This window comes from Malaclemys terrapin, chromosome 21 (genome assembly GCF_027887155.1).
Source record: "Malaclemys terrapin pileata isolate rMalTer1 chromosome 21, rMalTer1.hap1, whole genome shotgun sequence".
NCBI lineage: Eukaryota > Metazoa > Chordata > Testudines > Emydidae > Malaclemys > Malaclemys terrapin.
Genome location: NC_071525.1, coordinates 2690569 through 2762657, shown reverse-complemented (window position 1 = coordinate 2762657; position 72089 = coordinate 2690569). Strand labels below are relative to the sequence as shown.

Below are 72089 nucleotides of genomic sequence, written 5' to 3'. Positions count from 1 at the left end.
GAAGCTTCTTCACTGGAGGTTTTCAAAAGGAGGCTGGATGGCCATCTGCCTTGGATGGTTTAGAAACAACTAATCCTGCATCTTGGCAGGGGGTTAGACGAGATGACCCTTATGGTGCATTCTAACCCTTGGGTTCTATGAGTCTAAGACATATGTCGAGAGCGTGTGGTGTCGGGGGAGGATAGCGAGTGCTCAAGCCCCGTTTGCTTTTTTACAATTTGGGGTGAATAAACCAGAATACTGGGCCTGGGGAGCATCACGGGGCCTAGTAGAGAACCTGCCATTGAAAAGGCAACCCTTAGCTACAGCAGAGAGACTTGGACCTAAGCTTTTACCAGGAGGGATGGGAAGGGTGACGCATCTCCGGCTCAATAGAGAACAAATGCACTAGTACGGCACTAGAGGGGGAGACTGTTGTGCCTGGGGAACAAATATTCAATAACGGGCTCTGCTGTGTAGCAGAGACAGGTGTAATATGTGCAATGGCTGGAAGCTGAAGCTAGAAAAATTCAGGCTGGAAATAAGGCATAAAATGTTATCAGTGAGTGTGATTAGCCATTGGAACCAGTGACCAGCCGTGGTTGTGGATTCTCCATCACGGACAATTTTTAAATCAAGATTGAATGTTTGTCTAGAGTCTATGCTCTAGATGTTATTCTGTGGCCAGTGTTGTACAAGAGATCAGATGAGATGATCCCAGTGGTCCCTTCTGGCCTTGGAATCTAGGAATGTCCAGTGGATTAGAATGGATTAGAATTAGAATGAAGTTGCAGCAGAAAAACGGAGGAAGCCACTACTAAGGGAAGACACAATGACAGATGATGATGACCTCAAATATTGGAGACTACAGACAATGTTGAGAATTCTTGGTATGGAGAAAGTGCCAGATCCAAAGTACTTTAGAGCTTGTGTTTTCTTCATTAATTGTTAGAATCCAAAGAAATCAGTGATCCTCTGTCGCTCTCCTCTCACAATTGTCACAGTCCTGGGTGGCTTGCATCCCTCTCTAGTGGCTACTCAATAGAAAATGGAATTCAAGGTGACAGGCTACTATAGGTAACGGTGTTACGACTTAGCTCAGGTGGTTGAGGTCTGAGTTATAACCCTGACATCCCAGGATCAAAAACAGTTGCAGACCTGTTGTGGGGGTTTTGCATCAGCTTATGCCCCTCGTTGTCATTTTTCTGACACAGGTTCTAGTGACTGACTCATCTTCTATCCCTCAGAACTGTGTATTCCATGAGCATGGCATGAAAAGGAATATGCGGCATTCCTTGTGGAGGTCAGTCTTATTGCTCCTTCCAAAAAGAAGGATTTTATAGCTCAAAAAAAAAAATGAATATTGGCCCTATGTTATGCTAGTTCTGCCTGTTGAGCCGCTTGACTGTCACCATGGCAATACCTCTCCTTTTCCTGGCCCAGTTTGACATTGGAATCAATGGAGTTACTCCAGAGATGAATTTGGCCATCAGGTTGTAGCCAGTGGTGGATATGAACACTCTAAATTGATGGCCAAAGATGACAATATTATTATGTTTTAGAATTGTCATAGCACCTAGCAGCCCATTATGCTAAGTGATGTACACACCTAGCAACAAGGTGCTGCCCGCTTCTTCGCAGTGTCGTCTGGGGGTGGGAACATGTGTTCGTCTGGCACCAGTTGTGGCTGACGTGATGAGATATTTGCATGCCAGATGCGCTAGAGTGTCATGTGTCTCTCCCTTCATGCTTCGGCCACCATTCCAGAGGACGTGCATCCACGGGATGGATCATTTGATGATTACCTGTTCTGTTCATTCCCTGTGGGGTAACTGGTATTGGCCACTGTCAGAAGACAGGATACTGGGCTAGATGGACCATTGGTCTGACCCAGTATGGCCGATCTTATGTTCTTAACACCTGGATCTGTCCTGATTTTCTCCTCCTTGCTCCCTCTTCCCCATCACTTCTTCTGGGTACCTCGGACCACTTCCTAGGGAAGGGTCTTTTTAAAATGAAACCCAAGGAAGGAGAATCTGGGTCTGAGCGCATGTGACTTCTGAAGAGAATGAAACACCAGGAGGCAGATGATGTCATGAATTGTAGCTTTTATTACGGCACATCTACATGAAAAGACGGGATGAGAAAAGAGACCAGAGGGGGAAAATCACCAGCACTAAAGAGTCGACAGGGCAAGTGTTACACGTCACACTGCCAGGGGAATGCCAGACCAGCAGAGTGAGGAGAGAGCTACTGCGCGAGGGGCTGTAATTCATTTTCATTCCGTAGACGTCGGGTGGTTCCGTGGGCACTAACAGAGCTTCTTTTCTTTGCAACAGTGCTGCACAGGTGGGCATTTTGGAAGGCATGGAGGGCACGGAGGGCACGGAGGACACTTTTGAGGGCACGGAGGACATGGAATACACTTTTGAGGGCACGGAGGACACTTTTGAGGGCACGGAGGACATGGAATACACTTTTGAGGGCATGGGCATGGATGCACGCATGTAGTGCCCTTCTTCACGCAGACATTACAGCAGGAATCCACGCATTTTGTCACACACTTGGTCACACAGACTTTGCAGCAGGGATCCAGGCATTTGGTAGTGCACTTGGTCACACAGCAAGGAGGAGGCAGGCAGGTCTGTTTGCATTGCTGCTGGTAAGCCATCTTCCTGGGACGTGCGCAAAACTGAAAGACAAAGGAGGCTTCTAGGTTTGCAAAATCAAGACAAACAGGATCATCTTCTCATTAGCATCATGCACCAGAACATTCAGCAGAATCAGAGGCTGGTGCACTAGGAACACTTTTCCAGAGAGAGCATTGCCATTGCAAACCACGGCAGAAAGAACAAGCATGGGGGAGGATGGACTGAAATCCCTTTCTCACGGCCTGCAATGGGATTAGTGAAATAGCCACAAGACACTTAAGCAAAACACTCTGGTGAGCAACAAGAAGAGGAAAGCCAAAAATTAAGCCTAGCCATGAAGTTAGCTCCCAATATTGAGAAGGAGACTTACCCAATTCACCAACAGGAGCTAATGAAGATGTCGTGTCGTTTGTGGAGCATTGTGATGCGAGTCTTTTTATATGGTTTCCATGGCCTGGTCTGCGGAAACGAGATATCCTAGAGGTATGCAAATAGGATTTGCATAAACTGACTTGCTCCAATTAAGCATCCTTCAACTACGTGTTTGCATCATTATTTTTAATAATTATTTTAAATGGACACACGTGTCATCTTTGAGGAAAGGCCTGACCTACAAAATTCATATTAGAAATACAATTCAATAAACAACTGCATTGTTTGCTTAACAATGGACTTCATGGAGTTCCAGTCCTTCCTTCCGCAGACTTTTGCATCTTCTTCTGAGGCATCTGGTACTGCTCAGTGGCAGAGAGAAGATACTGGCCTGGATGGATCTCCGGTCTGATACACTACGGGTATTTCTCTGTTCTTGCTAATGTACAGCTCCCGTCCATGATACACCACGCATGCCGCTATGGGCACAGAGCTGACGCTGGGCTCATGGATTCCTTGGTATATTTACCAGTAGGACACTCCAAATGCAGCCCACTCACCGCTATTACTCCTGCTAGAATGAATATTAGTCAGGTGTCTCCTGATAAGGAGCTTAAGTCTGTGTTATGTGACATGGTGTCTTCACCATGTGGTGCCTTCCTGCCTTTTTGCACTGAAACTTCATCCTAATCCTAATATTTTCCAATATAGATTGTAAACTCTTGTGACGGAGGTTGAAAGCTTTACTGTTTTTTAATCAGAAAATGAGGAGCTTTTTATGCATGTGTCTTTTGCTATTCCCGCTTAGTCAATTAACGGGCACTGTGGACTCTCATGCTGCAAGGCCCTGAAGGTGTGTGATTCTCCTTGGGTTCAGGTAGCAGCACCTGATTCAAGACCCTGTGACTCAGCCTCTGATGCTGCCGACATGGGTGTAACTTCCTCTTTGGAATTCCAGTGTGTGATTCTCACCAGCAGGCCTCACGGTTCCAGGAGCCAGGTCCTACCTGGATGAGATGGCCTGGAAAATATCTCTGCATTCTTCTAATAAAGAAATCTGTCCCCTAGTGAGTCACAATAATTAAATACCTTACAGGAGGCAGAGGGATCTCCTGAATACGGCAATGCACTGGGAGTCAGGAGAAATGGACTATATCCCGGCCTCTGCTACTGACGACCTGTGTGATCTTGGGCAAGTCATTTCACCTCCCTATGCCTCTTTCCCCTCCAACCCTTTATCTGTCTAGATTGAAATCTCGGGGCAGGCACCATGTGTTTGTACCGCACCTGGCAATGAGTTCAGTGTCATAGTTGGGGCCTCTAGGAGGTACAGTAAATCAAATAATTAAATAGAGACACTAGTCTACCACTCTTAGGTATTTCTAATTGTCTGGAATCTGAGCACACTCAAAGTAACTCTCCTAACAGGTCTGTTTTTCTCAGAAATCGTTATCACTCTTCCAAGGGAATGGAGAGAGATTGTCCTGTCTCCAATAGCAACCAGTACCAGATGCCTCAGAGGAAGATGGAAGAAAGTCCGAAGAAGGAATTTATGGAAAAGCAAAGAATCCTGTTGTTGATTGAATTGGCTTTTTCTAATATAGAGAATGTGGATCAGGCAGAGAACTTACAAACAGCATTTACTCCAATATGTAATGTGCATCCGCTTAAAATAATGAATTAAAATAATTAGCAACAATAGTGATGAAAATGAGTAATTGAAGGCTGTGTCATTGGAGCAAGATAGGATTATAAAAATCCTATCTGCATATCTGTGGGGTGCCTCATTTCCGTGGAGCAGGCCATGCAAACCATATAAAAAGGCTCGTGTCCCAGTGCTCCTCAATCCACTCGGCTTCTTCATTAGCTCCTGTTGGTGACTTGGTAAGTCTTGTTCTTATTATGCAGAACTAACTTCACGGCTGGGCTTCATTTCTGGCTTTCCTTTCCTTGCTGTTCACAAGAGGGCTTTGCGTAAGTATCTTGCTGTTATTTCTCTAATCCCATTGCAGGGCTGCAGGCAGGGATTTCAGTCCATTCTCTGTAAGGTTTGTTCTTTCCCAAGTGGTTTGCAATGGCAATGCTCTCTCCACAGAAATGTTTTCCACGGCAACAAGCTCTGTTTGTGCCGAATGTTCTCCGTCCATGATTTCAGGATTCCTTTTTAATGCAGGAAATTAAATGAGTGGGTGTGACAGGGAGTTGCAGGGTGGGGCTCAGTGCTTCAGAAGAACGAACAGGGAAAGAGAAGCATTAAGGCGGAGGGAGCTGTCAGAGTCTTGAGGGCAAAGGAATAAGACGTGTCAGGAAGTAACTCAGACTGAAAATATATGGAGGGGATATAGCACCTGCCCTCTCACTGCCAAATTCCTTAATAGCGAAAACCTGCAAAAATCTGTGGACGTCAATGGAGCTCCACTGGTTTACACCAGCTGCGGAGCTAGAGGGGAAGAGAAGAGAATCTAAAGGCCTTGCCTGTGCACACATCCTCCCAGTTAAAGGAAGGCAGTAAGTAGATTCCAGGAGTTATTACCCATAAAAGTCAAGCTGCTCTGTACTGGAAATACAACTCCAGATGTATTCGTGCAGCCTAAGGACCTGGGAAGAAAACATTTGCACAAATGCACTTCCAGTCTGGAATATTTAGTTCAGAACACAAGAGGCCAAAGGAACTGTCCTTTCATTTGGGGCTTTTGAAAACTCTACCCTTAGATCAGTTGTGTCGCGCTCAGTCAGCCCTACGGACTGTGATAATGACGATATTCGAGAGAGTATCTCTACCAGTGCCACCTGCCATCTGCACATTCAGAAGCACTGAGTGGTTTATTTAACTCCTCTAGCAGAAAAACATTTGAATGCAGAAATGATTGCTATTAATCTCAGGATAACTCTTTAAACCTGATAGTACCTATTGCACTGAATGTTTTGCTGTCTTCTGCAGAAATATATTAGTGGTCACAGGAGTGTTTTGCTGAACTATATTGAGGTTATTTCACTAATCCCATTGCAAGCCTTCAGAATGGGATTTCAGTCCATCCTCCCTCGTGCTTCTTCTTTCTGCAGCGGTTTGCAATGGCGATGCTCTCTCTGGAGAAGTGTCTGATTCTGCTGAATGTTCTGGTGCATGATGCGAATGAGAAGATGATCCTCTTTGCGTTGATTTTTCTTATCTTGAAGCCTCCTTTGTCTTTCAGTTTTGCCCACGTCCCAGGAAGATGGCTTACCAGCAGCAATGCAAACAGACCTGCCTGCCCCCTCCATGCTGTGTGACCAAGTGCACTACCAAATGCCTGGATCCCTGCTGCAAAGTCTGTGTAACCAAGTGTGTGACAAAATGCGTGGATCCCTGCTGTAAAGTCTGCGTGAAGAAGTGCACTACATGCGTGCATCCATGTCCCTGCCCATGCCCTCAAAAGTGCCTTCCGTGTCCTCCGTGCCCTCAAAAGTGTCCTCCGTGTCCTCCGTGCCCTCAAAAGTGTCTTCCATGCCCTCAAAAGTGTCCTCCATGCCCTCCATGCCTTCCAAAATGCCCACCTGTGCAGCACTGCTGCAAAGAAAAGAAGCTCTGTTAGTGCCCATGGAACCACTGACGTCTATGGAATGAAAATTAATTACAGCCCCTCGCGCAATAGCTCTCTCCTCACTCCGCTGGTCTGGCATTCCCCTGGCAGTGTGACGTGTTGCCAGGAATGTTCCCAGTCTCTGTCACACACTGCGCACTGTTTCTGCTTCTCCTATCCAGAGGTCAATGCCTTCCCTTTCTTTGTGCCCCTGGGATATCCGCTGTGCTTGGGAGAGATCCTGTTACACTTGTGCTGTAGACTCTTTAGTGTTGGAGATTTTCCCCCTCTGGTCCCTTTTCCCATCCTGTCTTTTAATGGAGATGCACTACAATAAAAGCTATGATTCCTGGCATTGTCTGCCTCCTGGTGTTTCATTCTCAGTAGCAGAAGGACCTGCTGCAGAAGTCACGATACTGTGGGCGAAAGCTCTGAAATGAGGTCTTATTACATCATCCGAACCTACCTCCAATGTATTGTTATTGCCATGGATACTGAATAGACCCCACTGGGGCTTGGCCGTCCTAGAAAACCAATAGAAGTTGGGCAAAAAAAGCCTCTTTTAAGAGAATAGATCTTGATCTTCCACGGTGATCATGCCCCCTTCAACAGGGGGTTACTGATGCGATCCATAAGCACAGACGTGGACTATGCATTATGGGGGAGACTTTTGCAAGCACCAAGGGCAATCAGCATTGCCTTTAAAAATGTACCCCTCTGTTTCACATTTGCTGGAAACTCAGCATTGCTGTATTCCCCTATCCACATTTTCACCTGTAAATTGCATAAGGCGAGAAGGGACCATTAGGATCTAGACTGACCCCCTGTACAATGCAGCACAGAGAATTTCACCCAGTCACCCCTGTATGCTTATACCCCATATCTTGTGATTCTCTAAAGCCTCTCGACCAGAAAGGTCTTGATCTTTTAGTGATGGAGAATCCTCCCCCTTCCCTTGGAATGTTTTTTCAATGGTTAATCAACCTCCCTGCCAAAAATGCATACATCTGACAAACCTTTGCAAGTTATTTCTCTTCCTCTCGCTTAGCTCACGTTCTCCTGAGCTTTGTTAGTTATTTCACTGATGGTTCCAGAGGTTTATCCTTCCACACACTGTCTACAATTCCACCATCATGTGCTCAGCACTGGAATATTCATTCCCCAGTTTCCATCCAACCTCGCATTATTGTTGTGTTGAAATCTAACTTGCAATTCCTGGAATCATCGGCCTCCTGGTGTTTGCTTTGCCCTCTCTTTGTCTCTTTAATCACTGCTTGGCTCCTGTCTCACCCATTTCAAGCTCTCTTGTGTTTCCCTTTAAAAGACCCACACAGCATGAAAAGAGGGGAAAGAAAAATTCTGAGATAAGTCTCGGCGACTTCGTAGAATCCTGTGAACCTAAAAAGAAACAAAGGAGAAAAGACCATCTGAGCTTTTCTTATGCTGCAGTGTTCTCTGGGTGCCAAAAATAATTCAACCCGCATCAGCCAAGCCCTCCCACCTCTTTGCCAGCCTTTCATCTAAGGGTGTGTCAGTGCTGGGGAAGTTACAGGAGAGCTATTATTATTTCTTCATATTTCATTAGCTCCTCGAGGCCCCGCTGAGACCGGGGCTGCATGCGTCAGGTGCTGAACAGACAGGCGGCAGGACACAGTCCCTTCCCCTGAAGAGCTGGCCATCTAAACAGCCTGAAAATGAGGAGGGGACAGACTCACCCAAGGTCACACAGCAGGTGTGTGATGGAGCTAGGAGAGAACCAGCTCCTCTGTATGCCTGTCAAGTGTTTTTCCACTAGGCCACACCACCCCCCAACCACAGCTCCAAGTCTTTGCTATGTATGTTCTCTATGCTGTGATGTGCCATTTTTCTTGGGTAGCCACGGAGTGCCCACAGCAATAACAAACATTAGTGGTCTAAACATAGGAACATAAGAATGGTCAGTATTAGAACCCCACTCGGTCAGACCAAAGGTCCATCTAGCCCAGTGTCCTGTCTTCCAGCAGTGGCCAGTGCCAGGTGCCCCAGAGGGAATGAACAGAACAGGGAATCATCCAGTGATCCATCCCGTCACCCATTCCCAGCTTCTGGGAAACAGAGGCCAGTGACACCATCCCTGCCCATCCTGGCTAATAGCCACTGATGGACCTATCCTCCCTGAATTGATCTAGTTCTTTTTTGAACCCTGTTATGGTCTTGGCCTTCACACCATCCTCTGGCAAGGAGTTCCACAGGATGACTGTGTGTTGTGTGAAGAAATACTTCCTTTTATTTGAACAGAAGGCAAGTTTGGATGATACGAAGTCCACATCCCAAAGCACTCAAAAAGCTTTGGTCCTATGTTTCAACGTATGCACCACAACCCAGTGGAGGCTTCCACACTTACCCCTGAATCTCACACTTTATCCTATGACACACAGCACACTATGCTTCCTCAAATATCCCATGAAGAGTAGGCAAGAGTAGGCAATGGTACAGGTTGCATGGGGAGGTGGCAGAAGCTTCTTCACTGGAGGTTTTCAAAAGGAGGCTGGATGGCCATCTGCCTTGGATGGTTTAGAAACAACTAATCCTGCATCTTGGCAGGGGGTTAGACGAGATGACCCTTATGGTGCATTCTAACCCTTGGGTTCTATGAGTCTGAGACATATGTCGAGAGCGTATGGTGTCAGGGGAGGATAGCGAGTGCTCAAGCTCCGTTTGCTTTTTTACAGTTTGGGGTGAATAAACCAGAATACTGGGCCTGGGGAGCATCACGGGGCCTAGTAGAGAACCTGCCATTGAAAAGGCAACCCTTAGCTACAGCAGAGAGACTTGGACCTAAGCTTTAACCAGGAGGGATGGGAAGGGAGACCCATCTCCGGCTCAATAGAGAACAAATGCACTAGTACGGCACTAGAGGGGGAGACTGTTGTGCCTGGGGAACAAATATTCAATAACGGGCTCTGCTGTGTAGCAGAGACAGGTGTAATATGTGCAATGGCTGGAAGCTGAAGCTAGAAAAATTCAGGCTGGAAATAAGGCATAAAATGTTATCAGTGAGTGTGATTAGCCATTGGAACCAGTGACCAGCCGTGGTTGTGGATTCTCCATCACGGACAATTTTTAAATCAAGATTGAATGTTTGTCTAGAGTCTATGCTCTAGATGTTATTCTGTGGCCAGTGTTGTACAAGAGATCAGATGAGATGATCCCAGTGGTCCCTTCTGGCCTTGGAATCTAGGAATGTCCAGTGGATTAGAATGGCTTAGAATTAGAATGAAGTTGCAGCAGAAAAAGGGAGGAAGCCACTACTAAGCGAAGACACAATGTCAGATGATGATGACCTCAAATATTGGAGACTACAGACAATGTTGAGAATTCTTGGTATGGAGAAAGTGCCAGATCCAAAGTACTTTAGAGCTTGTGTTTTCTTCATTAATTGTTAGAATCCAAAGAAATCAGTGATCCTCTGTCGCTCTCCTCTCACAATTGTCACAGTCCTGGGTGGCTTGCATCCCTCTCTAGTGGCTACTCAATAGAAAATGGAATTCAAGGTGACAGGCTACTATCGGTAATGGTGTTACGACTTAGCTCAGGTGGTTGAGGTCTGAGTTATAACCCTGACATCCCAGGATCAAAAACAGTTGCAGACCTGTTGTGGGGGTTTTGCATCAGCTTATGCCCCTCGTTGTCATTTTTCTGACACAGGTTCTAGTGACTGACTCATCTTCTATCCCTCAGAACTGTGTATTCCATGAGCATGGCATGAAAAGGAATATGCGGCATTCCTTGTGGAGGTCAGTCTTATTGCTCCTTCCAAAAAGAAGGATTTTATAGCTCAAAAAAAAAAAATGAATATTGGCCCTATGTTATGCTAGTTCTGCCTGTTGAGCCGCTTGACTGTCACCATGGCAATACCTCTCCTTTTCCTGGCCCAGTTTGACATTGGAATCAATGGAGTTACTCCAGAGATGAATTTGGCCATCAGGTTGTAGCCAGTGGTGGATATGAACACTCTAAATTGATGGCCAAAGATGACAATATTATTATGTTTTGGAATTGTCATAGCACCTAGCAGCCCATTATGCTAAGTGATGTACACACCTAGCAACAAGGTGCTGCCCGCTTCTTCGCAGTGTCGTCTGGGGGTGGGAACATGTGTTCGTCTGGCACTGTTGTGGCTGACGTGATGAGATATTTGCATGCCAGATGCGCTAGAGTGTCATGTGTCTCTCCCTTCATGCTTCGGCCACCATTCCAGAGGACGTGCATCCACGGGATGGATCATTTGATGATTACCTGTTCTGTTCATTCCCTGTGGGGTAACTGGTATTGGCCACTGTCAGAAGACAGGATACTGGGCTAGATGGACCATTGGTCTGACCCAGTATGGCCGATCTTATGTTCTTAACACCTGGATCTGTCCTGATTTTCTCCTCCTTGCTCCCTCTTCCCCATCACTTCTTCTGGGCACCTCGGACCACTTCCTAGGGAAGGGTCTTTTTAAAAGGAAACCCAAGGAAGGAGAATCTGGGTCTGAGTGCATGTGACTGCTGAAGAGAATGAAACACCAGGAGGCAGATGATGTCATGAATTGTAGCTTTTATTATAGCACATCTACATGCAAAGACGGGATGAGAAAAGAGACCAGAGGGGGGAAATCACCAGCACTAAAGAGTCGACAGGGCAAGTGTTACACGTCACACTGCCAGGGGAATGCCAGACCAGCAGAGTGAGGAGAGAGCTACTGCGTGAGGGGCTGTAATTCATTTTCATTCCGTAGACGTCGGTGGTTCCGTGGGCACTAACAGAGCTTCTTTTCTTTGCAGCAGTGCTGCACAGGTGGGCATTTTGGAAGGCATGGAGGGCATGGAGGGCACGGAGGACACTTTTGAGGGCACGGAGGACATGGAGGGCACGGAGGACACTTTTGAGGGCACGGAGGACATGGAAGACACTTTTGAGGGCATGGGCACGGGCATGGATGAACGCATGTAGTGCACTTCTTCACGCAGACTTTACAGCAGGGATCCACACATTTTGTCACACACTTGGTCACACAGACTTTGCAGCAGGGATCCAGGCATTTGGTAGTGCACTTGGTCACACAGCAAGGAGGGGGCAGGCAGGTCTGTTTGCATTGCTGCTGGTAAGCCATCTTCCTGGGACGTGGGCAAAACTGAAAGACAAAGGAGGCTTCTAGGTTTGCAAAATCAAGACAAACAGCATCATCTTCTCATTTGCATCATGCACTAGAACATTCAGCAGAATCAGAGGCTGGTGCACTCGGGAACACTTCTCCAGAGAGAGCATTGCCATTGCAAACCACTGCAGAAAGAACAAACATGGGGGAGGATGGACTGAAATCCCATTCTCACGGCCTGCAATGGGATTAGTGAAATAGCCACAAGACACTTAAGCAAAACATTCTGGTGAGCAGCAAGAAGAGGAAAGCCAAAAATTAAGCCCAGCCATGAAGTTAGCTCCCAATAATGAGAAGGAGACTTACCCAATTCACCTACAGTAGCTAATGAAGACGTTGAGTCGTTTGTGGAGCATTGTGATGCGAGTCTTTTTATATGGTTTCCATGGCCTGGTCTGCGGAAACGAGATATCCTAGAGGTATGCAAATAGGATTTGCATAAACTGACTTGCTCCAATTAAACATTCTTCAAGTACTTGTTTGCATCATTAATTTTAATAATTATTTTAAATGGACACACGTGTCATCTTTGAGGAAACGCCTGACCTACAAAATTCATATTAGAAATACAATTCAATAAACAACTGCATTGTTTGCTTAAAAAATGGACTTTCTAGAGTTCCATTCCTTCCTTCCGCAGGCTTTTGGCATCTGGGACTGCTCAGTGGCAGAGAGAAGATACTGAGGCATCTGGGACTGCTCAGTGGCAGAGAGAAGATACTGGCCTGGATGGATCTCTGATCTGATCCACTATGGGTATTTCTCTGTTCCTTCTAATGTACAGCTCCCGTCCATGATACACCACGCATGCCTCTATGGGCACAGAGCTGACACTGGGCTCATGGATTCCTTGGTATTTTTTGCAGTAGGACACTCCAAATGCAGCCCACTCGCCGCTGTTACTCCTGCTAGAATGAATATTGGTCTGGTGTCTCCTGATAAGGAGCTTGGGTCTTTGGTATGTGACATTGTGTCTTCACCACATGCTGCCTTCGTGCTATTTTGAACTGAAACTTCATCCTAATTCTAATATTTTCTAGATCCTAGGGCATCTTGCAGACTCTTTCTTTTGTTTCTTTTGCTATTCCCACTTAGTCCTTAACGGGCACTGTGGACTCTCATTCTGCAAGGCCCTGAAGGTGTGTGATTCTCTTGTGGGTTCAGATGGCAGCAGCTGATTCAAGACCCTGTGACTCAGCCTCTGATGCTGCCGACACGGGTGTAACTTCCTCTTTGGAATTCCAGTGTGTGATTCTCACCAGCTGGGCCTCAGGGTTCCAGGAGCCAGGTCCTACCTGGATGAGACGGGCTGGAAAATATCTCTGGATTCTTCTAATAAAGGAATCTGTCCCCTAGCGAGTCACAATAATTAAATACCTTACAGGAGGCAGAGGGATTTCCTGGGTACGGCATTGCACTGGGAGTCAGGAGAACTGGACTAGATCCCTGCCTCTGCCACGGACCACCTGTGTGATCTTGGGCAAGTCATTTCACCTCCCCATGTCTCTTTCCCCTCCAACCCTTTATCTGTCTAGATTAAAATCTTTGCGGCAGGGACTATGTGTCTGTACAGCACCTGGCAATGAGTTCACTGTCATAGTTGGGCCCTCTAGGAGGTACAGTAAATCAAATCATGAAATAAAAAAAAATAGTCTACCACTCGTAGGTATTTCTATTTATCTGGAATCTGACCAATTATCTGTTTTTCTCAGAATTCGTTATTACCCTTCCAATGGAATGGAGAGAGGTGAGCTGTAACATGGAAAGCACAAGGGGAAGAAACTTTGTGTTCAGATAACACTTCCCCTTGAATAAACTTTTCCTGGAATCACTCTGCTTGTGTTACAGTCACTTTCGCTTCAATCTTTTCTCAGACTTTCGCTCTTCAGGACTCACTGCTTGTCCGTAACGGGCTGAGACCAGAAGCAGCGAGTGGACGCCTGCTTTCAAGGTGGAAGTCCACAAAGTAGATCATAGATATCCAAGGAGAAGAGCTTCAGCTGCTGAGGTTGGAATACCACTTCACTCCTTGGGTTCACACATGGAAATTAGTGGTACGGCCTCAGAGGAAAGTGTAGCTCAACGTGAGAAAAGGTGGCAGAATCCAGCGCACATTGCAGTGTATTGTGGTAGTGGACCTAGAACCTGTTGTGTTAGGTTTGGTTCCTGTGCCAAAGATGTTCCAATCTCAGTAAATCTCTGCCATAGCTTCTAATCAAGAAAGAAAGAAAGAAAGAAAGAAAGACCCCACTATAGGTGAGCTTCCTGACACATGCATAGATAAGTTCTCATTTCCTAACTGATATAAATTAAAACTTTCAGCCCTGGATATTATTCTTCAGAAGAGTCAACATCCATTGCAACAAGATCACATAAGTGTCTTTTCCAGTCCATATTAGCATCATTCCCATTCCACACTCATGTTGATGGCATGTTAGATATTTACATTTTGTAATGTAATGGAGATGGACAGGAGATTGCTTTCCCCACTGGGAACGTTGGCATCCCATATATATCAAGATGGACTCTCCCACAGCTGCTTACCATCTGCATTAGAAAATACAAGAACTCGAATGAAATTTTAGTGCAAAATGGCAAGAAGCCACCCCTAAGTGACACCCACATTGTCAGAGGAAGATGCAAGAAAGTCTGAAGTAGGAATTTATGAAAAAGCAAAGAATCCTGTTAGTTAGAATATCTGTTAGTCTTTAAGGTGCCACCAGACTCCTTGTTGTTTTTGTAGATACAGACTAACACGGCTACCCCCTGATACTTGTTGTTGATTGAATTGGCTTTTTCTAATATAGAGAATGTGGATCAGGCAGAGAACTTACAAAGAGCATTACTCTAATATATAATTTGCATCCGCTTAAAATAATTATTTAAAATAATTAGTAACAATAGTGATACAAACGAGTAATTAAAGGCTGTGTCATTGGAGCTAGATAGGATTGTAAAAATGCTATCTGCATATCTGTGGGGTGCCTCATTTCCGTGTAGCAGGCCATGCAAACCATATAAAAAGGCTCGTGTCCCAGTGCTCCTCAATCCACTCGGCTTCTTCATTCGCTCCTGTTGGTGACTTGGTAAGTCTTGTTCTTATTATGCAGAACTAACTTCACGGCTGGGCTTCATTTCTGGCTTTCCTTTCCTTGCTGTTCACAAGAGGGCTTTGCGTAAGTATCTTGCTGTTATTTCTCTAATCCCATTGCAGGGCTGCAGGCAGGGATTTCAGTCCATTCTCTGTAAGGTTTGTTCTTTCCCAAGTGGTTTGCAATGGCAATGCTCTCTCCACAGAAATGTTTCCCACGGCACCAAGCTCTGTTTCTGCCGAATGTTCTCCGTCCATGATTTCAGGATCCCTTTTTAATGCAGGAAATTAAATGAGTGGGTGTGACAGGGAGTTCCAGGGTGGGGCTCAGTGCTTCAGAAGGGGGAACTGGGAAAAAGAAACATCGAGGCCAGGGGTAGGCAACCTATGGCATGTGAGCTGATTTTCAGTGGCATTCACACTGCCCAGGTCCTGGCCACTGGTCCGGGGGGCTCTGCATTTAAAAACCTTATTTACGTATATATTATAGACTTATAGAAAGAGACCTACTAAAAACGTTAAAATGTATGACTGACACGCGAAACCTTAAATTAGAGTGAATAAATGAAGTCTCAGCACCCCACTTCTGAAAGGTTGCCGAGCCCGGATGTAGGCGGAAGGAACTGTCGATGACTTGAGGGCAAAGGAGTAAGATGTGTCCGGAAGTCACTCAGACTGTAAATATATGGAGGGGATATAGCACCTGCCCTCTCACTGCCAAATTCCTTAATAGCGAAAATCTGCAAAATTCTGTGGACGTCAATGGAGCTCCCCTGGTTTACACCAGCTGCGGAGCTAGAGGGGAAGAGAAGAGAATCTAAAGGCCTTGCCTGTGCACACATCCTCCCTGTTAAAGGAAGGCAGTAAGTAGATTCCAGGAGTCACCACCCTTAAGTCAAGCTGCTCTGTACTGGAAATACAACTCCAGATGTATTCGTGCAGCCTAAGGCCCTGGGAAGAAAACATTTGCACAAATGCACTTCCAGTCTTGAAGATTTAGTTCAGAACACAAGAGGCCAAAGGAACTGTCCTTTCATTTGGGGCTTTTGAAAACTCTGCCCTTAGATAAGTTGTGTCGGGCTCAGTCAGCCCTACTGACTGTGATAATGACGAGATTCGAGAGAGTATCTCTACCAGTGACACCTGCCACCTGCACATTCAGAAGCACTGAGTGGTTTATTTAATTCTTCTAGTAGAAAAACATTTGAATGCAGAAATGATTGATGGTTACAAATACTGCTAAACACATTCTGTTTCTCTCGCCCTGTTATTAATCTCAGGATAACTCTTTAAACCTGATTGTACATATTGCACTGAATGTTTTGCTGTCTTCTGCAGAAATATATGAGTGGTCACAGGAGTGTTTTGCTGAACTATATTGAGGTTATTTCACTAATCCCATTGCAAGCCTTCAGAATGGGATTTCAGTCCATCCTCCCTCGTGCTTCTTCTTTCTGCAGTGGTTTGCAATGGCGATGCTCTCTCTGGAGAAGTGTTCCCGAGTGCACCAGCCTCTGATTATAATGAATGTTCTGGTGCATGATGCTAATGAGAAGATGATGCTGTTTGCCTTGATTTTTCTTGAAGCCTCCTTTGTCTTTCAGTTTTGCCCACGTCCCAGGAAGATGGCTTACCAGCAGCAATGCAAACAGACCTGCCTGCCTCCTCCATGCTGTGTGACCAAGTGCACTACCAAATGCCTGGATCCCTGCTGCAAAGTCTGTGTGACCAAGTGTGTGACAAAATGTGTGGATCCCTGCTGTAAAGTCTGCGTGAAGAAGTGCACTACATGCGTGCATCCATGTTCGTGCCCATGCCCTCAAAAGTGTATTCCATGTCCTCCGTGTCCTCCATGTCCTCAAAAGTGCCCTCCATGCCCTCCGTGCCCTCCAAAATGCCCACCTGTGCAGCACTGCTGCAAAGAAAAGAAGCTCTGTTAATGCCCACGGAACCACTGACTTCTATGGAATGAAAATGAATTACAGCCCCTCACGCAGTAGCTCTCTCCTCACTCTGCTGGTCTGGCATTCCCCTGGCAGTGTGACGTGTTTCTAGGAACATTTCCAGTCTCTGTCGCACACTGCGCACTGCTTCTGCTTCTCCTACCCAGAGGTCACTGCCTTCCCTTGTAACGAGTAACTGACCGTCTTTGTGCCCCTGGGATCTCAGCTGTGACTGGGAGAGATCCTGTAACATTTGTGCTGTAGACTCTTTAGTGTTGGTGATTTTCCCCCTCTGGCCTCTTTTCCCATCCTGTCTTTTAATGGAGATGTGCTACAATAAAAGCTACGATTCCTGGCATCGTCTGCCTCCTGGTGTTTCATTCTCAGTAGCAGAAGGACCTGCTGCAGAAGTCACCATACTGTGGGCCAAAGCTCTGAAATGGGGTCTTATTATATCAGACGAACCTACCTCCAATTTATTTTTATTGTTGTGGATACTGAATAGACCCCACTGGGGCTTGGCCATCCTAGAAAACCACTGGCAAGTTGAGCAAAAAAAGCCTGTTTTAGAAGAATAGATCTTGATCTCCACAGTGATCATGCCCCCTTCCATAGGGGGTTACTGATGCTATCCATAAGCACAGACATGGATTATACATTGTGGGGGAGACTTTTGCAAGCACCAAGGCAATCAGCATTGCCTTTAAAAATGTACTCCTCTGTTTCACATTTGCTGGAAACGCGATTGCTGTATTTCCCTATCTACATTTTCACCTTTAAATTGCATAAGGTGAGAAGGGACCATTAGGATCTAGACTGACCCCCTGTACAATACAGCACAGAGAATTTCACCCAGTCACCCCAGTATACATATACCCCATATCTTGTGATTCACTAAATCATCTCTGCCAGAAAGGTCTTGAGCTGAAGACTTTTGGTGATGGAGAATCCTCCCCCTTCCCTTGGAATATTTTTTCAATGGTTAATCAACCTCCCCACCAAATATTCATACATCTGACAAATCTTTGCAAGTTACTGTAGTTTTCTTCCTCTTGCTTCGCTCAGGTTCTCCTGAGCTTAATCTATCATATCCGGATTCTGACATTGTGCCCCGTGCTGCAGTATCTGAACATGCTGGAGTTGAGGTCTTTGGCAGCATGCTGTATGGAGAGGGAGCAGACAGACAGAAGTAGATTGGTGGGAGCAGGGGAGGATATTGAAGTGTGAGGAAAATTGACAGGGATGTAGGGAAAGGGGGTTCAGGAGCAAGTTGCAGAAGGAATATCTGGAAATCGGGGAGCCGTTACTCAGCGCCGAAAACTGTGTCACCGCTGTATAGAAAGGATGTAGAGAAACGGGAATGGATCCAGATGCAAGCGACAAAGATGATGAAAGGGATGGAACACAAGCCACAGGAGCACAGGCTGAAGGAACTGGGTATGTTTAGGTTGGAAAAGAGGAGATGAAGGGGGGATATGATAGTGGTGTTCAGCTACTTGAAAGGCTGTCGGAGAGAAGATGGAGAAAAGTTGTTCTGTTTTGCCACCGAGGGCAGGGCAAGAGGCAATGGGTTCAAACTACAGCAGAGCAGATTTAGGTTAAATCTCAGGAAACGAAGAGTAGGCAATGCTACTGGTTGCCTCAGGAGGTCATAGAAGCTTCTTCACTGGAGGTTTTCAAAAGGAGGCTGGATGGACATCTGCCGTGGATGGCTTAGAAACAACTAATCCTGCATCTTGGAAGGGGGTTAGACAAGATGACCCTTATGGTGCATTCTAACCCTAGGGTTCTATGAGTCTGAGACATATGTCGAGAGCGTGTGATGTCGGGGGAGGATAGCGAATGCTCAAGTCCTGTTTGCTTTTTTACAATTTGATGTAAATACACCAGAATACTTGGCCTGGGGAGCATCATGGGGCCGAGTAGAGAACCTGCCATTGAAAAGGCAACCCTTAGCAACAGCAGAGAGACTAACTTTAACCAGGAGGGATGGGAAGAGTGACGCGTATCTGGCTCAATAGAGAACAAATGCACTAGTATGGCATTAGGGAGGGCGCTGTGCTCCTGGAGGTGCTATTCTAAAACCAAATCCCACCCATCTGTGATCAATAAGAGCCCATTCAAGGATGTCTTTCAGCCCCTGCCTTTTGCATTTCAATTAGTGGAACTCTCTTGGAGTAAAGGGTAGTAACAAAGCACGTAGGCCATTCTTACAGGATGGGACCCTCTATCCTGGGAAGCAGTGGTACTCAATATAATGCTTTACAATACAAACCCATTTGACAATGTCATTTATTGCAGGTCACGCAGGGTGAAAAAGGTTTGGGGGTCATGGTAGATAATCAGTGGAATGTGAGCGCTGTGGCCCCAAAAGCTAACATGATCCTGGGCTGCATGAACAGGGGAATCTCGACTTGATGTAGAGAGGTTATTTTACCTCTATATCTGACACTGACGAGATCACTGCTGGAATCCTGTGGCCAGTTCTGGTGCCTATAATTTAAGTGGGCCGTGGATAAATTGGAGAGGATTCAGAGGAATCACAAGAATGATTAAAAGATTAGAAAACCTGCCTTACACCAATAGATTGAGCTCCTTGACTCTATTTAACTTAAAAAGACGGTTAAGGCATGACTTGATTACAGTCTACAAATATCTGCCTGGGGAACAAATATTTAATAACGGGCTCTGCTGTGTAGCAGAGACAGGTGTAATATGTGCAATGGCTGGAAGCTGAAGCTAGCAAAATTCAGACTGGAAATAAGGCATAAATGTTAACAGTGAGTGGGATTAGCCATTGGAACCAGTTACCAGCCGTGGTTGTGGATTCTCCATCGCTGACAATTTTTAAGTCAAGATTGGATGTTTGTCTAGAGTCTATGCTCTAGGAGTTATTCTGGGCTCGTTCTGTGGCCAGTGTTGTACAAGAGATCAGATGAGATGATCCCAGTGGTCCCTTGTGGCCTTGGAATCCAGGAATGTCCAGTGGATTAGAATGGATTAGAATTAGAATGAAGTTGCAGCAAAAAATGGCAGGAAGCCACTACTAAGCGAAGACACAATGTTGGATGATGATGACCTCAAATATTTCTTCTAGCAGGACTAACAGAGTGGAGACTGTCCTACTGCTAAAAATACTGGGGAATTCATGATTCCAACATCAACTCCACGTGTATAGAAGCGTGGAGGGGAGCTGCACATTAGCAGGAATGGAGAAATGTCCATAGCACGTCAGACCACAGATCAGTCTAGTCCAATATCGTGTCTCCGGCAGTGACCACTATATCTTAGAAGAAGGTGCAAGAATGCCTGTGAAGGGGAACTTATGGAACTACATAAGAGTCCATTTTAGAAAGCAAATAAGCCAGTTCTTTATTGAATTGTTTTATTCCAATTGGAATTACGTGGGTCTGGTGCTAGAACTTACAAACAGCATTTGCTCAGATACTGTCACGTGTGTCTCCTTAAAATATTTATAACTAATCATTAAAAGACTTATTATAAATCTTGATGCAATCAAGTAATTGAAGAATTTGTTGATGGCGGAAGTTTGGATTGTGAAAAATCACAGCTGCATAGCCCTGGCGCGTCCCATTTCCGGGCACCTGTCATGCAAACCATATAAAAATTCTCCCACGTAATATCTGACCCATGCCAGTGTTTATGGATAACATCAGTAATCCCTTATTGAAAGGTTTATGAGTAGTGTGAAAAATCAAGATATTTTCTCGTGATGGTTTCTTCTTTTGCTCAACCAGCCACTGGTTTTCTAGCACGGCCAAGCTCTTGTGAGCTCTATTCAGTATCCACAACAATAAAATGGAGGCAGGGCTGGCTAACTTAACAAGGCCCCATTTCAAAGCTTTGCCCCATGGTATGGTGGCTTTTGCAGCAGGTCCTTTCCCAGCTGTATCAAAGCTCTGGTGTACTGCACAGTCCTTTCTCTGGACATCCCCAGGGGGAGACTTTGAGATCTTGAACAGCCTCTTCGGAAGGAAATGGGAGCTGTGGGATCTTAGATAACTGCCTGCAATACAGAAACATCCACATTAACCAAAAGATTCACTCTGTGGGATGGGATGGCAGAGAGACCACAGAGAGATTGGAGACTACGGAAAATGTTGAGAATTACTGGTATGGAGGAAGAGCCAGATCCAATGTACTTTAGAGCTTTTGTTTTCCTGATTAATTGTTAGAGGCCAAGGGGATCAGTTATTCTCTGTCGCTCTCGTCTCACAATTGTCACAGTGATGCTCCCTTGTATGGGAGGGCTGTATCCCTCTCTAGTGGCTACTCAATAGAAAATGGAATTCAAGGTGACAGGCTACTATAGGTAATGGTGTTACGACTTAGCTCAGGTGGTTGAGGTCTGAGTTATAACCCTGACGTCCCACAATCAAAAACAGTTGAAGACCTGTTGTAGGGGTGTTGCATCAGCATATGCCCCTCGTTGTCATTTTCCTGACATAGGTTCCTAGTGACTGACTCATCTTCTATCTCTTCAAACGGTGTATTCCATGAGCATGGCATGAAAAGGAATATGGGGCATTGCCTGTGGAGATCAGTCTAATTGCTCCTTCCAAAAAGAAGGATTTTATAGCTCAAAAATATATATATATATTGGCCCTATGTTATGTTAGTTCTGCCTGTTGAGCCACTTGACTGTCACCATGGCAATACCTCTCCTTTTCCAGGCCCAATTTGACACTGAAATCAATGGAGTTACTCCAGAGATGAATTTGGCCCATAGATTGTAGCCAGAGGTGGATGAGAACTCTCTAAATTGATGGCCAAAGATAATCCCGGAAGGTCACAATCTCTTCTGAAATGACAATATTATGATTACTTGTGGCACCTTAGAGACTAACAGATTTATTAGAGCATAAGCTTTCGTGGACTACAGCCCACTTCTTTGGATGCATATAGAATGGAACATATATTGAGGAGATATATATACACACATACAGAGAGCATAAACAGGTGGGAGTTATCTTACCAACTCTGAGAGGCCAATTAAGTAAGAGAAAAAAAAAACTTTTGAAGTGATAATCAAGCTAGCCCAGTACAGACAGTTTGATAAGAAGTGTGAGAATACTTACAAGGGGAGATAGATTCAATGTTTGTAATGGCTCAGCTGTACTGGGCTGCTACTCTGAAACCTAATATTATGATTATGTACTGGAATTGTCATAGCAGCTAGGTGCCCTAGGAATAGACCAAGACCCCATCCTGGTTGGTGCAGTAAAAACAACACCTGGATCTGTCCTTATTTTCACAGCTGCATCCAATGTGCTGAAAGACGGATACTCAGAAACCTGTAGTCTTACTAGGTTGACGAGATAGCAAGTGTGAAAAATAGGGATGGGGAGGGAGGATGATAAGGGGGGCAATAGGGTCCTATATAAGATAGAGCCCCTAATAATCACGACAGTCCCTGTAAAATCAGGACATCTGGTCACCTTAAACTACATGCATCTTTCAGAAGTGGATGTATTGTGAAGCTACAGTGCAAGGCGGGTAGTTGGTGGCAGTAGTCGAATATGGCAGAATATTAGGATACCACTTTGTGGGCATCAGCAGTATTGTCAGGCCAAAGTGCTAGAAAGGCATCAGTGGGCCCCCAAAATCATGAGATTCAAAAAAAGGTTACATTTTGATGAACTTTGAATTAAGAAAAACTCAATTCTGCAGCAGGCAGAACCCCTCTGACAGCAGAGCTGGTCTGGCCCCCACGGGTTCAGCGCACCTGGTTACCCCCTGGGAATCCAGGCCCTGTAACACATAAACAGCAGGCAGCAGATGGGGGAGGCGCTGAGCAGGGAACACGGGCTGCTGTTTGCCTCTTTCACTCCCAGAGAGGCAGAGAACCGGCCTGTCTCACCCATACACTGTTGCCACTGCTCCTCCTTGCTGCCCCTGTTCCCATCACTTGTCACCTGCCACCACCTCCTTCCTTGGATTTCCTTTCAAAAAGGCCCTTCCCTAGGAAAATCTGGGTCTCAGCACATCTGACTGCTGAAGAGAATGAAACACCAGGAGGCCGACGATGTCATGAATCATAGCTTTTATTGCTGCACATCTACATTAAAAGACAGGATGGGAAAAGAGACCAGAGGGGGAAACACTCCAACACTAAAGAGTCTACAGCACAAATGTTACAGGATCTCTCCCAGGCACAGCTGATATCCCAGGGGCACAAAGACGGTGATGTTCGTTACAGGGGAAGGCATTGACCTCTGGATAGGAGAAGCAGAAATAATGTGCAGTGTGCGGACAGAGACTGGGCACATTACTAGAAACAGGTCACACTGCCAGGGGAATGCCAGACCAGCAGAGTGAGGAGAGAGCTACAGTGTGAGGGGCTGTAATTCATTTTCATTCCATAGATGTCAGTGGTTCCATGGGCACTAACAGAGCTTCTTTTCTTTGCAACAGTGCTGCACAGGGGGGCATTTTGGAAGGCATGGAGGACATGGAGGGCATGGAGGACACTTTTGATGGCATGGAGGACATGGAAGACACTTTTGAGGGCACGGGCAGGGGCATGGATGCACGCATGTAGTGCACTTCTTCACGCAGACTTTACAGCAGGGATCCACGCATTTTGTCACACACTTGGTCACACAGACTTTGCAGCAGGGATCCAGGCATTTGGTAGTGCACTTGGTCACACAGCATGGAGGGGGCAGGCAGGTCTGTTTGCATTGCTGCTGGTAAGCCATCTTCCTGGGACGTGGGCAAAACTGAAAGAAAAAGGAGGCTTCAAGATAAGAAAAATCAAGGCAAACAGCATCATCTTCTCATTAGCATCATGCACCAGAACATTCAGCAGAATCAGAGGCTGGTGCACTCGGGAACACTTCTCCAGAGAGAGCATCGCCATTGCAAACCACTGCAGAAAGAAGAAGCACGAGGGAGGATGGACTGAAATCCCATTCTGAAGGCTTGCAATGGGATTAGTGAAATAACCTCAATATAGTTCAGCAAAACACTCCTGTGACCACTAATATATTTCTGCAGAAGACAGCAAAACATTCACTGCAATAGGTACTATCAGGTTTAAAGAGTTATCCTGAGAATAATAACAGGGCGAGAGAAACAGAATGTGTTTAGCAGTATTTATAACCATCAATCATTTCTGCATTCAAATGTTTTTCTGCTAGAAGAGTTAAATAAACCACTCAGTGCTTCTGAATGTGCAGATGGCAGGTGGCACTGGTAGAGATACTCTCGAATCTCGTCATTATCACAGTCCGTAGAGTTGACTAAGCCCGACACAACTGATCTAAGGGTAGAGTTTTCAAAAGCCCCAAATGAAAGGTCAGTTCCTTTGGCCTCTTGTGTTCTGAACTAAATATTCCAGACTGGAAGTGCATTTGTGCCAATGTTTTCTTCCCAGGTCCTTAGGCTGCACAAATACATCGGGAGTTGTATTCCCAGTACAGAGCAGCTTGACTTTTATGGGCAGTAACTCCTTGAATCTACTTACTGCCTTCCTTTAACCGGGAGGATGTGTGCACAGGCAAGGCCTTTCGATTCTCTTCTCTTCCCCTCTAGCGCCGCAGCTGGTGTAAACCAGGGGAGCTCCATTGACGTCCACAGAATTTTGCAGGTTTTCGCTATTAAGGAATTAGGCAGTGAGAGGGCAGGTGCTATATCCCCTCCATATATTTACAGTCTGAGTTACTTCCAAACACATCTTACTCCTTTGCCCTCAAGTCTCCGACAGCTCCCTCCGCCTTAATGCTTCTCTTTCCCAGTTCGTTCTTCTGAAGCACCGAGCCTCACCCTGAAACTCCGTCACACCCACTAATTTAATTTCCTGCATTAAAAAGGGATCCTGAAATCATGGACGGAGAACATTCGGCACAAACAGAGCTTGGTGCCATGGGAAACATTTCTGTAGAGAGAGCATTAACATTGCAAACCACTTGGGAAAGAACAAACCTTACAGAGAATGGACTGAAATCCCTGCCTGCAGCCCTGCAATGGGATTAGAGAAATAACAGCAAGATACTTACCGAAAGCCCTCTTGTGAACAGCAAGGAAAGAAAAGCCAGAAATGAAGCCCAGCCCCTGAAGTTAGCTCTCCATAATAAGAACAAGACTTACCAAGTCACAGGAGCAAATGAAGAAGCCGAGTGGTTTGAGGAGCACTGGGACACGAGCCTTTTTATATGGTTTGCATGGCCTGCTCCACGGAAATGAGGCACCCCACAGATATGCAGATAGGATTTTTACAATCCTATCTAGTTCCAATGACACAGCCTTCAATTAGTCGTTTCCATCACTCATGTTACTAATTATTTTAAATAATTATTTTAAGCGGATGCACGTTACATATTGGAATAAATGCTCTTTTAAGTTCTCTGCCTGATCCTCATACTCTATATTAGAAGAAGGCAATTCAATTCACAACAGGATTCTTTGTTTTTCCATAAATTCTTTCTTCAGACTTTCTTGCATCTTCCTCTGAGGCATCTGGTACTGGTTGCTATTGGAGACAGGACACTGGACCGGATGGATCTTTGTTCTGAGCCATGATGGGCATTTCTTCATTCCTGATAATGTACAACTTCCCTATAGGATATACCACCCAAACTTCTATAGACACAGAATTGACCTTGGAGTCATGGATTCCCTGGAATTTTTAGCAGGAGGACACTTCAAATCCAGCCCACTCTGTTAGTTCTGCTAGAATAAATATTTCAGTTAGGTAACAAGAAGCTATCTATGCGTGGGTCCGGAAGCTCATGTTCCCTTTTCACCTAGAATGGAGTTCTTTCTTTCTTTCTTTCTTTCTTTCTTTCTTTCTTTCTTTCTTTCTTTCTTTCTTTCTTTCTTTCTTTCTTTCTTTCAGGATGAGAAGCCATAGCAGAGATTTACTGAGATTGTAACATCTTTGGCACAGTAACCAAACCTAACACAGCAGGTCCTAGGTCCTCTTCCACAATGCACCACATTGTGCGCTGGATTCTGCCACCTTTTCCCATGCTGAGCTACACTTTTCTTGAAGGCCTTACCACAGATTTCCATGTGTGAACCCAAGGAGTGAAGTGATACTCCAGCCTGACAAAACTGAAGCTCTCCTCATTGGATATCTATGATCTACTTCATGGACTTCCACCTTGAAAGCAGGTGTCCACTCGCTGCTTGTGGGCTCAGCCCTTTACGGTCAAGCAGTGAGTCCTGAAGATCCAAAGTCTGAGAAAAGATTAAAGCGAAAGTGACTGTAACACAAGCAGAGTGATTCCAGGAAAAGTTTATTCAAGGGGAAGTGTTATTTGAACGCAAAGCTTCTTCCCCCGGTGCTTTTCATGTTACAGCTCATCTCTCTCCATTCCCTTGGAAGGGTAATAATGAATTCTGAGAAAAACAGACCTGTTAGGAGTGTTAGTTTGAGTGTGCTCAGATGCCAGACAATTAGAAATACCTAAGAGTGGTAGACTATTGTCTTTATTTAACGATTTGAAATACTGTACCTTGTAGAGGGCCCAACTATGACAGTGAACTCATTGCCAGGTGCGGTACAAACACATGGTGCCTGCCCCCAAATTTCTATCTAGACAGATAAAGGGTTGGAGGGGAAAGAGGCATGGGGAGGTGAAATGACTTGCCCAAGATCACACAGGTGGTCAGTGGCAGAGGCAGGGATCTAGTCCAGTTCTCCTAACTCCCAGTGCAATGCCGTACCCAGGAGATCCCTCTGCCTCCTGTAAGGTATTTAATTATTGTCACTCGCTAGGGGACAGATTCCTTTATTAGAAGAATCCAGAGATATTTTCCAGCCCGTCTCTTCCAGGTAGGACCTGGCTCCTGGAACCCTGAGGCCCAGCTGGTGAGAATAACACACTGGAATTCCAAAGAGGAAGTTACACCCGGGTCGGCAACATCAGAGGCCGAGTCACAGGGTCTTGAATCAGCTGCTGCTACCTGACCCAAGGGAAATCACACACCCTCAGGGCCCGGCAGCATGAGAGTCCACAGTGCCCGTTAATTGACTAAGCGGGAATAGCAAAAGACACAAGAGAAAGGGTCTGCAAGATACCCTAGAATGGGCTCTTAATGACCCACAAGTGTTGGGTTTAAGGGTGAAAAGGGAACATGATCTTCCTGATACATGCATAGAAAGCTCTTCATTTTCTGATTAAAATACATTAAAGCTTTCAACCTCCGTCACAAGAGTTTACAATCTATATTGGAAAATATTAGGATTAGGATGAAGTTTCAGTGCAAAATGGCAGGAAGGCACCACATGGTGAAGACACCATGTCACATAACACAGACTTAAGCTCCTTATCAGGTGACACCTGACCAATATTCATTCTAGCAGGAGTAACAGCGGCGAGTGGGCTGCATTTGGAGTGTCCTACTGCTAAAAATACCAAGGAATCCATGAGCCCAGCGTCAGCTCTGTGCCCAAGAGGCATGCGTGGTGTATCATGGACAGGAGCTGTACGTTAGCAGGAACAGAGAAATACCCATAGTGGATCAGATCAGAGATCCATCCAGGCCAGTATCTTCTCTCTGCCACTGAGCAGTACCAGATGCCCCAGAAGAAGATGCAAAAGCCTGCGGAAGGAAGGACTGGAACTCCATGAAGTCCATTGTTAAGCAAACAATGCAGTTGTTTATTGAATTGTATTTCTAATATGAATTTTGTAGGTCGGGCCTTTCTTCAAAGATGACACGTGTGTCCACTTAAAATAATTATTAAAAATAATGATGCAAACACGTAGTTGAAGGATGCTTAATTGGAGCAAGTCAGTTTATGCAAATCATATTTGCATACCTATAGGATATTTCGTTTCCGCAGACCAGGCCATGGAAACCATATAAAAAGACTTGCATCACAATGCTCCACAAACGACTCGACATCTTCATTAGTTCCTGTAGGTGAATTGGGTAAGTCTCCTTCTGATTATTGGGAGCTAATTTCATGGCTGGGCTTAATTTTTGGCTTTCCTCTTCTTGTTGCTCACCAGAGTGTTTTGCTTAAGTGTCTTGTGGCTATTTCACTAATCCCATTGGAGGCCATGAGAATGGGATTTCAGTCCAACCTCCCGCATGTTTGTTCTTTCTGCAGTGGTTTGCAATGGCAATGCTCTCTGGAGAAGTGTTCCTAGTGCACCAGCCTCTGATTCTGCTGAATGTTCTAGTGCATGATGCAAATGAGAAGATGATCCTGTTTGTCTTGATTTTGCAAACCTCAAAGCCTCCTTTGTCTTTCAGTTTTGCCCACTTCCCAGGAAGATGGCTTACCAGCAGCAATGCAAACAGACCTGCCTTCCCCCTCCTTGCTGTGTGACCAAGTGCACTACCAAATGCCTGGATCCCTGCTGCAAAGTCTGTGTGACCAAGTGTGTGACAAAATGCGTGGATCCCTGCTGTAAAGTCTGCGTAAAGAAGTGCACTACATGCGTGCATCCATGCCCGTGCCCATGCCCTCAAAAGTGTATTCCATGTCCTCCGTGCCCTCAAAAGTGTCCTCCATGCCCTCCATGCCCTCCATGCCTTCCAAAATGCCCACCTGTGCAGCACTGTTGCAAAGAAAAGAAGCTCTGTTAATGCCCACGGAACCACCCGACGTCTACGGAATGAAAATGAATTACAGCCCCTCACACAGTAGCTCTCTCCTCACTCTGCTGGTCTGGCATTCCCCTTGCAGTGTGACGTGTAACACTTGTGATGCAGACTCTTTAGTGCTGGTGATTTCCCCCCTCTGGTCTCTTTTCTCATCCCGTCTTTTCATGTAGATGTGCCGTAATAAAAGCTACAATTCATGACATCATCTGCCTCCTGGTGTTTCATTCTCTTCAGAAGTCACATGCGCTCAGACCCAGGTTCTCCTTCCTGGGGTTTCCTTTTAAAAAGACCCTTCCCTAGGAAGTGGTCCGAGGTGCCCAGAAGAAGTGATGGGGTCAGAGGCAGCAAGGAGGAGAAAATCAGGACAGATCCAGGTGTTAAGAACATAAGATCGGCCATACTGGGTCAGACCAATGGTCCATCTAGCCCAGTATCCTGTCTTCTGACAGTGGCCAATGCCAGTTACCCGAGAGGGAATGAACAGAACAGGTAATCATCAAGTGATCCATCCCATAGATGCACGTCCTCTGGAATGGTGGCCGAAGCATGAAGGGAGTGACACATGACACTCAAGCACATCTGGCATGCAAATATCTCGTCACGTCAGCCACAACAGTGCCATACAAACACATGTTCCCACCCCCAGACGACACTGCGAAGAAGCGGGCAGCACCTTGTTGCTAGGTGTGTACATCACTTAGCATAATGGGCTGCTAGGTGCTATGAGAATTCCAAAACATAACAATATTGTCATCTTTGGCCATCAATTTAGAGTGTTCATATCCACCGCTGGCTACAACCTGATGGCCAAATTCATCTCTGGAGTAACTCCATTGATTCCAATGTCAAACTGGGCCAGGAAAAGGAGAGGTATTGCCATGGTGACAGTCAAGCGGCTCAACAGGCAGAACTAGCATAACATAGGGCCAATATATATATATTTTCAGCTATAAAATCCTTTTCTTTGGAAGGAGCAATAAGGCTGAGCTCCACAGGCAATGCCCCATATTCGTTTTCATGCCATGCTCATGGAATACACTGTTCTGAGGGATAGAAGATGAGCCAGTCACTAGGAACCTATGTCAGGAAAATGTCAACGAGGGGCATATGCTGATGCAACACCCCCACAACAGGTCTGCAACTGTTTTTGATCATGGGACGTCAGGGTTATAACTCAGACCTCAACCACCTGAGCTAAGTAGTAACACCATTACCTATAGTAGCCTGTCACCATGAATTCCATTTTCTATTGAGTAGCCACTAGAGAGGGATGCAAGCCACCCAGGACTGTGACAATTGTGAGAGGAGAGCGACAGAGGATCACTGATCTCCTTGTACTCTAACGATTACTCAGGAAAACACAAGCTCTAAAGTACTTTGGATCTGGCACTTTCTCCATACCAAGAATTCTCAACATTGTCTGTAGTCTCCAATATTTGAGGTCATCATCATCTGACATTGTGTCTTCGCTTAGTAGTGGCTTCCTGCCTTTTTGTGCTGCAACTTCATTCTAATTCTAATCCATTCTAATCCACTGGAGATTCCTAGATTCCAAGGCCAGAAGGGACCTCTGGGATCATCTCATCTGATCTCTTGTACAACACTGGCCACAGAAGTATAGACTAACAGATGTATTGGAGCAGTAGTGCCTAACTAGTGCATTTGTTCTCTATTGAGCCAGAGATGTGTCGCCCTTCCCATCCCTCCTGGTTAAAGCTTAGGTCCAAGTCTCTCTGCTGTTGCTAAGGGTTGCCTTTTCAATGGCAGGTTCTCTACTAGGCCCCATGATGCTCCCCAGGCCCAGTATTCTGGTTTATTCACACCAAATTGTAAAAAAGCAAATGGGACTTGAGCACTCGCTATCCTCCCCCGACACCACACGCTCTCGACATATGTCTTAGACTCATAGAACCCAAGGGTTAGAATGCACCATAAGGGTCATCTCGTCTAACCCCCTGCCAAGATGCAGGATTAGTTGTTCCTAACCATCCAAGGCAGATGGCCATCCAGCCTCCTTTTGAAAACCTCCAGTGAAGAAGCTTCTGCCACCTCCCGAGGCAACCTGTACCATTGCCTACTCTTCCTTCCGTTAGGAAGTTTTTCCTGAGATTTAACCTAAATCTGCTCTGCTGTAGTTTGAACCCATTGCCTCTCGTCCTGCCCTCGGTGGCAAAACAGAACAACTTTTCTCCATCTTCTCTCCGACAGCCTTTCAAGTAGTTGAACATCGCTATCATATCCCCCCTTCATCTCCTCTTTTCCAACCTAAACATACCCAGTTCCTTCAGCCTTTGCTCCCGTAGCTTGCGTTCCATCCCTTTGATCATCTTTGTCGCTTCCATCTGGATCCTTTCCCATTTCTCTTTATCCTTTCTAGACAGTCCACAGCGCTTAGTAACTGCTCCCCGACTTACTCCTGAACCCCCTTTCCCTGCATCCCTGTCAATTTTTCTCACATGTGAATATCCTCCCTAATCTACTTCTGTCTGTCTGCTCCCACTCCATACAGCATGCTGCCTAAGACCTCAGCTCCGGCATGTTCAGATACGGCAGCAAGGGGCACAGTATTAGACTGCGGATATGATAGATTAGATCCTATTTCCTCACAGCCCTATTCCCTAGCAGGCTCCTAATGCTCTGAAATTCCCGTGTTACTAAGTATCAGAGGGGTAGCCGTGTTAGTCTGGATCTGTGAAAAGCAACAAAGAGTCCTGTGGCATTTTATAAACTAAGAGATGTACTGGAGCATAAGCTTTCATGGGTGAATACCCACTTTGTCAGATGCATGTCATGGAACTGTCCAGAGGTAGGTATAAATATACAGGTAAGAATCAGTCTGGAGATAACGAGGTTAGTTCAATCAGGGAGGGCGAGGCCCTCTTTTAGCAGTTGAGGTGTGAACACCAAAGGAGGAGAAACTGCTTCTGTAGTTGGATAGCCATTCACAGTCTTTGTTTAATCCTGAGCTGATGGTGTCAAATTTGCAAATGAACTGGAGCTCAGCAGTTTCTCTTTGAAGTCTGGTCCTGAAGTTTTTTTGCTGCAGGATGGCTACCTTAAAATCTGCTATTGTGTGTCCCTGGAGATTGAAGTGTTCTCCTACAGGTTTTTGTATATTGCCATTCCTGATATCTGACTTGTGTCCATTTATCCTTTTATGTAGGGTAGATTTTAACAGAGTTCAAAAAGGAACTAGATAAGTTCCTGGAGGATAAGTCCATCAATGGCTATTAGCCAGGATGGGCAGGGATGGTGTCACTGGCCTCTGTTTCCCAGAAGCTGGGAATGGGTGACGGGATGGATCACTGGATGATTCCCTGTTCTGTTCATTCCCTCTGGGGCACCTGGCACTGGCCACTGCTGGAAGACAGGACACTGGGCTAGATGGACCTTTGGTCTGACCGAGTGGGGTTCTAATACTGACCATTCTTATGTTCCTATGTTTAGACCATTAATGTTTGTTATTGCTGTGGGCACTAAGTGGCTACCCAAGAAAAATGGCACATCACAGCATAGAGAACCTACATAGCAAAGACTTGGAGCTGTAGTAGGGGGGTGGTGTGGCCTAGTGGATAAACACTTGACAGGCAGACAGAGGAGCTGGTCCTCTCCTAGCTCCATCACACACCTGCTGTGTGACCTTGGGTGAGTCCGGCCCCTCCTCATTTTCAGGCTGTTTAGATGGCCAGCTCTTCAGGGGAAGGGACTGTGTCCTGCCGCCTGTCTGTTCAGCACCTGACGCACGCGGCCCCGGTCTCAGCGGGGCCACGAGGAGCTAATGAAATATGAAGAAATAATAATAGCTCTCCTGTAACTTCCCCAGCACTGACACACCCTTAGATGAAAGGCTGGCAAAGAGGTGGGAGGGCTTGGCTGATGCGGGATGAATTATTTTTGGCACCCAGAGAACACTGCAGCATAAGAGAAGCTCAGATGGTCTTTTCTCCTTTGTTTCTTTTTAGGTTCATGGGTTTCTACGAAGTCGCCGAGACTTATCTCGGAATTTTTCTTTCCCCTCTTTTCATGCTATGTGGGAAACACAAGAGAGCTTGAAATGGGTGAGACAGGAGCCAAGCAGTGATTAAAGAGACAAAGAGAAGGCAAAGCAAACACCAGGAGGCAGATGATTCCAGGAATTGCAAGTTAGATTTCAACACAACAATAATGCGAGGTTGGATGGAAGCTGGGGGATGAAATTATTCCAGTGCTGAAGACACGACAGTGGAATTGTACAGAGTGAGTCGCTAGGATGTGAGCAATGTCTGAGGGGTACCTACATGGGAAGGTCCTGATCCCATAAGAGAATTGACAGTCTGTGGAAGGATAAACCTCTGGAACCTTCAGTGAAATAACTAACAAAGCTCAGTAGAACATGAGCGAACAAGAGGAAGAGAACTACAGTAACTTGCAACGGTTTGTCAGATGTGTGAATTTTTGGCAGGGAGGTTGATTAACCATTGAAAAAACATTCCAAGGGAAGGGGGAGGATTCTCCATCACTAAAACATCAAGACCTTTCTGGTCGAGAGGCTTTAGAGAATCACAAGATATGGGATATAAGCGTACAGGGGTAACTGGGTGAAATTCTCTGTGCTGCATTGTACAGGGGGTCAGTCTAGATCCTAATGGTCCCTTCTCGCCTTATGCAATTTACAGGTGAAAATGTAGAGAGGGGAATACAGCAATGCTGAGTTTCCAGCAAATGTGGAACAGAGGGGTACATTTTTAAAGGCAATGCTGATTGCACTTGGTGCTTGCAAAAGTCTCCCCCATAATGTATAGTCCATGTCTGTGCTTATGGATCACATCAGTAACCCGCTATTGAAGGGGGCATGAACTCTGTGGAAGACTAAGATCTATTCTCTTAAAAGAGGCTTTTTTTACTCAACTTCCATTGGTTTTCTAGGACGGCCAAGCCCCAGTTTTCTCTATTCAGTATCCACGACAATAAAAATAAATTGGAGGTAGGTTCGGCTGATGTAATAAGACCTCATTTCAGAGCTTTGGCCCACACTATGGTGACTTCTGCAGCAGGTCCTTCTGCTAAGGAGAATGAAACACCAGGAGGTAGACAATGCCAGGAATCGTAGTTTTTATTGTAGCACATCTCCACTAAAAGACAGGATGGGAAAAGAGACCAGAGGGGGAAAATCACCAACACTAAAGAGTCTACAGCACAGGTGTTACAGGATCTCTCCCAGGCACAGCGGATATCCCAGGGGCAGAAAGACGGTCAGTTACTCGTTACAAGGGAAGGCATTGACCTCTGGATAGGAGAAGCAGAAGCAGTGTGCAGTGTGCGGACAGAGACTGGAAATGTTCCTGGCAACACGTCACACTGCAAGGGGAATGCCAGACCAGCAGAGTGAGGAGAGAACTACTGCGCGAGGGGCTGTAATTCATTTTCATTCCGTAGATGTTGGTGGTTCCGTGGGCACTAACAGAGCTTCTTTTCTTTGCAGCAATGCTGCACAGGTGGGCATTTTGGAGGGCACGGAGGACATGGAGGGCACGGAGGGCATTTTTGAGGGCACGGAGGACACTTTTGAGGGCATGGAGGACATGGAGGGCACGGAGGGCATTTTTGAGGGCACGGAGGACACGGAGGACACTTTTGAGGACATGGAGGACATGGAAGACACTTTTGAGGGCACGGGCATGGACATGGATGCACACATGTAGTGCACTTCTTCACGCAGACTTTACAGCAGGGATCCACGCATTTTGTCACACACTTGGTCACACAGACTTTGCAGCAGGGATCCAGGCATTTGGTAGTGCACTTGGTCACACAGCATGGAGGAGGCAGGCAGGTCTGTTTGCATTGCTGCTGGTAAGCCATCTTCCTGGGACGAGGGCAAAACTGAAAGACAAAGGAGGCTTCAAGATAAGAAAAATCAACGCAAAGAGGATCATCTTCTCATTCGCATCATGCACTAGAACATTCAGCAGAATCAGACACTTCTCCAGAGAGAGCATCGCCATTGCAAACCGCTGCAGAAAGAAGAAGCATGAGGGAGGATGGATTGAAATCCCATTCTGAAGGCTTGCAATGGTATTAGTGAAATAACCTCAATATAGTTCAGCAAAACACTCCTGTGACCACTAATATATTTCTGCAGAAGACAGCAAAACATTCAGTGCAATATGTACTATCAGGTTTAAACAGTTATCCTGAGATTAATAGCAGGGCGAGAGAAACGGAACGTGTTTAGCAGTATTTGTAACCATCAATCATTTCTTCATTCAAATGTTTTTCTGCTGGAAGAGTTAAATAAACCACTCAGTGCTTCTGAATGTGCAGGTGTCACCGGTAGAGATACTCTCTAGAATATCATCATTATCACAGTCTGTAGGGCTGACTGAGCCAACACAGCTGAACTTTTCAAAAGGCCAAATGAACAGTCGGTTTCTTTGGTCTCTTGTGTTCTGAACTAAATGTTCAAGAAGGGAAGTGCATTTGTGCAAATGTTTTCTTCCCAGGTCCTTAGGCTGCACGAATACATCTGGAGTTGTATTTCCAGTACAGAGCAGCTTGACTTTTATGGGTGGTGACTCCTGGAATCTACTTACTACCTTCCTTTAACCGGGAGGATGTGTGCACAGGCAAGGCCTTTAGATTCTCTTCTATTCCCCTGTAGCTCTGCAGCTGGTATAAATCAGTGGAGCTCCATTGACATCCACAGAATGTTGCAGATTTTCATTAGTAAGGAATTGGGTAGTGAGAGGGCAGGTGGTATCAGGAGCGCTGCCAGCTTTTTTGCCACCCTAGGCGGCGGAAGTTCCTGCTCCTAAAATGCCGCCCCCAACAGAGGCGGCAGAAGGTACCACCCCCTGAAATACCACCAACGACAGGAGCGGCCAAAGATCCGGTCGCCGCAGTCGCTGTCCCCAAATATTAGCACCCTAGGCTACTGCCTAGGGTCGCCTAATGGGTTGCGCTGGCCCTGGGTGCTATATCCCCTCCATATATTTTCACTCTGAGTTACTTCCAGACACATCTTACTTGTTTGTCCTCAAGTCTCTGACAGCTCCCTCCGCCTAGATGCTTCTCTTTCCGATTTCTCTCTTCTGAAGCACTGAGCGCCACCCTGCAATTCCCTGTCACACCCACTAATTTAATTTCCTGAATTAAAAAGGGATTCTGAAATCATGGACGGAGAACATTTGGCACAAACAGAGCTTGGTGCCGTGGGAAACATTTCTGTAGAGAGAGCATTGCCATTGCAAACCACTTGAGAAAGAACAAACCTTACAGAGAATGGACTGAAATCCCTGCCTGCAGCCCTGCAATGGGATTAGAGAAATAACAGAAAGATACTTACGCAAAGCCCTCTTGTGAACAGCAAGGAAAGGAAAGCCAGAAATGAAGCCCGGCCTATGAAGTTAGCTCTCCATAATAAGAACAAGACTTACCAAGTCACCAACAGGAGCGAATGAAGAATCCGAGTGGATTGAGGAACACTGGGACACGAGCCTTTTTATATGGTTTGCATGGCCTGCTCCACGGAAATGAGGCACCCCACAGATATGCAGATAGGATTTTTACAATCCTATCTAGTTCCAATGACACAGCCTTCAATTAGTCGTTTCCATCACTCATGTTACTAATTATTTTAAATAATTATTTTAAGCGGATGCACGTTACATATTGGAATAAATGCTCTTTTAAGTTCTCTGCCTGAGCCTCATACTCTATATTAGAAGAAGGCAATTCAATTCACAACAGGATTCTTTGCTTTTCCATAAATTCTTTCTTCAGACTTTCTTGCATCTTCCTCTGAGGCATCTGGTACTGGTTGCTATTGGAGACAGGACACTGGACTGGATGGATCTTTGCTCTGAGCCATGATGGGCATTTCTTCATTCCTGCAAACAGGGACAGCTCCAGGCACCAGCCTACCAAGCATGTGCTTGGGGCGGCACCTGGAGGGGGGCGGCGCTCACCCGGGGAGAGTGGAGCCACAGGGGTCTCGCCGCCCTTCTCCCGGCGCTCCGACCGGCCGGGGAGAGCGGGGCCCCAGCTGGGCTTGCCGCCCTCCCCGCGGCGCTCCAGCCAGCCGGGGAGAGCGGGTCCGCGGCCGGGCTTGGCGCCCTCCCCGCCGCTCTCCCCGGCAGCAGGCGGCGGGAGGCTTTTTTGCCTGGGGCGACAAAAAAGCCAGAGCCGGCCCTGCCTGCAAATGTACAACTTCCCTCCATGATATACCACCCAAGCATCTATAGACACAGAGTTGACCTTCGATTCATGGATTTCCTGGTATTCTTAGCAGGAGGACACTTCAAATCCAGCCCACTCTGTTAACTCTAGAATAAATATTTGTCAGGTGACTCTTGATGATAAGGAGTTTGGCTCTTTATTATCTGACATTGTGTCTTCACTTAGGGGTGGCTCCTTGCCATTTTGCACTGAAATTTCATTCTAATTCTTGTATTTTCTAATGCAGATGGTAAGCTTCTGTGGCAGGGGTCCATCTTGATATATATGGGATGCCAGCACCCCCTAGTGGGGAAAGGAATCTCCTGTCCATCTCCATTATATTACAAAATTTTACATATCTAACATGCCATCAACATGAGTGTGGAATGGGAATGATGCTAATATGGACTGGAAAAACCATGTTTGTGATCCTGTTGCCACCGACGTGGACTGTTCTGAAGAATAATGTCAAGGAATGAAAGTTTTAATGTATTTCAGTTAGGAAACGGGAACCAATCTATGCATGTGTCAGCAAGCTCATGTTCCCTTTTCACCTATAGTGGGGTCTGTCTTTCTTTCTTGATTAGAAGCCATGGCAGAGATTTATTGAGATTGTAACATCTTTGGGACAGGAACGAAACCTAACAAAGCAGGTCCTAGGTCCTCTTCCACAATGCACCACATTGTGCGCTGGATTCTGCCAGCTTTTCCCATGCTAAGTTACCCTTTTCTCGGAGGCCGTACCACTGATTTCCATGCGTGTACCCATAGAGTGAAGTGATACTCCAGCCTGAGAAAGCCGAAGCTCTCCTCCTTGGATTTCTATGACCCTACTTCCTAGACACCCACTCGCTGCTTGTGGGCTCAGCCCCTTAGGGTCTAGCAGTGAGTCCTGAAGAGCCAAATTCGCAGAAAAGATTAAAGTGAAAGTGACTGTAACACAAGCAGAGTGATTCCAGGAAAAGTTATTTCAGGAGAATGTTATCTGAACGCAAAGCTTCTTCCCTGTGCTTTCCATGTTACAGCTCATCTCTCTCCATTCCATTGGTAGGGAAATAATAATTTCTGACAAAAACAGACCCGTTAGGAGAGTTACTTGGAGTGTGCTCAGATGCCAGGCAATTAGAAATAGTGAAGAGTGGTAGACTATTTTTAATTTAATGATTTGTATTACTGCAGTTTCAAGAGGCCCCAACCGTGACAGGAAACCCATTGTGGTAGATGCTGTACAAACACATAGTCCCTACCCCAAAGATTTTAATCTAGACAGACAAGGTTTGGAGGGGAAAGAGGCATAGGGAGGTGAAATGACTTGCCCACGATCACACAGGTCGTCAGTGGCAGAGGCAGGGATATAGTCCAAGTCTCCTGACTCTCAGTGCAATGCCGTACCCAGGAGATCCCTCTGCTTCCTGTAAGGTATTTAATTATTGTGACTCACTAGGGGACAGATTCGTTTATTAGAAGAATCCAGAGATATTTTCCAGCCCCTCTCCTCCAGGTAGGACCTGGCTCCTGGAACCCTGAGGCCTGCTGGTGAGAATAACACACTGGAATTCCAAAGAGGAAGATACACCCATATCGGCAGCTTCAGAGGCTGAGTCACAGGGTCTTGAATCCAGCTGGTGCCATCTGAACCCACAGGCGGATCACACACCACAGGGCCTTGCAGCATGTGAGTTCACAGTGCCCATTAACTGACTAAGCGAGAATAACCAGTCACGCAAAAGGAATGGTCTGAAAGATGCCCTAGAATGGGCTCTCAATGACCCAGAAGTGCTTGGGATTTTGGTTTTCGGTGTCATGACAGTGATGGCACCTGCAGTAGCACAGCACCCCCTAGTGCCAGAGAGTGAGTTGGTTTTGTATCAAATTAGAGAAGTGTCTCCCATCCTATCCTATCCCTTCTGGTTATGGGATTCGGTCAAAGTCTCTCTGCTGTTGGTAAGGGTTGGCTTTCAATGGCAGGCTCTCTGCTAGACCCATCTGACCCTCCCCAGGCCCAATATTCCGTTGTATTCACATCAAGCCGTAAAAAGTAAATGGGCCTTGAGCATTAGCTATCCTCCCCCAACATTACACATACTAACTCATCTTTAGGAACAGGAGTACTTGTGGCACCTTAGGGCTGGTCTACACTGGGGGGGGATTGATCCAAGATACGCAACTTCAGCTACACGAATAGCGTAGCTGAAGTCGAAGTGTCTTGGATCGAATTACCTGGGGTCCAGACAGCGCGGGATCGATGGCCGCGGCTCCCCCGTCGACTGCGCTACCGCCGCTCACTCTGGTGGAGTTCCGGAGTCGACGGTGAGCGCGTTCGGGGATCGATTGCTACCCGCCCATACGGCGGGTAGTGAAGACGTACCCTTAGAGACTAACAAATTTATTTGAGCATAAGCTTTCATGGGCTACAGCCCACTTCTTCGGATGCATAGAATGGAACATATATTGAGGAGAGAGATATATATACACAAACAGAGAACATGAAAAGGTGGGAGTTGTCTTACCACCTCTGAGAGGCCAACTCTGTAGCTCACGAAAGCTTATGCTCAAATAAATGTGTTAGTCTCTAAGGTGCCACAAGTACTCCTGTTCTTTTTGCGGATACAGACTAATACGGCCGCTACTCTGAAATAAATCTTCTTTGTAACTACCCCATGACTTCAGAGGCCATGTCCCCCGCCTGCTCCTTAACCCCCTGTGCCTCCATCAATTTTCCTCCCACTTTGATACCCACCCCTGTCCAAACCCACCTACTTCTGTCTCCCTGTTCCCTCTCCATACAGCATGCTCAGACACTGCGGCCATGGACAGAGACTAAGAACCCAGCTATGACAGACTAGATCCTACTTCTTCAGAGCCTTAATTCCTCACAGCCCTGCACTCTCTAGCAGGTGCCTAAGCACCGGGAAACCTGTGTTGCACAAGACCGGTGTCGGGTGCCAGAGCACAAGAGGTGTGACTCTGAGGGGTAAAGACCAGAGACGGAGAGGAATTATTTCAGCTCAGTACTAATGTGGACACGAGAACAAATGGATATAAACTGGCCGTCGGGAAGTTTAGGCTTGAAATTAGATGAAGGTTTCTAACCATCAGAGGGGTGAAGTTCTGGAACAGCCTTCCGAGGGAAACAGTGGGGGCGAAAGACCTCTCTGGCTTTAAGATGAAGCTTGATAAGTTTATGGAGGGGATGGTTTGATGGGATAACGTGATTTTAGTCAATAGGTCAATAACGTGCCATCGCTGGTAATTAGTAACAATGATCAATGATGGGATATTAAAAGTTACTACAGAGAACTTTTTCCGGAGGGTCTGGCTGGAGAATCTTGCCCGCATGCTCGGGGTTCAGCTGATCGCCATATTTGGGGTCGGGAAGGAATTTTCCTCCCGGGTAGATTGGCAGAGGCCATGGAGGTTTTTCGCCTTCCTCTGCAGCATGGGGTAGGGGTCACTTGCTGGGCAGGGGTCGCTTGCTGGAGGATTCTCTGCGACTTGAAGTCTTTAAATCATGATTTGGGGACTCCAACAGCTGAGTCAAGGGAGAGAATTATTCCAGGAGTGGGTGGGTCAGCTTTTGTGGCTTACATCATGCGGGAGGTCAGACTAGATGATCATAATGGTCCCTTCTGACCTTAAAGTCTATGAATCTATGAGTAAGTGCAAGCCATCCCCGCCGTGGGGGTACAGACATTGATACACGGGGCCAAAGCTTTTTGAGTAGCACTGGAATGGGTTACCTTGGGAGGTGGTGGAACCTCCTTCCTTAGAGGTTTTTAAGGCCCGGCTTGACAAAGCCCTGTCTGGGATGATTTATTTGGGGGATTGGTCCTGCTTTGAGCAGGGGGTTGGACTAGATGACCTCCCGAGGTCCCTTCCAACCCTGATATTCTTTGATTCTATGATTCTTAGCTGGTTGGTGTGGCCTAGTAGATACTTGACTGGAAGTCTGTTCCCAGCTCTGTCACTGGCCTACTGGGTGACCTCGGGCGAGTTATTTCCCCTGTGGTTCTTGGTCTATTTAGATTGCAAGCTCTTCAGAGCAGGACTGTGTCTTGTGGAGTGGCTGCTCAGCCCCGGACAGAATGGGGCCTGGAACTCTTAAAAAGACAGAGAAGATCAAGGAAACACTAGGAGGCAGATGAGGCATTGCAAGTTTGATTTAAGCTCAGCCACAATTAAATGTTGGGATGGGAGCTGGGGAAACAAATTATTCCACCACTGACTATGCTACAGTTGAATTGTACAGAGTGATTCACTAGGGTATGAGCAATATCCCCGAGGATCAGAGCCAGTCGGTTACATATTACGTGAGAAGACTCTGATCCCTACACATTAGTAAGAGAATTAACATAAAACTCCGGCGGTTTCAGAGAAATCACGAACAAAGGTAAAGCCGGGAGAACATGAGCTAAGCAGGAGGAGGAGAAGTAAATTGCACAGCAACATGGGATTTGCTTTTCATTCCGTGACTGTTGATGGTTCTGTGGCTGCAAAGAGTGCTTTCCTTTCTTACATGGCTAAGTTCTAAAAAGGTGTCCCAATCTTCACAGCAGCAGTATAAGAGAAGGATATCCTGGCTATTTCCATCTTCTTTTCAGGATCAATTTAGACACAAGTGGTTGTCGAACTCTCTGACAAATCTCAGAATTTGTTAGAAAATCATTCCATTTAAAACCTTGTATTTCTTAAGGCATTTAGGTGTCTGTCTGAACCTATGGTGGGTTTCACACCCATACGTTAAGACGGATATAGCATTTGAGCTGAAGATTCATGTGTTGGGCTTTAAGTTATAGATTTTTCATGGCCAAATCCCCATTAAGCTGGTGAAGGCAGCTACCACCTTGCCAATTTGTGATGCTATTTAGGCTTTCAGGACACTGGACAGAGCTGGGACAATCAGGTGTGGTCCAGCGAGATCCTTCTGTGACTGGATGACATGCTCAGTTTTGCTGAGGGTTCAAATCAGCCACCGGAGACACATGCTACGGAGCAAATTCATCACGTGCATAATTCCATTGCCCTTCATGATTCTGAGAAACTGGGCAAGGAAAACAAAAGCCCATGGCTATTCCTCATGCTGAGAGGTTTTCTTAGCAATCCTGTGTTTTGGTGGTGACTGATGGGTAAAGTGATGTCACCTGGACCGAGCTAAGGTAAAGATATCATCGTGAAAATGAAATGTCTATCATTAAAAAGGTATTAACATTCTATGATTAATATTTCTTTTAACTTGGAATAAAATAACTTCCTTCTAAAGGAGGGAAAAGAGTCCAGAGACAATGTTCTGTGTTTGTTTTCCTGAGATTCACATGGTATATCTGTGCCATTCAGCACAATAGCAACATACGAGCATTGTATTCTATTCCATTGTATTCTATTGTATTCTAGTCTATTGTTTATAGTTTCTGGTAAAGGGCTTAACATCTGACGCATTCCAGTAGTGCCATAAGCAATATGATTCACCTCTTTCATGTGGTTTATTCATTCGGTCATCTGCTTGCGAGGGGTATCACCTATGGTTTGTTCTTTCTCTCATCCGCTTCCCTGAGGAGTTGCGTGGGAAGTGCAGTTTTGTTTTGGTAGGGTTTGGTTTATGAGGATTGCTTTGAAATGTACACCCCCCACTGCGTGTCTATGTTAGAGAAGGGAGGTCAAACAATTCCGTGTCAGCCACTTGTAGCGTGATATGGTTTCTGGTGGTCCTTTGTTCCTGAGCGAGTTCATTCCAGACTCAGACCCGGTCCCTGTGAAAGCTCTGTCTCCTAACCAGATGACTTTACTCCCTTTCTACCAGTTGAAGCCCTTTTGTCTCTAAGATTAATTGAGCTATTGGTGCAATGTACTTAATTATCTTAAAATGAGCTGGAAAAGTCACACAGTTCGGTGAGATGGTGACCAAACGGGGTAATTAATTCTTTTCCTCAAGAGCCCAGAGAACAGGAAGCACGGTCTGATTCTTTTGGGAGTGCTGTCCTTTTTACCTCGGAAGGCAAGAATCCTGAACAAGAAGAACAGGTGGTGAAAATTTTCCCATGTAAACATTAGGAGGTTTTGAATATGTATAGCTAAGTTAGTCCCGGTCCTACAGACTGAATTTGGAAGAGAGGGCTACATGCGAAAGCGCTGAATCAAAGATTCATAGAAAAGGGTAAAGAGAAACTGATCACACAGTGTTTCACTCTCTGCCTTTTGTCTTACAGATCAAATCCACATGACTGCTAGACAAATAGAGAATTTTTGAGGTAACCTGGCAGGTTCTCTCTGAATCCCAGTTTCACACATTAGCTTAACTACCCATGGAAAGGCAGCCCTATTTCTGCTGTTTCCCAACTTTTGAGCGCTTGACTTTAGATGTATAAGATTCCTTTATTCTAGCCACAGCGTTTTTCCCTGCTGGAACAAGCCCCAATCACTTATGCTTGAAGTGGAGCACAGTTTTGGGAAGATGCCCAATTTCGAATGAAAGCTTCCGAGTGGTGGCGAATCGACGCTCTCCTTTGGGAAGCTGTTCAAGTGCTTAACGACTCTTTGGAGCTCAGAATTTTGCATCTTATTCCCACTTGGACTTTTTTAAAACTTCAACTCCCAGCTATTGGCTCTCGTTGTGTCCTTGTATGACACATTAAAGAGATCTCTAGCGTACATGGAGGGAAGCGATAGCTTATGGTTTATAGGAACTTATTGAAAACGTCCTCAATATTGGTATTCCACTTCCATGGCCATTTCAGCACAGTTCCGCAGAGACAGAGAACAGTCCAGTCTCCCGTGTTCCCTGCAGCTTCTGCTCCTCCTGGCTTCCTGCAGCACCCCACTTCTTCTGGGCACCAGAAGGGAATGGGTCTGTTCAAAGGAAGGAAAATCTGGGTCTGAGAGCATGTGACGGCTGGAGAGAATGAAGTACCCGAAGAAGAGCTCCGTGTGGCTCAAAACCTGGTGTCTGTCACCAACAGATGTTGGTGCAAGAAAAGATATATTAGCTCAACCAATGTATATCTGAAACAGCAGGAGGCAGACAATACTGTAAATCATAGCTTTATTTCCTGCACATCTACATTACAAGACGGGATGGGAAAAGAGATCAGATGGGGAAATTTTCCAACAACAACCAGTCTGCAGCACAAGTGTTACAGGATCTCTTTTTCAGCCATATGCAATACCCCAGGGGTACAAAGTCGGTTGGTTACATATTCCAAGGGAAGGCCTGGGTCTCTAGGCACTGATAACAGAAGGAGTTTACAAAGTAAGGACAGAGATTGGAAACATTCATAGATTCATAGATTCATAGATTCATAGATTATAGGACTGGAAGGGACCTCGAGAGGTCATAGAGTCCAGTCCCCTGCCCGCATGGCAGGACCAAATACTGCCTAGACCATCCCTAATAGACATTTATCTAACCTACTCTTAAATATCTCCAGAGACGGAGATTCCACAACCTCCCTAGGCAATTTGTTCCAGTGTTTAACCACCCTGACAGTTAGGAACTTTTTCCTAATGTCCAATCTAGACCTCCCTTGCTGCAGTTTAAACCCATTGTTTCTGGTTCTATCCTTAGAGGCTAAGGTGAACAAGTTCTCTCCCTCCTCCTTATGACACCCTTTTAGATACCTGAAAACTGCTATCATGTCCCCTCTCAGTCTTCTCTTTTCCAAACTAAACAAACCCAATTCTTTCAGCCTTCCTTCATAGGTCATGTTCTCAAGATCTTTAATCATTCTTGTTGCTCTTCTTTGGACCCTTTCCAGTTTCTCCACATCTTTTTTAAAATGCGGCGCCCAGAACTGGACACAATACTCCAGCTGAGGCCTAACCAGAGCAGAGTAGAGCGGAAGAATGACTTCTCGTGTCTTGCTCACAACACACCTGTTAATGCATCCCAGAATCATGTTTGCTTTTTTTGCAACAGCATCACACTGTTGACTCATATTTAGCTTGTGGTCCACTATAACCCCTAGATCCCTTTCTGCCGTACTCCTTCCTAGACAGTCTTTTCCCATTCTGTATGTGTGAAATTGATTTTTCCTTCCTAAGTGGAGCACTTTGCATTTGTCTTTGTTAAACTTCATCCTGTTTAACTCAGACCATTTCTCCAATTTGTCCAGATCATTTTGAATTATGACCCTGTCCTCCAAAGTAGTTGCAATCCCTCCCAGTTTGGTATCATCCGCAAACTTAATAAGCGTACTTTCTATGCCAATATCTAAGTCGTTGATGAAGATATTGAACAGAGCCAGAAACACGTCACACTGCAAGGGGAATGCCAGACCAGTGCAGTGAGGAGAGAACTACTGCGCGAGGGGCTGTAATTCATTTTCATTCCGTAGACGTCGGTGGTTCCGTGGGCACTAACAGGGCTTCTTTTCTTTGCAACAGTGCTGCACAGGTGGGCATTTTGGAAGGCAGGGAGGGCATGGATCCACGTGCTTAGGAGGACACAAGCATGGATGCACACATCTAGTGCACTTCTACACGCAGACTTTACAGCAGGGATCCAGGCATTTTGTCACACACTTGGTCACACAGACTTTGCAGCAGGGATCCAGGCATTTGGTAGTGCACTTGGTCACACAGCAAGGAGGGGGAAGGCAGGTCTGTTTGCATTGCTGCTGGTAAGCCATCTTCCTGGGACGTGGGCAAAACTGAAAGACAAAGGAGGCTTCACGATATGCAAAATCAAGGCAAACAGCATCATCTTCTCATTAGCATCATGCACCAGAACATTCATTATAATCAGAGGCTGGTGCACTCGGGAACACGTCTCCAGAGAGAGCATCGCCATTGCAAACCACTGCAGAAAGAAAAAGCACGAGGGAGGATGGACTGAAATCCCATTCTGAAGGCTTGCAATGGGATTAGTGAAATAACCTCAATATAGTTCAGCAAAACACTCCTGTGACCACTCATATATTTCTGCAGAAGAAAGAAAAAACGAAATCCCAGCCATAAAATTAGCTCCCAACAATCAGAACGAGGCTTACCCAATTCACCAAACGGGAGCAACTGAAGAAGCCAAGCGGATTGAAGTGGCTAGAAGTGGTGCCTGGAAGCTGGTGCCCAGAAGACTTGCTGGGGCTGCAGGAAGCCAGGAGGAGCAGAGGCAGCAGGGAACACGGGAGAGAGGCCCGTAATCTGCTTCTGCGGGACTGCGGTGAAATAACTGAGCAAAAGCCTGCCTAACACAGAACTCTAGTTGGCCATGGACGTGAAATACCAATATTGAGGACCTGTTTTATGTATATATTCCTATAACCCGAAAGAATATTCCTATACCCTGGACAGAACAAGAGCCAGTGGCTGGGAATTGAAGTTTAAAAAAATTCCAGGTGGAAATAAGACACAAAATTCTGAGCTAGAAATAGTCATTGTCCGCTGGGACAGCTTCCCAGTGGATAGGGTGGATTTGCCACCACTTGGGAGCTTTAAATCAACATTGGGCATCTTCCTGAAACTAAGCACTACAAGGGATTGGGTTTGTTGCAGCAGGAAGAAAAGCTATGGCTTGTTCTAGGCGAGATCTGTCTCGGTAGGTCATGCAGTCTCTACAATCAATTCAGCGACCTCACATGTATTACTCATGAAGCATCCAAAGTCAAGCACTCAAAGTTGGGAAATGCCAGAAATGGGATTGCCTGTCCATGGGTAGTAAGCTAATGAGTGATACCAGGATACAGGTGGAACCTGCCTGTTCCTCCCACCCCCAAAATGCTCCTATTCTTTGGGCCCTTGAGGAAAAGAGTTAATTACTCAGTTTGGTAAGAGATGTTGCCATCTCACCAAAGTGTGTGACCTTTCCAGCCCATTTTAGGGTAATTAAGTACATTGCACCAATATCTTAATAAATCTTAGAGAGGAAAGGGCTTGAAATGTCATGAAGGGAGTAAAGCTCATCTGGTTAGGAGACAGAGCTTTCACAGGGACCGGGTCTGAGCCTAGAATGAACTTGCTCAGGATTGAAGGACCACAAGACACGATATAATGCTAGAAGTGCCTGGCACAGAATTGTTTGACCTCCTTTCTCTAAGGCTATGTATGCACTACAGCAGAGGTCGGTATATGTTGTGTCACTCAGGGGTGGGACTATGTCACCCTTCTGAGCGATGGAAGGTACACCGACCTAAGCGCTGGTGTGAACAGAGCTACGTCGGCAGGAGAGCTCACACCGACATAGCTACCGCTGCTTGCGAGAGTTGGAGTAATTAGGTCGACGGAGGGCTCTCTCCCGTCAGCTTATAACATCTGCATTAGCAGCACTAAAGTGGAGAAGCTGCAAGCTCTGTAGTGTAGCCGTAACATAAACAGATAGTAGGATGTACATGTAAAAAATAAAATCCCCATATACAAACCCCAACCAAAACAAAACTGCACTTCCCACAATTCCCCTTTGACAAGGATGAGAGAAAGAAGAAACTAATCCGGGGATGCTGAAAGTTGATAAAGCACCTGTGACAGAGGTTAGTCAGCTTGCTCAAGAAACTACTGGAAGGTGTCAGATGATGAGGATGATACAAGAACCTAGAAACAATGAAACAAACCTTTGGAGTTCAGTCTTCTCTCACTTTTTGAACAAGGAATTTCTATTCCAAGTGAAACCACATATGAATCACACACACTGAACAACTTTCTACAAGGAGAGATTTTGTTTCCATAATGAGATTTTTTATTTTAGTGACTACATCACTTTACCCATCAAACAGCGCTAACACACAGGGGGATTTTTAAGAAAGCCCTTCAGAATGAGGTGTAGTCATGGGCTTTTGTATCCCTTCCTCGATTTCACAGGGTTATGGCAGTCGATGGATTTATGCAAGAGATTAATTTGGGCCGTAGTGTGTTTCCCTGGTGGCTGATTTGAACCCTCCACAAAACTGACCATTGCATCCAGTCATGGAAAGATCCCCGTCGTATGGCACCAGCTGTCTCCCTCTCTATTCCTGGAAGAGATATTTAGCAACATGGGTCGCCATGCTTAGGAACCTGCTGTGAAGAAATAGGATCTAGTCTGTCATAGCTGGGTTCTTAGTCTCTGCCCATGGCCGCAGTGTCTGCGCATGCTGTATGGAGAGGGAGCAGGGAGACAGAAGTAGGTGGGTTTGGACAGGGGTGGACATCAAAGTGGGAGGAAAATTCTCAGGGTGGCCAAGGCTGTGGTGGAACAGGCTGGGGACATGGCATCCGAAGTTACAGAGGAGTTACCCAGACTGATGCAGAGAGTGTGTTTCAGGACGGCAGCTAACCTTCACGGCCCATTTGCTTTTTTTATGATTTGATGTGAACCCACCGGAATATTGGTCCTGGGGAGAGTCAGATGGGTCTAGCAGAGAGCCTGCCATTGAAGGGGAACCCTTACCAACAGCAGAGAGGCTTTGACCGAATCCCATAACCAGGAGAGATGTGACAGGCGATGTTTCTCTGACTCGATACCGAACCAATGCCCTGGTGCAGCACTCGGGGATGCTGTGCTGTTGGGGGTGCCGTCTTTGCGTTGACATTTAAAATGAAAATCCCCAAACAATCGTAGGCATTAAGAACCCACCCAAAGACGTCTTTCAGCCCCTTCCTCTTGTGTCACTTGTTATTCCCGCTTAATCAGTTAATGGGCACTATGGACTCTCCCGCTGCAAGGCCCTGAGCGTGTGTGATCCTCATGTGAGGTGGTGACTCAGCTGCTGAATGTGTCAACATGGGTGTGACTTCCTCTTTGGAATTCCAGTGTGTCGGTTTTTACCAGCTGGGCCTCCGGATTCCAGGAGCCCAGACCGTATCTGCAGGAGATGGAGTTGGGAAATTACCTCTGTCGGGATTGTTCCGATAAAGGAGACTTTCCCCTAGTGAGTCACAATAATTAAATACCTTGTAGAAGGAAGCGTGATGTAGAGGATATAAGCCATTGTATTGCGAGTGAGGAGAATGCGATATATTCCTGGCTTTGCCACTGACCTACTGTGTGACCTTGGGCAAGTCACTTCACCCCGGGCTGTACAAGCACATACAAATATGGTTCCTGTCCCAGTGAGCTTCCAAGCTATTTTAATCTCTGCAATAGCCTCTCCTTTAGAAAGAAAGAGAAAGAAAGAAAGAAAGAAAGAAAGAAAGAAAGAAAGACGCTTCCTGACACATACCTGGCTAGGTTCTCATCTCCTGATTTAAACAAATTAAAACTTTCCAACTTGTCATTCATATTCAGAACACTTCACTGTCCTGTGTAAACAGGATAACACCACCACCAGGTGGTTCGCTCCATGTTTTCAGTCATTACAGCGCTGACCTAATGATGGAATTAGTCAATTTGGTAAAAATTGTCACCAGAACACAGAATCTCATGACTTTTCCTGTCAATATTGTTGGGATTCCCCCAAGACCTATTCCACTTGCTTCCCCAAGAGTTCAGCTCGGCTCCAGTTTTGTCACTCAGCTTCCTTTGTTTTGCAAACAGCAAAGGTACACGGAGTTGATCCTCCTCAAGCCTAGGGCATAGGTGTGGGGCATACCACACAGCCAATGTTACACAGCCAACCTCTTCCTTTATACGTATTTATACATTCCATTGCATTTACTGTTCATTGCATCACACATCTGGGGCCAGTCCCTGTAAAGCATGCTCTGGCCACCTACGCCTTACTCCTTACATCATCTTATGTTCCAGGCTTATCTTATCCACTGTTATCTTGTCCATTGTCAGTGGTTCCTATGGTGTTCCCCTTACCTCAGCTAGGACAGACATTCTGTTTCCAGGTTGTTTATCCATTTACCTCCCTCATTCTGCCTTCCCAGAAATGAGGCCTCACCCATGGCCAATTACTCATGTCAAGCCAGACCTACACATTGTAGGATAATTGAAATTCCATGCTCATACTCCTGGCATCTTAGCCCTGGTCTACACTGGGGGGGAATCGATCAAAGTTACGCAATTTAGCTAAGTGAATAACGTAGCTGAAGTCGACGTACTTAGATCGACTTACTGTGGTGTCTTCACTGCAGTGAGCCGACTGCTGCCGCTCCCCCATCGACTCTGCCTGTGCCTCTCGCGGCGCTGGAGTACAGGAGTCGACGGGAGAGGGTTTGGGGGTTGATTTATCGCGTCTAGACTAGACATGATAAATCGATCCCTGCCGGATCGATTGCTGCCCGCCGATCCGGCAGTAGTGTAGACATACCCTTAGGTATGTAAAAGATGTTAACGTAATGGAAATGGATAGGAGACTGCTATCAATTTAGGGGGCACTGGCACCCCATATGTATAAAGAGGGACCTCCACTACAAAGAGTTTACAATCTATATTAGATTAGCAGAGATTAGGATTAGAATGAAGTTCCAGTGCAAAATGGCAAGAAGCCACCACTAGGTGAAGACACAATGTCAAAGAATAAAGACCCAAACTTCCTATCATTGGGAGTTACCTGACAAATCTTTATTTTAGCAGGACGAACAGCGTGAAGAGTGTCCTTCTGGGGAATCCAGGATTCCAATGGCAACTCTGTGCCTATGCCATGAAGGGGATTTGTACATTAGCAGGAATAGAGCAATACACATAGTGGGTCAGCCCACAGATCCATCTAGTTCAGTATCCTGTCTCCGACAATGACTAGGATCAGATGCCTCAGAGGAAGATGCAAGCAAGCATGCAGAAGGAATTTATAGAAATCCATAAGAATTCATTTATTAAAGCAAAGAATCCAGTTCTTTATTGAATTATTTTTTTCCAATTTGAATTACATAGATCAAGTGTTACAAGTTACTCACAGCATTTCCTCAAATAATGTCACACGTGTCTCTTTAAAATAATTATAATTATTAAAATAATTATTAAAAATAGTGATGCAACCAAGCAATTGAAGACTCTGTACATGGACAAGGTTTGGATTGTGAAAAACCTCAACCCCATAGCTCTGAGGTGTCTCATTTCCGGACACCAGGCCACGGAAACCATATAAAAAGGCTCACACCTCAATGCTCCTCAATCCACTTGGCTTCTTCGCTTGCTCCCGTCGGTGAATTGGGTAAGTCTCCCTCTGATTATTGGGAGCTAACTTTATGGCTGGGATTTCATTTTTTGCTTTCTTCTTCTGAAATTTATTACTGCTCACAAGAGGGCTTTGCTTAAGTATCTTGACTTTAATTCGCTAATCCCATTAATGGGCTTCACAACGGGATTTCAGTGCATCCTCCTTCGTGCTTGTTCTTTCTGAAGTGGTTTGGAATGGCGACGCTCTCTCTGGAGAAGTGATCCCTAGTGCACCAGCCTCTGATTCTGCTGAATGTTCTGGTGCATGAAGCTAATGACAAGATGATGCTGTTTGTCTTGATTTTGCAAACCTTGAAGCCTCCTTTGTCTTTCAGTTTTGTCCACGTCCCAGGAAGATGGCTTACCAGCAGCAATGCAAACAGCCCTGCCTGCCTCCTCCATGCTGTGTGAAGCAGTGCAAGACTAAATGCGTGGATCCGTGTCCGTGTCCTCCTCAGTGCGTGGATCCGTGCCCTCCATGCCCTCCTAAGTGTGTGGATCCGTGCCCTCCTAAGTGCGTGGATGTGTGCCCTCCTAAGTGTGTGGATCCATGCCCTCCTAAGTGTGTGGATCCATGCCCTCCTAAGTGTGTGGATCAATGCCCATGCCCTCCTAAGTGCGTGGATGTGTGCCCTCCTAAGTGCGTGGATGTGTGCCCTCCTAAGTGCGTGGATGTGTGCCCTCCATGCCCACCTCTGCAGCACTGCTGCCAAGAAAAGAAGCACTATTAGTGCCCATGGAACCACCGACGTCTACGGAATGAAAATGAATTACAGCCCCTCATGCAGTAGCTCTCTCCTGACTCCGCTTCTTTGGCATTCTCCCTGCAGTGTGACGTGTTTCTGGGAATGTTTCCAATCTCTGTCTTTACTTTGTAGACTCCTTCTGTTATCAGTATCAAGGCCTTCCCTTGGAATATGTAACTGACCGACTTTGTACCCCTGGGATATTGCATGGCCGGGAGAGAGATGTATCGCTTGTGCTGTAGACTGGTTGTTGCTGGAAAATTTCCCCAGCTCGTCTCGTAACGTAGATGTGCAGTAATAAAAGCTACGATCCACGGCATTGCCTGCCTCCTGGTGTTTCATTCTCTTTAGCAGTCACAAGCTCTCAGACCCAGGTTTTCCTTCCTTTTATTTCCTTTTTAAAAGACCCTTCCCGTAGAGAGTAGTCACCGGTGCCTAGAAGAAATGCTGGGGCTGCAGGAAGTCAGGAGGTGCAGAGGCAGCAGGGTACACGGGAGACAGGCCAAACAACAGCCTGTGTTCCCTGCTCAGCGCCTCCCCTCTCCGCTGCCTGCTGTGTAGGTGCTACAGGGCCAGAATGCCCCGGGTGTCAGCCAGGCATCCCACAGCAGGGGCAGGTGGGGCCAGCCAACCCCTTGATGTCAGAGGGGTACTGCATGCAGCAGTATATCAGGCACACGACTCTAGTTTTTCCTAATTCCAAGTTCACCAAAATTGATCGTTGTTAAAACCTCATCATTCTTGGGGTCTGACTCATGATTTTTGAATTCGTCCAATTGGCTGTCATAAGAAATAGGACTCGAAATACAATGCCACCTCTGAGTTTAATCCCCAAATCCAATTTTTCATTTGAATAAAGAGTTTACTGTTGTAGACGTAGAACTATTAGCCTATAGGTATTTACATTTAATAATTGGGCCCCACCATTTGCATACATTCAACTTCATCCTTTTCCCCTGTTTTTGTTTTTTTAAAACTTTCAAATGTGTCATTCTGAAACATATTCTGATACAGACTTTCATTTTCTTCCTAATTTAGTGTGTCAAATCTTTAAACTGTTATCTGCTAACAGCTTGAAATGTGTATGTGGTGGGCATGAGATTCATCAGTACGTTGAGATGTGCATGCACTTCAGAGCTTTTGTGTGTACCTGTTTGCTTACGGTATGTATCTTCTAGACTTATACATAGTCTTACTTCATAAGCGGGCAGCTTTGCATATCCACACAGACTAATGTATTATTGTAATACAGATATCTCGTGCAATGTATTGTATTTTCCTAATGAAACAAGTTATTTTTTCTATGTTTGAATAATACAAAAGTAGGGTGAAAATCAGAAAAAAATGAATAATACTTTTTGTAAAACCCGGGAATTTTTTGGTAAAAATTGGTTTGAACTGAAAATGAAGGGGCTTAATTACATAACATGGAAGTTCAACATGGCATGCTAGCCTACTAATGCTTCCGGCTGCTGGAGCTGTTCTTTATCTCCAATGCTCAAGGTCTGTATTGTGGGGTCAGCGTTAGTAACGTTACAAGGTCCAAACCCTGCTGATGACCTGTTGCAGTAATTGTCATTTTAAAAAATAAGCAAATAATTAAAAAAAAAATTAACTCTGTAAATGCTAAAAAAACTAAACAATTAAAAAATATAAAAATATTACATTTTTCCCCCCCTGGTTTCACACACCATGCCCTCAAAGATTCTGATCACCTTTCCTCCCCCTTTTTTATCTCTCCCATCCTCATGGAATCATACGACTGGAAGGGACCTCGAGAGGTATCTGGTCCAGTCCCCTGCACTCAAGGCTGGACTAAGTATTATCTAGACCATCCCTGACAGGTGTTTGTCTAACCTATTCTTAAAAATCCCCAATGATGGAGATTCCACAACCTCCCTAGGCAATTTATTCCAGTGCTTAACCACCCTGACTGTTAGGCCTGGTCAGAGGTGCAAGTAAGCCGGTATGCCCCGGTATGGTGTACCAACGCGACCTGGCTTCCCCAGGTGGCAATTTAAAGGGCCTGGGGCTCCCAGCAGCGGCTGGAGCCCCAGGCCCTTTAAATTGCCACCAGAGCCCTGCTGCTGGAGCCCTGGGGTAGCGGCAGCCGGATCCCCGCTACCGCTACCCTAGAAAACATGACCTATGAGGGAAGAGTGAAAAAATTGGGTTTGTTTAGTCTGGAGAAGAGAAGACTGAGAGGGGACATAACAGTTTTCAAGTAAGTAAAAGGTTGTTACAAGGAGGAGGAAGAAAAATTGTTCTTCTTAACCTCTGAGGATAGGACAAGAAGCAATGGGTGGTTTATGTTGGACAGTAGGAAAAGCTTTCTAAGGCTACGTCTACACTACTCACTGGATCGGCGGGTAGCAATCAATCTATCAGGAATCGATTTATCGCGTGTAGTGTAGACACGATAAATCGATCCCCGATCGCTCTCCCGTCGACTGCTGAACTCCAGCTCGGTGAGAGGCGGAAGCAAAGTTGACGGGGGAGCCGCAGGAATCGAACCCGCGCCCTGAGGACGCGAGGTAAGTCGAACTAAGATATGTCGACTTCAGCTATGCTATTCTCGTAGCTAAGTTGTGTATCTTAGGTCAATTCCCACTCCCCACCCCCAGTGTAGACCAGGCCCAGGGGTGAGAGTAGAAATAGGGACTTACCGGTATGGAGCTGGGTTGGGGCCGGCTCTGGCCCCTGGAAGGGGCGGGGCCTCATGCGGAAGGGGCGGGGATTGGGGGGGTCAGAGCCAGCCCCGGCCCACCCTGTACCGGTAAATGCCCTCCCCCTCCCCCACCAGGGTAGCAGCAGCAACCGGGGGCTCCGGCAGCAGTTTAAAGGGCCCAGGGCAGTAGAATCAGGGGAGTCCTGGGCCCTTTAAATAGCCCCCAGAGCCCTGGGGTAGTCTACAGTACACGTGATCAATTGATCCCCGATAGATTGATCGCTACCCGCCGATCCGGTGAGTAGTGTAGACGTAGCCTTAGAAAGCTTTTCCTACTGTCCAATGTAAACCGCCCATTGCGTCTTGTCCTATCCTCAGAGGTTAAGAAGAACAATTTTTCTCCCCACTCCTTGTAACAACCTTTTACTTACTTGAAAACTGTTATCATGTCCCCTCTCAATCTTCTCTTCCCCAGACTAAACAAATCCAATTTTTTCACTCTTCCCTCATAGGTCATGTTTTCCAGACATTTAGTCATTTTTGTTGCTCTTCTCTGGACTTTCTCCAATTTGTCCACATCTTTCCTGAAATGTGGCACCCAGAACTGGACACAGTACTCAAGTTGAGGCCTATTCAATGCAGACTAGAGTGGAATAATTACTTCTCATGTCTTGCTTACAATACTCCTGCTAATACATCCCAGAATGATATTCGCTTTTTTTGCAACAGCGTTACACTATTGACTTATATTTAGCTTGTGATCCATTCTGACCCCCAGATCCCTTTCTGCCGTAGTCCTTCCTAGGCAGACGTTTCCTATTTTGTATGTGTGCAACTGACTGTTCCTTTCTAAGTGGAGTACTTTGCATTTGTCCTTATTGAATTTCATCCTATTTACTTCAGAGAATTTCTCCAGTTTGTCCAGATTATTTTAAATTTTAATCCTATCCTCCAAAGCACTGTAGCAATGTCTAGATAGCCAAGAAAAATAAAGAGAAGGAAGGCAAAGGAAACACCAGGAGCCAGTGGATACCATAAATTATCATTTTTATTCCAGCATGTCTACAATTAAAGATGGAATATAAAACAGGAGAATGAATTTACTTCATTATCATCTATTCCTCTGCACCAGTGAACGGTACGGCATGTCTCTGAAGGGTGTAAATACCAATATTTCAGGGGTACAAAGCCAATTGCAGACTAAACCAATCTCTAGAGGATACTGATGACTGAATAAATACACAGTGTACAAGTAAAGTCTGAAACCCCCCAGAAGCCAAGCCAGGGAGAACATAAGAGAACCAATTATGAAATAAGTTACAAACAGGAACTTGTTAATTTCCTTGACATTTCGGGGCTGTTGATGCTCCGTGGTGGATGCTCATATCACTTCAGTTGTACTTCTGCATAGGCGGGCACTTAGGTGAAGGGCATTTTGGTGGCCTGCATGGCTCCTGGCACTGGGGTGGAGGACACGGCTCCGGGCACTTGGGTGGAGGACACGGCTCCTGGCACTTGGGTGGAGGACATGGCTCCGGGCATTTCGGTGGGGGGCACGGCTCCGGGCACTGTGGTGGAGGACACACTGGTGGTGGCAGGCAGGTTTGCTTACACTGCTGTTGATGTTGGTAAGACATATTTCGACGATTTAGGTAAACCTGAAAGGAAAGTAACAACACAGCCCTTGTGAGTATAAGACACAGTTCCAGCATTTTCCTTCATTGCAACATGGGGTTTTCCAGAAGAGCCTAAGGGAATTAGATGCTCAATTCTCAGTGAATTTCAGTAGGATTTGGACTCTTTTGAAAATTTCAAGCTAAACCTTGCCTCTCCTCTTTCGGGAATTTATGTCATCGGCTCTTACTTGTCACCTGAATATCCCCAGCGGGATTAAGAGCTTTCCATTAAATTGTGCACTGCGTTACCATTTATTGGAGTTCGGTTATTTTCTGTTGGCAATGGCAACATAACCATACTTCTAAGAGTGCATCCCTGCTAGGGCTCCCAGTGCAAGGCTTGTCATTTGCATCGCTTGAAACCTCCATCAAGAGAGCTGCCGGTTGCATTAGGTGCCTCTCTCTTTAGATAATAATCACTGACGGAGCTACATTGTGCAATTCCACGTGTAGCTGTGTTGACCAAATACGTGAGTATGGGTTGTGCAATACAGCCCAAAATGCTGGACTGATCAGGCACGATAGCATGAAAGCTAAGCGGTGATAAAATGTTCAAGCTGCGCCTAATTAGCTCTTCTAATTACACCAGTTGAGGATCTAGCCCTGAGACTGCAGGACCTCCTGTTTTAATGTCTCTATTTCTCCTTCCCATTGTCTTCTAGGCTTCTCCTGTCCATTTACCCTGAAATCTTTTGCAGTTAACCATAACACTGAGTATTTCCAGGTCTTTTTTGTTTGTTTTTGAATACCTTAAACTTCTTCCATGACATTCCTTCTCATGCTACTATCACTATTCCCATTTTAATATAAATTGCTGGGTGGGAAAAAGGTTAAAAAAAGCAAGAAGGTGAGACACAGCTGAACCACAGACTAGTACGATGTGGGACATTTCTCTGGGGAATGGTTGGCAATTGCAAATGATTTCACCAGGCACCGGTGTCAGACGCTTGTAAAGAGGGTTGCTTATTCCCTTTTGTGGCCCGTCCCCAGTGGTTAAAAACCTGCTACTCAGGGTTTGAAATTTTCTTCAATTTTATTTAAACAAAAATGAAAAAAATGACCTACTCACAATCTAAATGCTTAGTTCAACCCCAAATACTTTTCTTTCAAATTTTCAGTTCACCAAAATTGTTGAACTATTTTGTTTCCTGATCCACCTGAAACACTTTTTCAAAACATGTTTTTGCAATCCCCAGTGAGCCAAAAAAAACAGTGCTTTGCATCACTTTAATTTCTAAGTGCTTCACTGAAGAGAGAATGAATTGATGCTTCTGCTTCAGGCTAAGCATATGGTTAAATGATTTTCTAGGCAGGGCCTTAATCCTCTAACTCAAGTTGCAGAGTCCGTGTTACAGTGCCAAATGCCCTCGGTCCAAACCCTGCTGCAGACTCATAAACACTGACATGGATATACTTGATTCCAATCACCAATGCTAGCGATATAGTGCAATAATCAGTAAATCCCATCCTTAAACAGAACGCTCGTGTTATCATAGAACAAAGGGTCAAGATAATGACCACTACAAAGGAAGCCTTCAATAATCAGAAAGAGACTTACCTAATTCACCTACAAGAGTGAGTGACCAAGAAGCATCGAGAAGACAAGTGGATTGAGAAGCACTATGAAAAAAGACCTTTTATAGCGTTTCTGAGCCCTGTTTCCTGCAAAGGAGGCTTTGGATGGATAGTGTGAGGACATTGTATGTAGCAACCCAAACCTGTTCCACCGCCACCTCCTTAAATTCCTTGTTTGAATCATCTTCTTTGCTGGAAAATTCCCAACCTTCTCCCATTTCAGAGCCAAGCAATTCCCTCCTCTTCCCCCTCCATTCAGAAAGAGGAGGAAATGAAACTAGAGTTGGGAAACAGCATTTGCTGAAACAAACAACTCAATGCTTCGTTTTGAAATTTTTTTTCTCCCGTCTTGTTTAAATAAATTCTGGCATTCATGGATTTGCTTCAATCTTTGCATTTCCTTCAAATGTTCTATACACGATTTCTCCTGGTTGCAAAGACACAGATTCAATGGATTTCAGTGGAACAAGGCCAAGTTCAAGGGTCCAGGCAAGCGATTCGGCCTTTGGACTCTGCCCCTAGTAATCTTAGTCTTAGAGCCCTCCAGACCCAGCCCAGTTCTCTCGACTCCTTGACCGGCCTAGATTAACGATTCACCACAGACTCCTGCTGCTGTGAAGTTTGGGTCCTTATGTTCTGATGCTGGCTCTTCACAGAGTGGAACCGTCTCACCCTGTCCTGTTGCAACAATCACAACATTTCTACCGCTGAAATACATTGATAGATTCCGGGACTTTAAGGCCAGAAGGGACCGTTATGATCATCTAGTCTGACCTCCTGCATAACACAGGCCAGAGAATTTCACCCCGTTGCGTCTATGTTGAGCCCAACAATTTGTGTTGGACTAAAGCATATATCGCAGCAAAGCAACCTGGCTGGATGTGAAGACAACAAAAGATGGGGAATCCATCACTTCCCACAGCAGTTTGTTCCAATGGTTAATCTCTCTCTCTGCTAAACAATGGTGCCTTTTTCTCATTTGAATTAGTCTGGTTATAACATCCAGCCATTGGTTCTTGGTCTGCTTTTCTCTGTTCAGCTAAAGAGCTTGTTAGTACCTGCTGTTTCCTCCCCCAAAGGTTCTTTGACACTATAAAATGTGTGACTTCATTTTCCTGCCATTTGGGCCTTGAAGGGATTGGCGAGAGCTGTGAAAAGCAGGGCTGAACCATGTAATTCAAGAAAGATGGAGACCTTTCCATCACTGATTATGGCCACAAGCCACGTTGCTTCCAACTGCCACTGACCACGTGTTGATGTCCAGGTTAACTTCTGGTGTGAGAGCGATTGATTTCTGGATGCCTGTGAAACTGGTCGGGGTGAAGAAGGAAGAAAACAAACACAAGTTAATTTCTCAGTCTGAAGCCCTTATTGCTATATGTATTGCCACAACCCCAGAAGCCCAGCTATGGGCTTGTATCCTGTGGTTGAAGGTGTTGTACAATAGAGAAGAAAAAGACATTCCCTGCCAACAGCTTAGTACCACTCCATGATAGCAGAATTCAAGGCTTTCAATGTGGTTTTGCCCAGGCAAAAGTGGGGAGAAGAAAAGCATCACAGAGACGGAACAATCATTTATCAGAAATTTGTTTAAATATGTTGTTTAAAGGAAATAAAAATCCTTGCTTTGGTTTCATAATATATCGCCAAGTCTTTCCATTGACTTGCATGGACGGTGGCGAAGGCCCATTCTGAAGGTGAGGTAATGCTGAAATGAATCAGTCTGCCAGTAACACACTACTCTGCATTGTGACCTACCTGACATATCATTAGTGTGCAGGTGGAGTTTATATAACTGAGATGGGAAGAGATACGTATTTAGGTGTGTTCGTTACATTGTTACCAAATCATCTTCTAATTAAATATTTTTCTCTAATGATGAATGAATACAAGATGTGATCACTGTCTATGTTCTTCCCGTCAATACAAAGGCAATAATTTGGAACAAGAAGAACAAGGTGGTGAAAGTTTTTAATGTATTTCAGTTGGGAATTGAGACTCGGAACTTGAAAGTTCATCTATCTATCTATCTAGCTAGCTTCAAGACTATTACAGGGAAGTCAAAGAATATGACCCTATTTTGATTACTTCTTCCATATAGTTAGGTCCATTTCCTGCTGAAGGATTCAGCACTTTGGGATCCATTAGTGAACTTCTATTATCCCGATTCAAAGATTAATAGGACTGGTTAAAATAAGTGGCCTGATTTGCAGAGGTGTGGAGCTGTCACTGATTCCCATGGGAGTTATGGGTGCTCTCCGCTCCTTTGATAAGTTACGATGTGACTGATACTGTTTGAGCAGAGGAGACCTTGATTTAGTGGATTTGGATTGGGGCTGGATGACAGGTCAATGCTGGTTTGCTATTATCATCTGCCCTTCCCCAACCCTATGGAAACTGAGGGCAGAGTCTGGTTCATAGGGTTGCATACACAGGGTGTGGGATGGAGGAAGGCACAAATGTGGCTTCCTGTTCTCTTTTCCCTATAGCCGCTCATAACTTTTCAATCAAAATTTTTTGATAGGGGAGGCAGAAATTGCCCCAAAAATTCTGTGTTTTCATCAACAAAGCAAAAACCTTGAAAACTACAAATATTTCAACAACCCAGACCATATTTTAAACTGGATGTTTTCATTTCATTCAATTAAGACCCAAAGCATTTCATAGAAAATTTTTGATGAAAAGGGGAAAAAAAGTTTTGATAGAATTGTTTGTGGGGAAGAATTCTTTCCAGCTTTCCTGTGAAGAAGGGAGATTCGTTAACCCCTGGAGCTGTTAAGAGCAGCATAAAGGACCATCCTACCTTGAAGTGGCTGCTCACAGCCCGTCTGGATCACCTTGGTTAAAACCCATTCCCCCTTTCCCTCTCTTACACCCTGTTTTCAAGGAAGAAGTGGCAGCGAGCACTGGATGTTGGGGGAATTCACCGGGGAACACTTACAGGTATAATGGAGTCTGAGGCAATGATGAATCCTGCCCGTGGTATGTGTCTTTAGCACCATATGGATGCCATTTTAATGGCGATGCGTTGCTTTGTGCCAGCTCAGGATCTGGCCCAGTGAGTGTACATATAGCAGGAACTTCTGAGGTTTAAATAGACTTAGGAAGTATTATGAGGATTGGACAAGATCTGATCAGACATGCTCTCTAGGCTCAGCATGGCTTTCAGTGTGAGGGGCAGCCAGCAATCGCTCTTGCACATGCCACTACAGATGCTCCCCGAGTTACGCAAGGCCCAACTTACGCAAATTCGCACTTATGGAAAAAGTTCCATAAGCCAGAAATAGGATTTTGGAATTGCGGAAATTTTTGCGTAACGTGCGGGTCGACGGTTCCGACTTACACACAATTCGAGTTACGCAAGGCTTTCTGGAATGGAACAATTGTGTAAATCGGGGGGCGTCAGTACAGGGATTATCCTGGAGGCCGTTGTGCAATCTCAGCCCTGGTCTTCCCTGGTCAAGTTATTAGAAGAAACAGGTCCCTGTGATCCTACAACTCTATCTTCCTGTATCTCCTAGTGATGCACTCTCGTAAAATGTGGGTTGCGTCTCCCTCCAGTGGCTAGATCACGTAATATGGAATTGGAATATGGCATTCTAGCCTACTAATGCTTCCGGCTGCTGGAGCAGCTCGTTAGCTCCAATGCTCAAGGTCTGTGATGTGGGGTCAGCGTTGCTAGGTCCAAAACCTGTTGATGACCTGTTGTGGAAATGGTTATACCAGCCCAGGCACCCACTTCCAAGTGTCCGGCCAGCTTCCTGGTTTCACACTCTGAGCCCTCAAAGATTCTGATCACCTTTCCTATCTCTCCCATCCTCATATGGTTCTTTCTCCTGGCAACCCCCCCACATAAATTACGCAGCCCACTATCCTTGCTCCTCACATGGGGTTGCCAACTTTCTAATCACGCAAAACTAAATACCCCTGCCCCACACCTTCCATGAGGCCTCAGCCCTGCCCCGCCTCCTCTAGGAAGCCCCGCCCACCGCTTGCTCCATCCTCCCTCCCTCCCTCCGTCGCTCACTCTCCCCCACCCTCACTCACTTTCACTGGGCTGTGGTGAGGGGTTGGGACGCGGGAGGGGGGTGAGGGCTCCAGCTGGGGTTGCGGGATCTGGGGTGGGGCCTGGGATGAGGGGTTTGGAGTGCAAGAGGGGGCTCCAGGCTGGGGCAGTTGGTTGAGGTGTGTGGGGGCATGAGGGCTCTGGCTGGGAGTGAGAGCTCTGGGTTGGGGGCAGCGGATGAGGGGTTTGGGGTTCAGGAGGGGGTTCAGGGTCCTGTGGCACTTACTATAGCTCCCAGGAAGTGGCCGCCAGGTCTCTGGCCCCTAGGTTTATGGGTGGCCAGGGAGGCTCTGCGGGCTGCCCTTGTATCTGCATGCGCCAGCCTCACAGCTCCCATTGGTCACGGTACCCAGCCAATGGGGGCTGTGGAGCCGGCACTCAGGGTGGGCTCCCTGGCCACCCATGCACCTAGGGGCCACAGAGACCTGGTGGCTGCTTCCAGGAGTTGCAAGGAGCCTGCCTCAGCCCCGGGACCCCGCTGCACCGCTGACTGGACATTTAACGGCTCGGTTGGCGGTGCCCACCAGAGCCGCCAGGGTCCCTTTTCGACCTGTTGAAATCCGGATGTCAGGCAACTGTATCCTCACAAGCCCCATCCCCGACAGCTCTCTAAACACCCTCAACTCAACCTCTCTATGAAACCACAGTCCCTAAGAGCGGCTGAGTGGTGACAGACTCTGCTGTGTGCCAGGGACATGAAATGTGTATGATTCAGAGAGCAACAAGCAAGAGCAAGATCTGCCGCCAGATCAAAAGGAGGTGGAAGGAAGTTTTCAGCTGATTCAAACCTCCCCCTCTGTTCTTCGGCTCAAACTGATCCTCCTCCTACTTCTGCTTGTGTTTAAGTCTCAAGATTTTTTTTTAAGTTTAAAGAAAAGAGCGTAAGAAAACATCCTAACAAGAACTGGTCAAAAATTTCTACGGAAATATTTTATGGTGAAATAAGGGGTTATAATAAAAATAAAAATTTTGGTGGAAAATTAATTTTGATCAAAAATTTTCTGGGTTTCCGATGAAAAACCAGAAGTCAGACCCTGAATATTTTTCAGTTTTCTGGGTTTTCTTTTTCATTCAAAAATCATGAAATGTGTTTGCAGGAAATTTTGGACAATTAAAAAAAACCCTCTTGTAAAAAGAAATATTTTTTTCCCTGAGCTCTTACCCGTAACTAATCATCACCCAGGAGACAGAAAGAAAGGGAGGAAAATAGGACACAGGAGAAGGATAGTTTTCTGGTTAGATTACAGAAGTGAGCCCTAAAGTCTCAGAGCTCTGTCCCCGGCTCTGCTACGGACATCCAATGTCACCTTTGCCAAGTCACTTATTCTCTCTGTGTATCAATTTCCCACCTTCAACAAAGACAACACTTCTCTGCTTTACATCGTGGCTGTCAGGATAAATTTAAGTAATGTGTGTGAGGAACTCACAGTGAAGGGCACCGTAGCAATGTCTAGATAGCCAAGAAAAATAGAGTTGGAAGAAGAGAAAACACCAGGAGCCAGTGGATACCATAAATTATCATTTTTATTCCAGCATGTCTACAATTAAAGATGGAATGGAAAACAGGAGAATGAATTTACTTCATTATCATCTATTCCTCTGCACCAGTGAACGGTACGGCATGTCTCTGAAGGGTGTAAATACCAATATTTCAGGGGTACAAAGCCAATTGCAGACTAAACCAATCTCTAGAGGATACTGATGACTGAATAAATACACAGTGTACAAGTAAAGTCTGAAACCCCCCAGAAGCCAAGCCAGGGAGAACTTAAGAGAACCAATTATGAAATAAGTTACAAACAGGAACTTGTAAGTTTGCTTGACATTTCGGGGCTGTTGATGCTCCGTGGTGGATGCTCATATCACTTCAGTTGTACTTCTGCATAGGCGGGCACTTAGGTGAAGGGCATTTTGGTGGCCTGCACGGCTCCTGGCAACTAGCCGTCAGCATGGAAAGATACGCCAGCAAGTGGGCTGATGGGGCCCAGACGAAGGAGGACCTGGTCAAACTGCTGGTACTGGAGCAACTGTATGAGCGGTGCCCATCTGACCTGAGGCTGTGGTTGGTGGACAGAAAGCCAGAGAACCCGCGACAGGCAGGCCGGCTGGCCGATGAGTTCGTAAAGAGCCGGTCAGGAGATAAAAGGGAGGAGTCCCAAAGGAGCAATCCCACCACAACGCAGAGAGAGAGTCACCATGGGACCTCCCCGTGGGAAAATACAGAAAAACCCCATCAGAGGGGAACATCCGGCATCAGGACCATCCAACCCACTCAAGGGGACCCATGGGACATGGGCTGCTACCACTGTGGCCAAAAGGGCCACATACGGGCCCAGTGCCCCAGGCTCAGGGACAGACTGAGCAGGCCGAACCCACAGAGGGTTGACTGGGTAGAGACCCAGCCCGGCGAGAGGCAGCATTCCCAGGGAAGGGGGGCTGGCAGAGTACCACCTGCTAAGGAGGGAGGAGAGCCCCAGGCCAGCTTCTCTGGGGGGCCAGATGCTCCGGATTCAAAGTTCTCCGTTTACAGGGTTGGCGCGGGGCTGTCCCTGCGGAGCGAGTGCCTTGTTCCCCTGGAGGTGGATGGGAAGAAAGTTTATGGTTACTGGGACACGGGCGCAGAGGTGACACTGGCCCGGCCCGAGGTGGTGGCCCCAGATCGGGTGGTGCCCAACACCTTCCTGACCCTGACCGGGGTGGGCGGGACCCCATTCAAGGTTCCCGTAGCGAGGGTACACCTGAAATGGGGGGCCAAGGAGGGCCCCAAGGACGTGGGAGTGCACCACCATTTGCCCACTGAGGTGTTGATGGGGGGGGACCTAGAGGACTGGCCAAGCAGCCCCCAGACCGCCTTAGTTGTGACCCGCGGTCAGAGCCGGCGAGGGGCACTGCGCCCTGGCCTTGGGGGGGGTGCCTTGCCTGAGGCACGGGACCCTAACCTGGTGGGGAGGGAACGCCCAGGGACGCAGCTCAGGGAGGCTGCAGCTTCGGACCCAGCGGGCGAGAAAGAGCAGGTGGCCATCCCCGTCCCAGCTGCTGAGTTCCAGGCCGAGTTACAGAGAGATCCCTCCTTGCGGAAGATAAGGGACCTGGCCGACCTCAATGCGGTACAGACCATGGGACGAGGTGGCCGGAAAAGGTTCCTGTGGGAGAAGGGGTTCCTGTACCGAGAATGGGCTCCCCCAGGGAAAATGGAGTCAGGGGGGATCAGGAGGCAGCTGGTGGTACCCCAGAAGTATCGCCGCCAGCTGCTGTGCCGGGCCCATGACATTCCCCTCGCAGGGCACCAGGGAACCTGGCGTACCCAGCAGAGGCTGCTACGGAGCTTTTACTGGCCTGGGGTCTTTGTTACTGTCCGACAGTACTGAGGATCCTGTGACCCCTGTCAGAGGGGGAGGAAGGCCTGGGACAAGGGGAAAACAGCTTTAGGACCCTTGCCCAGCATAGAGGAGCCTTTTCGGAGGGTGGCCAAGGTAAAAAGGGCAGCTCTAAACCCAGAGAGCCCAAAGCACAGACCTCCAGACTGGAGCGCTGGGAGAAGACCACAGCCCAGTTGGAGCCCCAGAGGTATGGGGGTGGGAAAAGGGCGCAGGCCGCATAAACCTTCCCACATGCGAACTGCGAGTGCCATCAAGCACCCCCAACCTAAGGGGGAGCGTGAAACTGGAGGGGCTTGGTGTAATTCTCACCAAGGAATGGGAGGGATGCGGGGGCATCCATGGGAACGGGGGTAGGTTCGAACTTCCCCAGGTCACTGGCTAAAGTGACCCTGCTCAGTTCGGTCTCGAAGGGGGGAGAGATGTGACGAACTGGGCCTGTTCTCACTGTGGTCTGTGAATGCTGACAGGGGAGTGTGCTGGGATAGTCTGCATTGGAGGATGGGATCTGCCTGAGGGCGCATACCTGAGTGTGTAACATGAGAACCCAGGAAGGGGTTGAAGGCGAGGCGACTCCTTAGCCCGGGAAACTGAACAAAGGCTGTGGGAGGGGTCGCTGAAGGCAGAGTGCTGGAAGCAGGCTGGAAGGAGGCTGGAGAGATGGCTGGGAGGCAGAGATGGCTCTGACCCCCCAAAGGGGGGTGGGCTGGCATGCCCTGGGACCCCAAGCTGGACCTAACTGAGGGGGGCCCTGTTGTCTGTGCCTGCAAGACCTGTCTTGGACTGTATTCCTGTCATCCAAATAAACCTTCTGCTTTACTGGCTGGCTGAGAGTCATGGTGAATCGCAGGAAGCCGGGGGTGCAGGGCCCTGAGTCCCCCAATACTCCGTGACAGTCCCCTCTCAATCTTCTCTTCTCCAGACTAAACAAATCCAATTTTTTCACTCTTCCCTCATAGGTCATGTTTTCCAGACATTTAGTCATTTTTGTTGCTCTTCTCTGGACTTTCTCCAATTTGTCCACATCTTTCCTGAAATGTGGCACCCAGAACTGGACACAGTACTCCAGTTGAGGCCTATTCAATGCAGACTAGAGTGGAATAATTACTTCTCATGTCTTGCTTACAATACTCCTGCTAATACATCCCAGAATGATATTCGCTTTTTTTGCAACAGCGTTACACTATTGACTTATATTTAGCTTGTGATCCATTCTGACCCCCAGATCCCTTTCTGCCATAGTCCTTCCTAGGCAGACGTTTCCTATTTTGTATGTGTGCAACTGACTGTTCCTTCCTAAGTGGAGTACTTTGCATTTGTCCTTATTGAATTTCATCCTATTTACTTCAGAGAATTTCTCCAGTTTGTCCAGATTATTTTAAATTTTAATCCTATCCTCCAAAGCACTGTAGCAATGTCTAGATAGCCAAGAAAAATAAAGAGAAGGAAGGCAAAGGAAACACCAGGAGCCAGTGGATACCATAAATTATCATTTTTATTCCAGCATGTCTACAATTAAAGATGGAATGGAAAACAGGAGAATGAATTTACTTCATTATCATCTATTCCTCTGCACCAGTGAACGGTACGGCATGTCTCTGAAGGGTGTAAATACCAATATTTCAGGGGTACAAAGCCAATTGCAGACTAAACCAATCTCTAGAGGATACTGATGACTGAATAAATACACAGTGTACAAGTAAAGTCTGAAACCCCCCAGAAGCCAAGCCAGGGAGAACATAAGAGAACCAATTATGAAATAAGTTACAAACAGGAACTTGTAAGTTTGCTTGACATTTCGGGGCTGTTGATGCTCCGTGGTGGATGCTCATATCACTTCAGTTGTACTTCTGCATAGGCGGGCACTTAGGTGAAGGGCATTTTGGTGGCCTGCATGGCTCCTGGCACTGGGGTGGAGGACACGGCTCCGGGCACTTGGGTGGAGGACACGGCTCCTGGCACTTGGGTGGAGGACATGGCTCCGGGCATTTTGGTGGGGGGCACGGTTCCGGGCACGGGGGTGGAGGACACGGCTCCTGGCACTTGGGTGGAGGACACGGCTCCTGGCACTTGGGTGGAGGACATGGCTCCGGGCATTTCGGTGGGGGGCACGGCTCCGGGCACTGTGGTGGAGGACACACTGGTGGTGGCAGGCAGGTTTGCTTACACTGCTGTTGATGTTGGTAAGACATATTTCGACGATTTAGGTAAACCTGAAAGGAAAGTAACAACACAGCCCTTGTGAGTATAAGACACAGTTCCAGCATTTTCCTTCATTGCAACATGGGGTTTTCCAGAAGAGCCTAAGGGAATTAGATGCTCAATTCTCAGTGAATTTCAGTAGGATTTGGACTCTTTTGAAAATTTCAAGCTAAACCTTGCCTCTCCTCTTTCGGGAATTTATGTCATCGGCTCTTACTTGTCACCTGAATATCCCCAGCGGGATTAAGAGCTTTCCATTAAATTGTGCACTGCGTTACCATTTATTGGGGTTCGGTTATTTTCTGTTGGCAATGGCAACATAACCATACTTCTAAGAGTGCATCCCTGCTAGGGCTCCCAGTGCAAGGCTTGTCATTTGCATCGCTTGAAACCTCCATCAAGAGAGCTGCCGGTTGCATTAGGTGCCTCTCTCTTTAGATAATAATCACTGACGGAGCTACATTGTGCAATTCCACGTGTAGCTGTGTTGACCAAATACGTGAGTATGGGTTGTGCAATACAGCCCAAAATGCTGGACTGATCAGGCACGATAGCATGAAAGCTAAGCGGTGATAAAATGTTCAAGCTGCGCCTAATTAGCTCTTCTAATTACACCAGTTGAGGATCTAGCCCTGAGACTGCAGGACCTCCTGTTTTAATGTCTCTATTTCTCCTTCCCATTGTCTTCTAGGCTTCTCCTGTCCATTTACCCTGAAATCTTTTGCAGTTAACCATAACACTGAGTATTTCCAGGTCTTTTTTGTTTGTTTTTGAATACCTTAAACTTCTTCCATGACATTCCTTCTCATGCTACTATCACTATTCCCATTTTAATATAAATTGCTGGGTGGGAAAAAGGTTAAAAAAAGCAAGAAGGTGAGACACAGCTGAACCACAGACTAGTACGATGTGGGACATTTCTCTGGGGAATGGTTGGCAATTGCAAATGATTTCACCAGGCACCGGTGTCAGACGCTTGTAAAGAGGGTTGCTTATTCCCTTTTGTGGCCCGTCCCCAGTGGTTAAAAACCTGCTACTCAGGGTTTGAAATTTTCTTCAATTTTATTTAAACAAAAATGAAAAAAATGACCTACTCACAATCTAAATGCTTAGTTCAACCCCAAATACTTTTCTTTCAAATTTTCAGTTCACCAAAATTTTTGAACTATTTTGTTTCCTGATCCACCTGAAACACTTTTTCAAAACATGTTTTTGCAATCCCCAGTGAGCCAAAAAAAACAGTGCTTTGCATCACTTTAATTTCTAAGTGCTTCACTGAAGAGAGAATGAATTGATGCTTCTGCTTCAGGCTAAGCATATGGTTAAATGATTTTCTAGGCAGGGCCTTAATCCTCTAACTCAAGTTGCAGAGTCCGTGTTACAGTGCCAAATGCCCTCGGTCCAAACCCTGCTGCAGACTCATAAACACTGACATGGATATACTTGATTCCAATCACCAATGCTAGCGATATAGTGCAATAATCAGTAAATCCCATCCTTAAACAGAACGCTCGTGTTATCATAGAACAAAGGGTCAAGATAATGACCACTACAAAGGAAGCCTTCAATAATCAGAAAGAGACTTACCTAATTCACCTACAAGAGTGAGTGACCAAGAAGCATCGAGAAGACAAGTGGATTGAGAAGCACTATGAAAAAAGACCTTTTATAGCGTTTCTGAGCCCTGTTTCCTGCAAAGGAGGCTTTGGATGGATAGTGTGAGGACATTGTATGTAGCAACCCAAACCTGTTCCACCGCCACCTCCTTAAATTCCTTGTTTGAATCATCTTCTTTGCTGGAAAATTCCCAACCTTCTCCCATTTCAGAGCCAAGCAATTCCCTCCTCTTCCCCCTCCATTCAGAAAGAGGAGGAAATGAAACTAGAGTTGGGAAACAGCATTTGCTGAAACAAACAACTCAATGCTTCGTTTTGAAATTTTTTTTCTCCCGTCTTGTTTAAATAAATTCTGGCATTCATGGATTTGCTTCAATCTTTGCATTTCCTTCAAATGTTCTATACACGATTTCTCCTGGTTGCAAAGACACAGATTCAATGGATTTCAGTGGAACAAGGCCAAGTTCAAGGGTCCAGGCAAGCGATTCGGCCTTTGGACTCTGCCCCTAGTAATCTTAGTCTTAGAGCCCTCCAGACCCAGCCCAGTTCTCTCGACTCCTTGACCGGCCTAGATTAACGATTCACCACAGACTCCTGCTGCTGTGAAGTTTGGGTCCTTATGTTCTGATGCTGGCTCTTCACAGAGTGGAACCGTCTTACCCTGTCCTGTTGCAACAATCACAACATTTCTACCGCTGAAATACATTGATAGATTCCGGGACTTTAAGGCCAGAAGGGACCGTTATGATCATCTAGTCTGACCTCCTGCATAACACAGGCCAGAGAATTTCACCCCGTTGCGTCTATGTTGAGCCCAACAATTTGTGTTGGACTAAAGCATATATCGCAGCAAAGCAACCTGGCTGGATGTGAAGACAACAAAAGATGGGGAATCCATCACTTCCCACAGCAGTTTGTTCCAATGGTTAATCTCTCTCTCTGCTAAACAATGGTGCCTTTTTCTCATTTGAATTAGTCTGGTTATAACATCCAGCCATTGGTTCTTGGTCTGCTTTTCTCTGTTCAGCTAAAGAGCTTGTTAGTACCTGCTGTTTCCTCCCCCAAAGGTTCTTTGACACTATAAAATGTGTGACTTCATTTTCCTGCCATTTGGGCCTTGAAGGGATTGGCGAGAGCTGTGAAAAGCAGGGCTGAACCATGTAATTCAAGAAAGATGGAGACCTTTCCATCACTGATTATGGCCACAAGCCACGTTGCTTCCAACTGCCACTGACCACGTGTTGATGTCCAGGTTAACTTCTGGTGTGAGAGCGATTGATTTCTGGATGCCTGTGAAACTGGTCGGGGTGAAGAAGGAAGAAAACAAACACAAGTTAATTTCTCAGTCTGAAGCCCTTATTGCTATATGTATTGCCACAACCCCAGAAGCCCAGCTATGGGCTTGTATCCTGTGGTTGAAGGTGTTGTACAATAGAGAAGAAAAAGACATTCCCTGCCAACAGCTTAGTACCACTCCATGATAGCAGAATTCAAGGCTTTCAATGTGGTTTTGCCCAGGCAAAAGTGGGGAGAAGAAAAGCATCACAGAGACGGAACAATCATTTATCAGAAATTTGTTTAAATATGTTGTTTAAAGGAAATAAAAATCCTTGCTTTGGTTTCATAATATATCGCCAAGTCTTTCCATTGACTTGCATGGACGGTGGCGAAGGCCCATTCTGAAGGTGAGGTAATGCTGAAATGAATCAGTCTGCCAGTAACACACTACTCTGCATTGTGACCTACCTGACATATCATTAGTGTGCAGGTGGAGTTTATATAACTGAGATGGGAAGAGATACGTATTTAGGTGTGTTCGTTACATTGTTACCAAATCATCTTCTAATTAAATATTTTTCTCTAATGATGAATGAATACAAGATGTGATCACTGTCTATGTTCTTCCCGTCAATACAAAGGCAATAATTTGGAACAAGAAGAACAAGGTGGTGAAAGTTTTTAATGTATTTCAGTTGGGAATTGAGACTCGGAACTTGAAAGTTCATCTATCTAGCTAGCTAGCTAGCTTCAAGACTATTACAGGGAAGTCAAAGAATATGACCCTATTTTGATTACTTCTTCCATATAGTTAGGTCCATTTCCTGCTGAAGGATTCAGCACTTTGGGATCCATTAGTGAACTTCTATTATCCCGATTCAAAGATTAATAGGACTGGTTAAAATAAGTGGCCTGATTTGCAGAGGTGTGGAGCTGTCACTGATTCCCATGGGAGTTATGGGTGCTCTCCGCTCCTTTGATAAGTTACGATGTGACTGATACTGTTTGAGCAGAGGAGACCTTGATTTAGTGGATTTGGATTGGGGCTGGATGACAGGTCAATGCTGGTTTGCTATTATCATCTGCCCTTCCCCAACCCTATGGAAACTGAGGGCAGAGTCTGGTTCATAGGGTTGCATACACAGGGTGTGGGATGGAGGAAGGCACAAATGTGGCTTCCTGTTCTCTTTTCCCTATAGCCGCTCATAACTTTTCAATCAAAACTTTTTGATAGGGGAGGCAGAAATTGCCCCAAAAATTCTGTGTTTTCATCAACAAAGCAAAAACCTTGAAAACTACAAATATTTCAACAACCCAGACCATATTTTAAACTGGATGTTTTCGTTTCATTCAATTAAGACCCAAAGCATTTCATAGAAAATTTTTGATGAAAAGGGGAAAAAAAGTTTTGATAGAATTGTTTGTGGGGAAGAATTCTTTCCAGCTTTCCTGTGAAGAAGGGAGATTCGTTAACCCCTGGAGCTGTTAAGAGCAGCATAAAGGACCATCCTACCTTGAAGTGGCTGCTCACAGCCCGTCTGGATCACCTTGGTTAAAACCCATTCCCCCTTTCCCTCTCTTACACCCTGTTTTCAAGGAAGAAGTGGCAGCGAGCACTGGATGTTGGGGGAATTCACCGGGGAACACTTACAGGTATAATGGAGTCTGAGGCAATGATGAATCCTGCCCGTGGTATGTGTCTTTAGCACCATATGGATGCCATTTTAATGGCGATGCGTTGCTTTGTGCCAGCTCAGGATCTGGCCCAGTGAGTGTACATATAGCAGGAACTTCTGAGGTTTAAATAGACTTAGGAAGTATTATGAGGATTGGACAAGATCTGATCAGACATGCTCTCTAGGCTCAGCATGGCTTTCAGTGTGAGGGGCAACCAGCAATCGCTCTTGCACATGCCACTACAGATGCTCCCCGAGTTACGCAAGGCCCAACTTACGCAAATTCGCACTTACGGAAAAAGTTCCATAAGCCAGAAATAGGATTTTGGAATTGCGGAAATTTTTGTGTAACGTGCGGGTCGACGGTTCCGACTTACACACAATTCGAGTTACGCAAGGCTTTCTGGAATGGAACAATTGTGTAAATCGGGGGGCGTCAGTACAGGGATTATCCTGGAGGCCGTTGTGCAATCTCAGCCCTGGTCTTCCCTGGTCAAGTTATTAGAAGAAACAGGTCCCTGTGATCCTACAACTCTATCTTCCTGTATCTCCTAGTGATGCACTCTCGTAAAATGTGGGTTGCGTCTCCCTCCAGTGGCTAGATCACGTAATATGGAATTGGAATATGGCATTCTAGCCTACTA

The 72089-nt window shown here is 46.1% G+C and overlaps 1 protein-coding gene across 1 annotated transcript; it reads right to left on the bottom strand.

Annotated features, from left to right (window-relative positions):
- Positions 1 to 16620: 16620 nt before the first annotated feature.
- LOC128827302 (keratin-associated protein 5-5-like) lies at positions 16621 to 45181 on the bottom strand. The gene is made up of 7 exons (XM_054011162.1): positions 45046 to 45181; positions 33802 to 34243; positions 28196 to 28318; positions 24891 to 24969; positions 23333 to 23521; positions 22938 to 23014; positions 16621 to 16750 (listed from the first exon to the last, which is right to left on the bottom strand). The coding sequence occupies exons 1-7, from the start codon at positions 45179 to 45181 to the stop codon at positions 16621 to 16623; spliced, it is 1176 nt and encodes a 391-aa protein (XP_053867137.1).
- Between the last annotated feature and the right edge of the window lie 26908 nt (positions 45182 to 72089).

Excerpts from the sequence above, each read along its gene's own strand:
- LOC128827302 (XM_054011162.1), bottom strand. The coding sequence starts at position 45,181 with ATGGCTTACCAGCAGCAATGCAAACAGACCTGCCTTCCCCCTCCTTGC. Across the intron at positions 23,015-23,332 it reads TGAAGAAGTGCACTACATGC|AGGTCAATGCCTTCCCCTGT; the intron begins GTGCATCCATGC and ends TCTCCTATCCAG. Across the intron at positions 16,751-22,937 it reads CTGTGCCTGGGAGAGATCCT|CAGTGCTGCACAGGTGGGCA; the intron begins GTAACATTTGTG and ends TTTTCTTTGCAG.